The following is a 67,318-nucleotide window of genomic DNA, read 5'->3' on the forward strand; positions in this document are numbered from 1 at the left end:
TAGATGAGGGCAACAGCCTCTAATCAGGTCTTCCACCCAACCCTCTCCCCTCCCCCACAGTCCATTCTCCACACTGCAGCCAAAGAGGCTTTGCTAAACCACTAATATGACCTTATCAGTCCCTGCTGGAAACCATTCAGTGGCATCGAATTCAGTGGCTTTGGGATGATGTTCAACCAGCCTCACATATAATAGAATCATTTAATCAGGCAAGCCTTTGCTTCCTGTTTAAGATGCAGGAAAAAGTCATAAATCACCTTAATTTCAACTGAAATTGAAATTTAAGTTGATAATTGATGATATAAAAATTTTAAATCATCCGTCAAACACCCTGAACACAAACTTGGCTCTCATACTCAACTGGTTATATTGCTCATCAAAAAAAAAAATCCTAGTAAACTAACGATTCACCTTTCATTGCAGCATTGTTCGTAGAAGGGGAAATAATTTGGGAATACAGTGTACCCGGCCAATAGATGGATGCCTGAAGAGATTATGGCAAAACCACTGCAAGGAACATCATTCAACCATTATAATGAAAGAATTAGAGGCATGAGTTGAGGATATTTTATTTTTGATTAGGAAAAACAATGATGTGGAGATTGTGTATAGAATGATTCAATTTTTATAAATGAAACAAAGCAGAAATCCATGTGTTCTATCTAAATACATCCGTGCAGACATACTCAGTAACTCTAATCCTAGATGGTGATCCTAGAGATCCATGCACATGTTCTCAGGGGACAGGTACAAAAATACTAATAAGAGCATTATTTGCTCTGGAAAAATGGAGACTGCAGAAGTCCAGATCATCAGGAGAAAGATAAATTGCAAATACTGAAAGAAATAGTATACGCAAATTAAAATGAATTAGAACTACATTTGTCAACTTGGATAAACATCAAAAATTTCTATATAATGTGTATGGACACAGAAATAGGTAGCGAATATATACAACTCTTCATGGATATGATACTTGCTGAATTCATGATAGCAGACCCCACTGAGGAAGGAGAGAGTGGAGTGAGTCTGGGAAGAGGTAAACAGAGGTTTTTACCATATCTGTACTGTAAAGGATAGGCTGAGTTAGGGCCTAATTTTTAAATTTGAGACAGTGGGGTGTTGGTTACGCAGCTGTTTGTAATATTAATCTTTATTCTTGTCCCTATGTTTGAGATTAATGAGCAGTAAAAGTACTTCATCCTAAAACCCAGCAAACAAATCTCAAAAGTAGTCACATGACTTTTGTTTCATTGCGGTAAGAGTGCACATGCTATAGACTTCCTTGCAAGACGCTAATTCTTGGAAATTGTAAAATAAGTCCATATCTGCCCTGTGAAATGACTCAGAGGAATCATCAGTAGGCTAGAAATAGTGAATGATGAGTCCCTGAATAAGGGACAGCAGATGGGGTCAGTCTCATTTGTTCAAGTAAGCCATGGCCCAGAATTTGTGCAAAGGTTGTTGCAAATGCAGGGACTGGCCCAAGAGTGCTCTATGCTCTGGGGAGGTGCTTGCTGGAATCAGAACAGGGCCCACAGGCAACCGAAAGGTGATTAGTTAGTGTACCGCAACATGAGGAGTGTGGACTGACCCCTGCATTTTCCTCCCTATCCCACCCCCGGCACTTACCACCAGGTGGTGGCTATGGCAATACCTGCCCAAGTGAGAGTAATGCCTATGGAAACGGGCATACAGCCATGACAGTGCCTGGGATAGGTGGGTTAGTAGACAACCCCAGAGAAGAACAGGGTACATCAAACCCGCAAGAATTGCTGCCAAGGTATCCAGCCCAGTCTCATATTCCATCCCAGCCCTCCCAGAGCTTTCACTGAAAATATGGCAATAATATAAATTCACCTCAACAGTAATCATGGCTCTTATTCATTAGGCACTCCCCATGAATGAGACACACATATGCCTTGTGTATTAGTTTCCTTTTGCTGATGTAACAAATTACCACAAATTTAGTGCCTTAAGGTAACCAAATTTATTATTTTACAGTTCTGGAGGTCAGAAGTCTAAAATGTGTCTGCAGGTTTGCGTCCCTTCTGGAGGCTCTAGGGGAGAAACTTTTTCTTTGTCTTTTCCAGCTTCTAGTGGCCCCCTACATTCCTTGGCCCTTCCTGCATCTACAAAGCCAGCAGTGTGGTATCTTCTTTCCTCTTTGATCTCTGCTTCTGTCCTTAGATTTTTCACTGACTCTAACTCTACTGCTTCCCTCCTATAAAAATTCTTGTGTTTAGGGGCCGGCCCGGTGGCGCAAGCAGTTAAGTGCGCGCGCTCCGCTGCGGCGGCCCGGGGTTCGCTGGTTCGGATCCCGGGCGCGCACCGACGCACTGCTTGGCAAGCCATGCTGTGGCGGCGTCCCATATAAAGTGGAGGAAGATGGGCACAGATGTTAGCCCAGGGCCGTCTTCCTCAGCAAAAAAAGAGGAGGATTGGCGGATGTTAGCACAGGTCTGATCTCCTCACAAAAAAAAAAAAAAAAAAAAAAAAATTCTTGTGTTTACCTTGGGCCTGCCCAGATAATCCAGGATAATCTCCGCATCTAAAGATCCCTAAGTTAATCACATCTGCCAAGTTCCCTTTTGCCATCTAAGGTAACATATCCACAGGCGATAGGGATCTGGGGATAGGGATGTGGACATCTTCGGGGTCTGGGGGAAATTTTTCAGCCTACCTCATCTTGCATGAGGTATTTCCCTTTAATCTTCACACCACCACTGATATACCCGTTCACAGATGAAGAAACTGGGGCTTAGAAAGGTTAAGTGACATGCTGGACTTGGCACAGCTTGGAAGGGGCAGAGCGAACCATGGAAAACCTGGTAAGGTGAGTAAGGATCCCTGACTTGCTCTTCCCCACATCTGTCCCTTTTCTCATCTCTTTCCCTTCTGCTCCTATCCCAAGGGAGCAAGCACACTCCCTTCCATGTTAAGCCTCCTTGCATCACCAAACGTGCACTGAACTGGAGCAGCTGTGAGGTATGTGATGGCAGAAGCCAGGGCTTAGAAATCTGAAGATGCGAGCCTAACTGTTGACATTCACCAGCAGTGCTATGATCTTGGGCAAAATTGTTAATCTCTCTCTAGCTTCACTGGTAACCAAAGGTTGTTGTAAAGATTCCAGTCTGGAGGTAGTTTAGGCACATAGCCTACCACAACAATGTTGGTTTCCCTCCTCTCTTTTTTCTCCTAGGGCCCTCACAAGCCAGTTGCCCTTCCTTTGTCATGTACTATTTACTCCAAATAGACCTAGGGTCCGCAATGTTCCAAGGCATGGTTTGATGATTTTCTCCTGTTAACCCCACATTAAATACAACGTGTTTACTGACTAATGACCTCTGTGGCCTGTCTTACATAAATGTGATCTCTGTTAAGCTTTTGGGAACACTGAGAGTAGCTCAGAACCTAAACCCTGTTCCTGATTACTCCTCCTTTGAGGAAACTGGTCGGAAGCCACAGCCCTAGGCTGTACACTGTTAAAGGATAAGCTCTGATCTACTCGGGGTGCTATGCAGAGCTGCCTTGGCCTTGTTGTGAAGCGGAGCAAAGGTTCGCTCAGATGAAGGCAGTGTCAGGGAAATGGCACCCCCTCCTCAATCAGCTGGTTGGTGGACAGAAGGCAATGTAGCAACAAGCATGCACTGCCCCAAGTTGGTTTATGGCTAGGCTTCCCCAACAGGAGGCCTTGGTAGGCTCTGGGTATAAAGAAAATTTCAGTTAGAAAGTGACCGTTGGGAAGAGAATTAGTTTGCTGGGCTACATTCCCATAAAATCCCATCAGAATGGAGAAGATTCACAAACAGCAAACACAAAACAAACATCAAACGGCAAAGCAACTGAACTCAGAAGAACCTGCTGTAACCCAGGGTCGCTGGTATGTGCTGTTAGATTTCCAGAGAGCCTCACAACAAGTTGGCAGACAAGGCTGGAGAGATTAGCCTGTTCTGTTCGTTCTGTTTGTCCTGGACAAATCACAGGACACAGATGTTAGGTAAGCTCATCAAGGTCAAAGTGTTTGTAAGTGACACGGGCTGGGCCGGAACTCATGTTCCCAGGTCTGAGTTCAATGCTTGTTTCTCTACACCAGGCATCCTCTGTCTACCCATGTACAGAGGACGGGCCTTGTTGGGTGCAATTCAGCTGGCAATTCTGCTTTCCGAATGGGACACATTGCCCCACCCTAGAACTTATTCACCAGGCATAGCCATATCCTATTTCACAAACTCTACCAAGGGCTGGGAGGCATCAAGGGGCCGGACAGGGACCCTTTCCTCAGTGGGATTACAATCTGAGGTCTTGTCAAGTAAGCATTTAATCTCTTCCAGCCAAACAGGTATGAAGTATTCACTTGCTTTTAAAAAGTTCTGGTGAAAACGCGCAAAATCTTTTCCATCATATATTCCTTCAACGTGCATTTATCAAATGCCACTCTCACACACCGCTTGAAACGCCTTGAGAGGCAAAAGCTGTGCTTCCTCTGTGATAAGCACTTTTCATTTATTATCGCATTTAATTCTCACAACCCTATGAGGCCAGTACTTTAATTAACACCACTTTATAGATGAGGAAACGCAGGCTCAGAGAGGTGAAGTGACTCGTGCAAAATAGTATCTTTGGACTGACATAAGAAAGATGCAGAGTGCTTGCTATAGAGACTCTTCCCTCAAGGGAGCAAAAATTGACTCATTACCCTTTTGGGAAGATCGAGACAAGCTTCAGGGAGGAAAGGGTCTGTGAGCAGGCAGGTGGAAATTAGTTGGAGATGAGAGGAAAGGCAATTCAGGCAGAGGAAACAGTGAGCAAAGACCCAGAGTGGATAAAGTTCAGAGTATGTTCCAAATTACATTCGGATCACCGCATGTACGAAAGAAGCAAAATAAATTAGGTATTCAGGTAGACTGGAGCCTAGAAACCTGGGAGCCAACCTGCACTCCACCACCCTCTCCCCATTCCCCACTTCCACTCAATCAGTTTCTAAAGCCTGTCAATGATCACCCTTAAAACGCCTTTCTGCCTCTCCATCCCCATGGCAACCACCTTAAGGCTCACTTTCATTCCCTCTTGCTTCTTATTCTAATTGCTTCCTAAGCGACCTGCTAGACAGTAGTCTGCTCCTCTGTGAGGCTGTACAAATACAAGTGTGATGCAGTCAGTGCCCTGCTTAATAATCTCGTGATTATATAACGTTTTAAAGGCCCTGCAACCTCTTGCACACTGTTCGCTTTTGCAGTCCCATCTCCTCTCATCACCCAGCACTTCAGCCATAGCCATCTTATCTGGGTCCCAGATAGGCCCACGAATTAATTGGTATACACATAAACTCCTTCTGATAACAGGGCGAGTGATGAATGCGCTGTGTAGGCCAAGACAGGAATGGAGAGCTGGGGCTAGCTGATTCCTTCCAAGAATACACTCCCTCCCCCCAACCACGCACACACACACACACACACACCCAGCCCGCCTTCGGTGGGAATTGATTAGAGACACACTGCTTCCCAAAGCCCTTGGGCCTATCTTGTACTAGACTGAAAAATACAGGAATCCTATGGTATTCATCTCTCCTCTGCATACCCCTGTCCTGGCCAACCTCTAGCCCTCATTTCTGCCCTAGTCCCACCCCTGCCGCGGCCTGCCGCTTTTCCTATCTGACAGTGGAAGTCTGGGTGAAGGAACCGCCCACTTCCTCTTTGGAGTTAGGCCAGTGCGTGGCAGCAGAGGCGGAGTCAATTCTGCCCAGCATTCTCCTGCGCTTGCAGCTGGGGTGGATGCAGGGGGCTGTTGCTCACGCAAGCAGGCTGGCATCCGAGTGAGCTTTGTCGCTGACAACGTGTGGCTTCTTGCTACAAAGACTCTATTGACACTGGTGGCTTCAGCGGCGGCCACTTTTTAAGGCAAAGATAGTTGCTTTTTGCAGAGGTTACAGGCGTCCTTCCCTAGAACTGCTGTAGGCTCGGTGCCCCTAACAGGAGATATGCCGCGGGGACGCAAGAGTCGGCGCCGCCGTAACGCAAGGGCCGCAGAAGAGAACCGCAACAGTCGTAAGATCCGGGCCTCAGAAGCCTCCGAGACCCCAATGGCGGCCTCTGTTGTCCCAAGCACCCCGGAGGACAGCCTGAGCGGCCCGGAGGCAGCCCGGAACACTCCGGAAGAGGCCTCCACTACCCCTGCGGAAGCCTCGAGCACCGCTCAAGCACAAAAGCCTTCGGTAGCCCGGAGCAATTTTCAAGGCGCCAGGAAAAGTCTCCTGATGTCCATATTAGCACTCATCTTCTTCATGGGCAACAGCGCCAAGGAGGCCCTGGTCTGGAAAGTGCTAGGGAAGTTGGGGATGCAGCCTGGCCGGCAGCACAGCATCTTTGGAGATCCAAAGAAGGTCGTCACAGAAGAGTTTGTGCGCAGAGGGTACTTGATTTATAAGCCTGTGCCCTGTAGCCGCCCCGTGGAGTATGAGTTCTTCTGGGGACCTCGAGCACACGTGGAATCTAGCAAGCTGAAAGTCATGCATTTTGTGGCAAGGGTGCGTAACCGATGCTCCAAGGACTGGCCATGTAATTATGATTGGGATTCGGATGATGATGCAGAAGTTGAGGCTATCCTCAATTCAGGTGCTAGGGGTTACTCCGCCCCTTAGGGAAATATGGGGCAGACCCTTGAGAGGGGTTGGAAAGAGCATCAAAGGTACCCCAAAGAGTAGATTACCTGGGTCCTGAATTGAATATGATGGGGAAGGGGGGCACTGTATTTAGTATTTGTGATCAGTGCTAATTGTTTAAACTACGAAAGAGAGGGTTTGCTTTGGATATTGTAAAATTTTATTCATTTTAATACAGTGTTGATTTAGGTCACGATATATTTAAAAACATGAGTGAATAAAACCTGTTTCTTTTTTTCTGCCATTGAGATTTAGTATAACAGTTTTGCTAACATTTTAAAATGAGGTCTTTCCACCATATTCTGTGGTCAGGTACATATTTTATATCATTGAAATAGGCTGTTCTTTGAAAGTTTGAAATAACCAGCAAAATGTGAGAGAAGGATGGGAGAATTCTTTTATGTGTGACCTTCCTGAAAACCTTTGTGTCTGCTGTTGTGTAAAGAAGACTGACAACTACCATGATTTTGCTTAGCTACCGCAAAACATAGAAAAAATAAAAGTGTCATGACAAGGACACCTTGTTCATTTATTGACCACCGGTTATGTGTGAGGCACAAGTCTAGGTTTGGAGGATACTCCTTAGCACAAAACCCTCAGTTCTAAAGAATGTTCTAGATTACGTAGGAGAGACAAATATGTAAACTGGCAGTTTAAGTGCTGTAATAGGGAGTGAGCATGGGGCGCTAAGAAAAGGTACAAAAGCTTATGTGACCTGTCTTGGGGGGTGGGACAGGAAAGAGGACATCATAGGGTGCTATGAAAACCCAAGAGATGCTTAAATAAGCTTGGGGGACTTGAAAGGGGCATCAGAACATACTATGAAAATGTTTTATATTAGGTACTTTTTGGATACTTAACCCAGCTTGGGGGAGGGGGCATTGGCAAAGGGAAGGGAACATCATAGAGTGCTGTGAAAATAGAAAATACATGTAAATCAGCTTGAGGTGAGGGCAGAGGAGAGAGGAATGGTTGCAGGAAAAAGGACATTGTGGGGGTACTACGGAAATTAAAAAGATGGGACTGTCAGAAAATTCTTGGTGAGATGACAATTTGGCGTCTGAAAATAATATTGGAGATGGGGAAGGGAGTAAATATGGAGGCACTAAAGGCAGCATGGACATTAGAGAAAAAACAGAATCTTCACTGAACTATTAAGGTTCTGTCTAGGGGAAAGTGGAGAAAAAGAAATGAGTTGGGGAAGAGGTGAGCAGGGGCTAGAGACTCAAAGGGTGGGAGTTATGGCTGATTTTAATGAGAATGAAGATGATTACATTATTAATATAATGATAAATCCTGGAATAATTTTAAAAAAAGGCTCCAAAAAGCAGAGCCTCTTGGAAGAGCCAGAGAGAAGATTCGACCTGTGGCATCTCTGAAAGGTAACCTGGCATTCTCTCAGGAACTACAGTTTATTAGGGTGCACAAATTGTTTCAAAAGTGTGTGTTTGTGTGTGTGCGTGCGTGTGTGTTTGCAGAAGGGGGCTCATAGAAGTCGGTCAGCTAGTAAGTGGGAGAGCCTGCAGAGCAAAGATTTATTGAGCATCTCCTGGTACGAACCTGTACCAGGGGCTTGCCACATATTATCTCTGCCACGTCGGTAAGATTACCCCCCATTTTACAGGAAGCGCCAGCTGGCTCAGGGGAAGAAACAGTGCCCTTCCAAAACCCGTCTGAATCCGTGTTTTCTTTGGCTCTGGTGGGGAATAATCATCCAATTGTCTAAAATGGTTATTTGCAAGTGTGGGCCAAGAAGCTTAATTCAGTCAGAGAGCCAGTAGTACCTAATGTAAAGGGAGAAAGAGTGGGAGTATACTGCAAGCTGCACTATAAAAGAGATGACTGCTGGAATCCTGAAGGCCTCAGGCAGGAGGCTCCACAGGGATGCACAAAGGATTGGGTGACCTGCCTTAGCCCAGCAAGGAAGCAATCAATGGCCCAAGCTTATTCCCCCCTTGGCCTGGAGGTTTAGTGTGTCTCCCACCCCACCCCGCCCGCCCAACACACTACATTGGTACTGCAAAGAGTTAATCTTCATTTGATTAGGTAAATGCTGAACAAGGGCGGGGTTTCCGGTGGCTGTGAAATGAATGACAGGGCTGAAGGAGAGGCAGGGAAAGGGGCTTCTGGAAGGTGGTGAGAAAAAGAGAATATTCATTGTTTCATTTACATAAATTCTTTGAGCTTTGAGCAGTATCCAGATGGGACACAAGCTGGGAGCCTCTTGCTGTGTAAGTCCGAAACCTAAGCTGGCCCCACCCCAGCAGAGTTTCCACAAAGTGAGTGGAAAAGCTGCAGTTTTAGTTGCCGGGATACCTCTACAGTGGATTGAGTTTCTGGGTCCTAGAACACTCCATTTGTTTAGGGAGCTCAGGGACAGAGAGCCCAAAAGTCCCTAATGCATAGCAAGAGCAGCAGCTGCCATTTCCTGAGTGCCTAAATTGTGCCAGGCACTTTGATGGCTGTTTTCATACGTTGTTTCTAACTTTTGCAACAGTCCAGCACGGTCGGCACCACGAGGCCAAGTTTACAGAAGAGGAAACTCAGAGTCAGATATCAGAAGCAAGTTGCTAGGATCACCTGGTTGACCAGTGACAGCCTTGGCCATGAACTCAGGGCCGGGCAAGTCTAAAGCCCACACTCTTATACTAAAACAACAGGCTGCATCACCGGGACACCTGGGGCTCCACCCAGCCTTGAGAAGTCTTCTGTCTTCAAACGCCACTAAAACCCAGGGTAAAAGTGAGAAGGAGCGTGCTGGGGTGAGGTGAGGAGGCGTGGGAAAATAAAGTCAATAAGCCGTTTGGGGATTAGCTGTGGACATCCCTTTAGTCTGACTTGTTGTGGCCCTAATCGCCAGGCATCCTTGAGGGATTGCTATGTGTAGAGTGAGTATTTCCTTCCAAGACAAGTGTGTCTTCCCCATCACAACACATTGCTCAGAAACTTCGCCACCCTGAACACTCCATCAATCCTCAAATCCTAGGTCCTGGCTATCACACAGTAGACCAACTCAACAGCAACCTTTCTGGGCCTGCAATATTGTTCGCTGATGCTGTTTCCAATCCAGAAGGTACAATGGGCTGGCAGAACTCTTACCCTGGGCAGAGTAGAGTTCCTGGGGTAAGACACAGGCAGCAAGCAGTGGGTATCTGCCCATGCTAAGAAACAAGCTGGAGGATGTCCTCCTTGGGCCCAGTGTTGTGGCCGCGGCCTCAGCAGTCGTGTGCAGAGCAGACCGTGGTCATGGTGAAAGGCAGATATGGATTCTGCCTGGGCTCACATTCACCCCCGTGAAGTGGGTAGTGTTCAGGATCCCTCTGTCTCCTTCCTTTGGCAGAAGCGTAGAATTCTAGCTTTCTGAAGGAAATGATTTTGTAGTAGTGGTGGTAGTGAAGAAGGGTGATTGGTACGGAGATGTACTGAGACCTGTATACAGGTTACTCCGGGGCTTGTGAGCCATGAAACAGTTAAACATCAAAGAGCTAATGGAATTTCTTTGAAAATTTGTGTGAGGACACTTGCACAAAGGAAGGTCTCAGCTCAGCCAAAGCTATATAGAAGAATAACTCTGGAGCGATCCAGGGCTTGGAGAACAGGTTTGGGGAGAAAAAGTGGACTCTAGGCTTGTACTGCTCATCACCCAACAGGCATAAAGCTGACACAGGGTGATTTGGAAGGGAAGGTAGAGCCCATAACCAGCTGGTGAAAATCAGGCCCAGTTCTTGACTGGCCAATTTCTGCCTCAGTTCCTGTGACAAATGATACCCTTATAAATGTTATCTCAAAATGTGCAACACACGAGAAGTGCCTGAAATCCCTCCTGTAACTCTGACCAAGGAGACTCTTGATTCATTCTGTAAAGTCTCAAAAATAACTGGGCCTACATTATTTTGGATGTTGTGATTATCTAACAATTCATCCATTCACGCATTCAACACATATTTACAAAGGTCCATTTGTGCCAGTCATGGTTCCAGTCACCTGGGATACATATATGAACAAATCACAAGCTCTCTTGTGTGAAAGCAGAAAATAAAAGGTAAACCTTTTAAATAACAGGTTATACAGTACCTTAGAAGGTAATAAGTACTCTGGTTTGGAGGCCGTGGGAGGGAGGTGGCAGTGGTAAGCTCACACAGAACAGTGTAAGGCGGATCAGAAATGCCAGGAAAGAAAGGGAGCGTTAAATTCAATACTAAAAAGTGGGCAGGGTAGTCCTCATTGGAGGGGTGACATTTGAGCAAAGAAATGAAGAAGGCGAGGGAGTTTGCCTTGCTGATATAAAAAGGCAGTGTTGTTCAGACAGAAGGACCAATTACTGCAAAGGCTCCAAGGCCTAGGAGTGTCTAGCACATTTGAGGAAGGGTGGAGAGGCCAGTGTGGCTGCCATGGAGTGAACAAAAAGGACAAGAGTTGGAGATAAGGTCAGAGAGATTCAGAATCCCACATTAGGTAGGGCCTAGTAGGCCTTTTGAAGGAGCTTGGCTCTTGTTTGTAGTGAAATGTGATATGTCGGGGGCAGGAGGAGGAAGGCAGTGAGAGATTGAGCAGAAGAGTAGCACGATCTGACTTACCTTTTGAAAGGATCACTTTTTTTTCCTTCATTTTTTGTTTATTGTGGTAACATTGGTTTATAACATTGTATAAATTTCAGGTGTACGTCATTATACTTCTACTTCTGCATGGATTGCATCATGTTCTCATGTTCACCACCCAGATACTAATTACAATCCATCACCACACACATGTGCCTAATTATCCCTTTCGCCCCCCTCCTTCCCCCCTTCCCCTCTGGTAACCACCAATCCAATCTCTGTCTCGATGTGTTTGTTTGTTGTTCTTATTATCTACTACTTAATGAGTGAGATCCTATGGTATTTGACCTTCTTCCTCTGACTTATTTCACTTTGCATAATACCCTCAATGTCCATCCACGTTGTCACAAATGGCTGGATTTCATCGTTTCTTATGGCTGAGTAGTATTCCAGTGTGTGTACATACCCCATCTTCTTTATCCATTCGTCCCTTGATGGGCACTGAGGTTGCTTCCAAGTCTTGGCTATTGTGAACAATGTTGCAATGAACACAGGGGTGCATGTATCTTTACACGTTGGTGTTTTCACGTTCTTTGGATAAATACCCAGCAGTGGAACAGCTGCATCCTATGGTAGTTCTATCCTTAATTTTTTTTTTTTTGTGAGGAAGATCAGCCGTGAGCTAACATCCATGCCAATCCTCCTCTTTTTGCTGGGGAAGACTGGCCCTGAGCTAACATCCATGCCCATCTTGCTCCACTTTATGTGGGACGCCACCACAGCATGGCCTGACAAGCGGTGCATCGCTGCGTGCCTGGGATCCGAACCCGGGCTGCTAGCAGCGGAGCACGCGCACTTAACCGCTACACCATAGGGCTGGCCCCTATCCTTAATTTTTTGAAGAATCTCCATACTGTTTTCCATAGGGGCTGTACCAGTTTGCACTCCCACCAGCAGTGTGTGAGAGTTCCCTTCTCTCCACATCCTCTCCAACACTTGTTGTTTCCCGTCTTGTTAATTATAGCCATTCTGACGGGCGTGAGGTGATATCTCATTGTAGTTTTGATTTGCATTTCCCTGATAGGTAATGATCTTGAACATCTTTTCATGTGCCTGTTGGCCACCTGTATATCTTCTTTGGAGAAATGTCTGTCCAGGTCTTTTGCCCAATTCTTAATTGGGTTGTTGGTTTTTTTGTTGTTGAGATGCATCAGTTCTTTATATATTTTGGAGATTAAGCCCTTATCAGATGTATGGTTTGCAAATATCTTCTCCCAATTGTTAGGTTGTCTTTTCGTTCTGTTGATGGTTTCCTTTGCTGTGCAGAAGCTTTTTAGTTTGATGTAGTCCCATTTGTTTATTTTTTCTATTGTTTCTCTTGCCCGGTCAGACATGGTGCTTGAAAATATGTTGCTAAGTCCGATGTCCAAGAGCATACTTAGTATGTTTTCATCTAGAAGTTTCATAGTTTCAGGTGTTACATTCAAGTCTTTAATCCACTTTGAGTTAATTTTTGTGTATGGTGTAAAGTAATGGTCTACTTTCATTTTTTTGCACGTGGCTGTCCAGTTTTCCCAGCACCATTTGTTGAAGAGACTTTCTTTTCTCCATTGTATGTTCTTGGCTCCTTTGTTGAAGATTAGAGGTCCATAGACGTGTGGGTTTACTTCTGGGCTTTCGATTGTATTCCATTGATCTGTGTGTCTGTTTTGGGGCCAGTACCATGCTGTTTTGGTTACTATATCTTTGTAGTATGTTTTGACATCAGGGAGTGTGATACCGCCAGCTTTGTTCTTTTTTCTCAGGATTCCTTTAGCTATTCAGGGTCTTTTGTCATCCCATATAAATTTTAGGACTCTTTGTTCTATTTCTGTGAAAAATGTTGTTGGAACTTTGATAGGGATTGCATTGAATCTATAGATTGCTTTAGGAAGTATGGACATCTTAACTATGTTAATTCTTCCAATCCAAGAGCACAGAATATCTTTCCATTTCTTTGTGTCTTCTTCAATTTCTTTCAGCAATGTTTTATAGTTTTCTGTGTACAGCTCTTTCACCTCTTTGGTTAAGTTTATTCCTAGGTGTTTTATTCTTTTTGTTGCAATTGTAAATGGGATGGTATTCTTAATTTCTCTTTCTGCTACTTCGTTGTTAGTGCATAGAAATGCAACTGATTTTTCTATGTTGATTTTGTATCCTGCAACTTTACCATATTCGTTTATTACTTCTAAAAGTTTTTTGGTGGATTCTTTAGGATTTTCTATATATAAAATCATGTCATCTGCAAATAGTGACAGTTTCACTACTTCCTTTCCAATTTGGATCCCTTTTATTTCTTTTTCTTACCTGATTGCTCTGGCCAGGACTTCCAGTACTATGTTAAATAGGAGTGGTGAAAGTGGGCATCCTTGTCTGGTTCCTGTTCTTAGAGGGATAGCTTTCAGTTTTTCACCATTGAGGATGATATTGGCTGTGGGTTTGTCATATATGGTCTTTATTATGTTGAGGTACTTTCCTTCTATACCCATTTTATTCAGAGTTTCTATCATAAATGGATGCTGTATCTTGTCAAATGCTTTCTCTGCATCTATGGAGATGATCATGTGATTTTTATTCTTCATTTTATTAATGTGGTGTATCACGTTGATTGATTTGCGAATGTTGAACCATCCCTGCATACTTGGAATAAGTCCCACTTGATCGTGGTGCATAATCTTTTTAATGTATTGTTGTATGCGATTTGCTAATATTTTGTTGAGGATTTTTGCATCAATGTTCATCAGTGATATTGGCGTGTAATTTTCTTTCTGTTGTCCTTGTCTGGTTTTGGTATCAGCGTAATGTCAGCTTCGTAGAATGAGTTAGGGAGCTTCCCCCCCTCCTCAATTTTTTCAAAGAGTTTGAGAAGGATAGGTATTAAGTCTTCTTTGAATGTTTGGCAGAATTCACCAGGGAAGCCGTCTGGTCCTGGACTTTTATTTTTGGGGAGGTTTTTGATTACTGTTTCGATCTCCTTACTGGTGATTAGTCTATTCCAATTCTCTATGTCTCTGTGATTCTAGGAATTTATCCATTTCTTCCAGATTGTTGAATTTGTTGGCATATAGCTTTTCATAGTATTCTCTTATAATCTTTTGTATTTCTGAGGTGTCCGTTGTAATTTCTCCTCTTTCCTTTCTGATTTTACTTATTTGAGCCGTCTCTCTTTTGGTCTTGGTGAGTCTAGCTAAAGGTTTGTCAATTTTGTTTATCTTTTCAAAGAACCAGCTCTTGGTTTTATTAATTTTTTCTATTGTTTTTTAGTCTCTATTTCATTTATTTCTGTTCTGGTTTTTATTATTTCCCTTCTTCTACTGATTTTGGGCTTTGTTTGTTCTTCTTTTTCCAGTTCCTTTAGGTGCATTGTTAGATTGTTTATTTGAGATTTTTCTTGTTTGTTGAGATAGGCCTGTATTTCTATAAACTTCCCTCTTAGAACCGCTTTTGCTGTATCCCGTAAATTCTGGCATGTCGTATTTTCATTTTCATTTGTCTCCAGGTATTTTTTGATTTTCCCTTTGATTTCTTCGTTGAACCAATCATTGTTCAGTAGCATTTTGTTTACTCTCCATATATGTGTGGCTCTTCTGAATTTCTTCCTATGGTTGATTAATAGTTTCATACCGTTGTGGTCAGAAAAGATGCTTGGTATTATTTCAATCTTAAATTTATGCAGACTTGTTTTGTGGCCTAACATGTGATCAATCATGGAGAATGTTCCATGTGCATTTGAAAAGAACATGTATTCTTCGGTTTTTGGATGGAATGTTCTGTATGTATCTACTAGGTCCATCTGTTCTAGAGTGCCATTTAAGGCAATGTTTCCTTATTGATCTTCTGTTTGGATGATCTATCCGTTGGTGTAAGTGGAGTGTTAAAGTCCCCTACTATTATTGTGTTACTGTCTATTTCTCTTTTTATGTCTGTTAATAACTGCTTTATATATTTAGGTGCTCCTACATTGGGTGCATAGATATTTACAAGTGTTATATCTTCTTGTTGGATTGTTCCCTTGATCATTATGTAATGCCCTTCTTTGTCTCTTTTTACAGTTTTTGTTTTAAAGTCTATTTTGTCTGATATGAGTATTGCTACCCCAGCTTTCTTCTCATTGCCATTTGCGTGGAGTATCTTTTTCCATCTCTTCACTTTCAGTTTGAGAGTGTCTTTAGGTCTGAAGTGTGTGTCTCTTGTATGCAGCATATATATGGGTCTTGTTGTTTTATCCAGTCAGCCACCCTATGCCTTTTAATTGGAGCATTTAGTCCATTGACATTTAAAGTAGCTATTGATAAGTATGTACTTACTGCCATTTTTTCACTTTTGTTTTTCTCAGTGTTTTAGTAGTCCTTCTCTGTTCCTTTCTTCTTCTCTTGCTCTCTTCCCTTGTGGTTTGATGGCTTTCTCTAGTATTATGTTTGAGTTCCTTTCTCTTAGTTTTTCGTGTATTTACTATAGGTTTCTGGTTTGTGATTACCATGGGGTCTATATACAGAATTGATGGTCTCTTTAGTTTGACCTCTGTTTGAAAGCTCTCCTCTTTAACTCCTGTCCTCCCACATTTTATGTTTTTGATATCTTATCTAACCTCTTTTTTGTGCCTTTGTATCCATTACCCTCCTATCATGGAAATAGATAATTTTTCCTATTTGTGGTCTTCTCTTTTCCCCTTAAATCATTCCCTTTAACATTTCTTGTAGTACTGGTTTCTGGGTGACAAACTCCTTTAATTTTTGCTTGTCTGGGAAACTTTTTGTCTCTCCTTCTATTTTGAATGGTAACCTTGCAGGGTAGAGTATTCTTGGCTGTAAGGTTTTTCCTTTTAGCACTTTAAATATATCGTGCCACTCTCTTCTAGCCTGTAAGGTTTCTGCTGAGAAGTCAGCTGATAGCCTTATGGAGTTTCCTTTGTATGTAACGTGTCTTTCTCTTGGAGCATTTAGGATTCTCTCTTTATCTTTAATTCTGGACATTTTAATTATGATGTGTCTTGGTGTGGGCCTCTTTGGGTTTATCTTCTTTGGTGCTCTCTGTGTTTCCTGTACCTGGATGTCTGTTTCCTTCCTTAGGTTAGGGAAGTTTTCATCTATTATTTCTTCAAATATATTCTCTGCCCCTTTGTCTCGCTCTTCTCCTTCAGGGGCACCTATAACACGGATGTTAGTGCGCTTGATGTTGTCCCAGAGGTCCCTTAGACTGTCCTCACTCTTTTTAATTCTTTTTTCTTTTACCTGTTCAGCTTGGGTGATTTCTTTTAGTCTTTCATCCAGCTCACAGATCCGTTCTTTTGTATCCTCTACTCTGCTTTTGAGTCCCTCTAGTGAATTTTTCATTTCCAGTATTTTATGCGTCATTTCTGCTTGGTTCTTTTTTATATCTTCCATTTCTTTGTTGACATTCTCACTGAGTTCATCCATTCTTCTCCCCAGATCTGTGAGCATCCTTAACACTCTTTGTTTGAACTCTCTGTCGGGTAGGTTGCTCATTTCTGTTTCACTTAGTTCCTTTTCTGGGGTTTTGTCCTGTTTCCTTACTTGGAATGTATGCCTTTGCCTCCTCATTTTGCCTCTTTCCCTGTGCTTGTGTCTATGTATTAGGTAGGTCAGCTACATTTCCTGCTCTTGGATAGGTGACCTTATATAGGTGACCTTATATAAGTGATGCCTTAGGAGGCCCACAGTGTGCTTCCCTCAGTTCTCAATGTTCCAGGAGTGACTCCTATGTGGGCCACGTGTGTCCTACTGTTGTGGCATGTTTGCTCTCCCTGTAGGTGCCCAGGGAGGCTGAGCTATGCTCCTGGTCAGTTGTTGTAATGCTCAGCTGCTTGTAGTTGTTGTGGGCCCTTCAGTCTCTTTATTGGGTGTGGGGAGCCCCAGCACAGTTGGCTGCAAGTTCTACTAGCACATTTGTGTTGCAGTATTTCTTTTAAGTGAGTAGGCCCCCAGCGTGGCAGGTTGTCAGGCTCAGGGGCTTACAATTGTTATAAGCCTCCAGCCTTTAGGTCTCTTGTCAGCTCTCTGAGGATTGCAGCTGTGTGGGGCTGGCCTCAGACATTGGAGCACCCAATTGTTTCGGGCTTTGGAAGGTGGGGCAAACCCCCTATGTGGGTCTTTGAGAAGCACAAGTCTTCTGCAGCTGACAAGCCCCACCTCCCACAGGTCCACACACACAGTCAACACAGTCCTGCCCCATGTGTGCGCCCTGACCTCCTGAAGTGGACCCAGTCTCTCCTCGGTGGGAGCCCCACACACTCCACCACCACCCCACACTCTCCACCCACTCCTTGTGCACGCCCTGCCCCACTGAAGTGGGCCCGGTCGCCAGGCTGCAGAGAATCCAGTCACCAATCTATGCAGGCCCACAGGTTGCCTGAGGTCTTGTTGTTGAGTGGAGCCAGTCCCTATGGTGGGCTGCCTGCCCTGGCTGAGCTGGATTAAATCAGTGCTCTAGTGGGTGGGGCAGACCCTGGGCTAGCAGGCCCCAGGGAGAACTCCAATGGCATCTGCCAGCATCTGTGTCAGCACACCCACAGCAGACCACAACAATGGCCGCCGCCAATGTCCCAGTCCCTGGAGAGGTCTCACCTCTCACTGAGATGTGCTCAGAGCCTATCAGGTGAGTCTCTTTTCACTAAAGCACTGTGCACCTTTCTTTCTGGTGATTTTAGGTTGCTTTCTGAAATGGGTGAATTTGTGCATGGGCCCTTTAAGAGCCGGTTTTAATTTCTTTGTGAACCAGCTTTTTTGGGGGTACTCTCCAATGTTTTAGTAGCAGGCAAAGTCAGATATTATGCCACTCGTCTCGATTGTGCTGGGTCCACAAAATGCCTACAGCGGGGGCGCTCCCCGGCTCAGGGCCCTGCTCCTCCAGGGAGGGCTGCATATGAAAAGATCACTTTGACTACTTACTATGTTGAGAACAGAGTGAAAACAGGCAAGGATGGGAGCAGGGAGACCAGGTGGGAAGCTATAAGTCGGGCTAGAGATGACGGTGGTTTGGATGATCTGGTAACAGTAGATATGGTGAGAATTGCTCAGTTTCTGGATACATTTTGAGGTTGACCTAACGGAATTCCTGATGGTTTGGATGTGGAGTGTCAGAGAGGGGTCAAGGCTGACTCCAGAGTTTTTTGCTAGAGCAACTAGTAGAATGGAATGGCTGTCAACTGATATGGGGAATGCTGTAGTTGGAACAGGTTTTATAGGTTGGGGAGGGGATCAGGAATTCAGTTCTGGACACGTTGAATTAAGATGTCTCTTCGACACTCGTGTGTGTTGAGTAGGCAGTTGTTCAGAATCCAGTAGTGTAGAAGTCAGGAATTTGACTGAAAGCTTGCACCTAGGATGTGTAGATGGTGTTTAAAAGCCACGAGACTACACAAGATCAGTTAGAGAGTGAGTGTACATAGAGAAGAGAAGAAGATCATGGACAGAGACCTGTGGCATAAAGGAATCAGGGAGAAGAGGAGATGCCAGCTGAGGAGACTGAGAAGTTGTCACCAGTGCTATAGACCGAGAGTGTAGTGTCCCAGGAGCCATGTGAAGCAAAGTGTATCAAGGGAGAGCCAGTGGTCACCTATGCTCAAAGTGCTGATGCCAGGTGAAATAAGAGGAGGAGTGAGACTTGACCGTTGGATTTAGCAATGCAGAGGTCCCTGGTGACCTTGATGAGAGCAGTTTCATTGGAGGATTGGGTGATAGAGCCTGCTTTGGACAGGTTTAAGAGAGAATGGGAGGTGAGGAGTCAGTGAGTATAGACAAGTCTTAAAAGGAGTTTTGCTGCAAAAGGGAGCAAAGAAATCGGGCAGCATCCGGTGGAGGAAGAGGGAGTCAAGAGAAGATTTACTTCAGATGGAAGAAATAACATTGTGCTGAAAGGAAGTACTCGGTGGAGAGGAGCAAAATCAACGGCACAGGGGAGGCAGAGAGATTTGTTGGAGCGGTAACTTTGAGTGGGCAGGAGGGCACTTGGACCTTGCATAAAGAGGAGGGCTAGAGCATGCACAAGGAGTTGCAAACCATGTAGTTGCTGGATTTGGTAGAGGTCAGCTAGGTTTTCTGGCCCCCCTGAACTCCTCTAGTTGAGGTAAGGCACCTGCCTATTTGTTGAGCCTCCATGTCTGTTGAGTGTCTGTTATGTGCCGGGCACACTTCAGGCACCTTAGTAACATTTAATACTCCAAAAGACTCAATCATGTAGGTTATATTGTGATCCTCATTTTACAAGTTAGACATGTGCTGCACAAGGCGGTCAGATGGACTGGCCAAGGACGCTTAGCAAACAATTGGAGGAGTACAGTTTTGAGCCGAAACAGTCTGACCCTCAAGGCAGTCTTATAACCATAGGCTCAGACCTGCTGGCAAGTCAGAGTGTAGAATTACTCTTGCTACCCCTCATGCTGGTACCAAGCCTCCCCACTGAACCACAGCTGCTTCGAAGGACTACATGATAGTCACAATCTGTATGCTCGAACACCTGCCTCAGTTTCCTGTATGACACTGCTACTTCAGTTCTGGAGCTGTATTCTGAGTCTGAGGCTGAGTGGCAGAGCCCCTGTGATCTTGACTTGCTTAAAACAGACCCCTCCTCTGAAGGCTGGTGCAGCTTCCAGTGGAACAGTCATCCCAGAACCACAGAACTATCCTCTCCTTGACTTTTAGAACATCCTTAATACATGAAGGCCTGACTAAGCCAGGATGGTAACTCCCTGGGGACATTAACAACTCTGATCAAACTAAAAGGCCACCATGCCATTTGGAACACTATTATTTACACTGTTGGTCACACACACACACAAATATGCACGCGCGCGCCCTGTCTGTTTGTTCTCCTTAGGGTTTCCTCCAGTTGGCTTCGTTCTGTCGTCTTCCCACTCCCTACCAAACTCGTCTGGCAAAAATTCCCATCTGACATGACCCCAAGGAATGAGCTTCACGGTGAAGTGGAGCCTCATCTGCAGGGTAAGCCTGAGGCCAGATAAGGCTTTCACAGGATTGGGTCTCAGGTCACAGGGTCCAGGCCTATGCCAGGAAAAGAATAATCATGTGGCTGATCTGAGCCAGTGAGAATGAGTTCAGGCTCCATGAGAAGAAAGGAACAGAGGAAGAAGAGTGGGCACGGGGCCATCGGAGACCCAGATTTGGAAGGCAGCTTATTTTATAGATGAGCTTCTCCAGGGCACACACCCACCTTCTACCCACTCCAATAACCCTGACTCAGAAACGGTGATCAAGGCCTTTAGGTGCCCACTCCTCTGCAAATGGACATTTAGTATCACTTTACTCTGTTTTCCCTTCAAACGGTGCTTTAGTTAACATGCTTGAAACTGTGTCCCTCTTTTCAGAGATAAACTCCTCCAAGATGTCCCCCAGCCCTGCTCCAGTCCCTGCAATAAAGGCTGTTATTGAGCTGGCCCAGAGGCATCATTGGCCCATATGATGCCGTGAGGTGGAGAGCAGCCACCAGGATTGCGTGTAATCGGCACTTCTGAAGTCCCAATAAGAGAAACAAGTGCTGGGCACCAATGGAGTAGCAGTTGAGGTAAACTATGCAAGTTGAGTGGAAACATGCTGGTCCCAAACCCAAAGTGTCTACGTGATAGCTTGGGGACCTAGCAGAAGTTATCTACCTTGTGTCAGCCTCTGTGTACACCACCAAAAACATGAGTAATGCGTCCTGCTTCATAGACGTGTTGTGGAAAATAAATCAGCTGATCTTCACAAATCCCCTAGACTGCTGCCTCTCAAACTGTCTGTGGTGAAGGACGAGTATTTCTTTTTTTCCAAGCCAGTCACTCATGGATCAACACATTTGTATAACATAGGGAAAATGAATTAATAGAAAGAAGAAAAACGGCAAAGACACACAAAATGCAAGCCCCAATTTTTTAAAACATCATAGAGACTCTCGCCATATGCTATAGAACTTTCGAAACATGTACTCTCAAATTATGTACTTACCGCAGATCGGTGACACACTTTTGTGGAGCAACGAGTGTCCACAGACTGCAGTTTCATCTGTTCTGCTCTGGCACAGTGCCTAGCTCATTAGAGACAGTCAATCAGTGGTTGCTGTTTCAAGGGAATTATTACAAAATATGGTCCTTATCACAAAGGAGATTAAATAACAAGAAATTGCAAGTAAAAAGAAGAAATACCAAATGATTTGATTGCTGACAGAGTGTCAAGAGAGTTGTGTGAACAAGAAGCAGTACAGGAGTTCAAAAGAAGATATCACAGTGGTCAAGACTTCCGCTGGGCCTCGACAGTCAAGGGAGGATGGAACTTTGTAGCTTTTTGTATTTTATGATTGTAGGAAAGCTTCATGCTCATTGCACACATTTCTGCAAGCCCTGAAAAAGTATAGAGTTTGGGAAATATTTAGCCTTATTCCCACCATCCAGAGGTTACCTGTGCTAACATTTGTGTGTACACTTTCAATGCACAGTCAGGAAGATGACAATGATAATGAATATGATAAAAATTATAACTATATATATGTGTGTATATATTATATATATATAAATATATACTTACTGCTATACACACACATGTATTTGTAAACATTTACACCAGTTTTCTGTATATCGATACGAACATGTACCATGACTCAGAGCCCCCTCTATTATCACTGTTGATCTCATCAGCCCCCTTGGCAAAGGTTCCCACACTTGTGTCTAGGAGTCCCAAAAGGGTGACACAAATTGCTATCAAGACCTATCTGTTCACTGTAGTCTCCAATAAGCAATCTTGAAGTGCCCTGAGAGAGCTTCAATGTAGCCTCCAAGTAAGATGATGACCTTCATGATATCCACATTGCCCCCAAGCAGTTCACACAGCTGCCAGGGCCCAGGTGCCAGAGTCAAGCTGAATTTTGTGCAGAGGTGCGTGGTATGTCCCTATTCCCAACCCTGTACAAAAACGTGGACTTTGAAGCAGTTCTGCCAGACCCACGCTGCCCCTCTCAGAATACCAGTCCCCTTCACCTCCTTCCCTCCAATCACGGTTATCTGCAAACAGGTCCCCAGTCTCCAACACAATGCACCAGGCACTTGGAAGCTCTAAAGCTCTGATATGGGCAGTTTACAGCATACACACACACACACACACACACACACACGTACTCTGACGCATACGCATATTAATGCATTGCTGAGGACGAACTGCCTACTTGGGGAGAGAACAGTTATCACAGCTATGCCTCTCTTTGTGCATCTGGGGCATTTCAGAGGAGCTGGCTGCTCCTGAACTCTGGTCTCCACACCCTTGTTGTGGAGGAATTCCCTCGCTCCTCGGGGCATACAAGACAAAATTATGATTTGTCTCAAGGGACTGTACTAAGGGACAAAAGGAAAGCCCAAACAATAAGCAAAATAAGGCCCTACAAACATCAGGACAGAACTGCTCTTTGTCCCAAGGCTGATCATCAGAGTCAGTTTACACATCAGCTTAGGCTGGTGAATATCTCGGCCACACAGACCCTGGGGCTTGCCTTGGGGCTAGTCCATGCAAGTTTGACCCTCAGGCTGAGGTAAGTGGAGGTAAGGGGGGTGGCGGAGGGATCCCCTTTTCCTCAGAACCTGTTTCCTTTTCTGCTCTCTGGTAGGGCCCACCCTCCTCCCATGCTCCTCTGCACCTTGGCTACAGCACATCTTCCTGTTGTCCTCTGCCCGTGTCTGATCTTTCATCTGGGTTGCCCCTCTCACCCCAGTCCCTGAGGCAGCTCACAGAAGCCAGGGTACCATGGGCCATCCTAGCACCCTCAAGTTTGCTCCTGACGTGGTTTCTCTGTGCTCTCAGTCCTGGAAGCCTGTCTGACTACTCTTATTTTTACATGCTCCTCTGACCCTCCTGACCTCTCTTCTGTCCCTTCCTCTTTCAACAGCTCCAGCGCTCATTCTCAGTTCATTGACTGAGGAGCTCTGACAAGCATGTCCTGGGCCCCAAAAGTGATAAAGTAAGTCTCCCTCCCCCCAGCAGGTGACAACTCCACCTTGCCTCCCAAGTTATACAGAAAGACATCAACCTCTCCCTAAAGGTGCACACACAGACCCCCATACCCACAGACAGACGCCTCATACCTGTTCAGACTCTCCCAGATGAAACATCATCCTAATCTTCGCTTCTGAGTGTGTGCTTATTGGCTTACATTCCCAGGCAGACAGACACGCACCCAGGGGTACACACACGATCAGGTGCCCACTCATCATATGTACACCCCATAAACACACCACATACACTTCCACACTCACAAACATATCTGACAATGCATAGGCACCTTAGAGTCACACAGGCCACACACAAGTACACAAATATATACATGTGTACACACAAGGAGAGAGAAAATCTCAGAGAGGGGTATGACACCCAGAATATGCATAAATGCACACATGCGCACATACCTAGAAACTAACACACATTACAAAAACAGGGACACTCACTAAGACAAACACACACGCGTATATATGTGCATGCGTGCACACACGCACACACACACACATGCACACACACATCTTCCTCAGAAATGGTAGAGAGGGAAAGTTGAGAGTGGGCAACATGGTTCCAGGTCCTGAGCAGCAGTTACTGTGAGTAGGTGGCACCTACAGTCTCCCTAGAGCCCTGGAGCACAAAAGAACCCAGTTCCTGGCACCCAGCCTGGACAGCTCAAAAGGTCAGAGACATGGCAGCCTGCTTCTCAGCTCCTTCTGTTCACTGTTCCCTGCTTCCTCTCCCTGCTGTGAGTCCTCCCTCCCCCCGGCATGACCCTCTTGAAATGTGGCTGTGAAGAGAAGGCAGATATATCTGCTGTTCTCGCCAAACACTAGTCTCAAGAATCCCGCCTCAGAAAGAAGAAGACAGAGTGCACGCGTGCAAGGCGTGGTGAAGGAGTACAAACAACCTACATGCCAGGACAGGGAATAGGAGATCAGCAGGCAAAACAGCAGACAGGTATGTGGGAGGAAAAAGAGGAGTGAGGAGGGAAGGCAGTGGAATCCTACCCTGTGACCCCAAGCTGCCAACACAGCGAAGATTTCCTCAAGAACTCCCAAGGGGTCTCCCGGCACTCCCTTCCTCCCTTCAGCTCTGTGGAATCAGACTGATTCCCTGAGAAAACCTCAGTCCATGACATGCCGACCTTTGATATGAGGCTTGGGGCCCGTCACCAACAAATACATAGACTGAAAACTTCTGAAGAACGTCAACAGTAGAGGGCCTCAACACAGGGTCCTGGTCATCCAGCTCATGCTGCCTGCAGAGGAGGAATGGCCCCTCCTTCCCCTCACCATGTGGCTGATGTCCCCAAAGCCCTCTGCCGTCTCTCTGTAGATTCGCACAGGGCAGGGGACAGAACTCCAGCGGCTGGGAGTGGGGCTGCCCAGGCCAGACCCTGAGGCCCAAGGACCAGGAAAATCGTGATGCCCGATATTTCCTAGCCAGGCTTCTAATAGCGACCTGTGTGCCTCACCAGTCCTGGCAAGAAGTGTGTGGATGAGTGATGAGATTATGTGAGAATAAAACCAGGAATTAGGTTTTGAAAAAAATCCCTCTGAATTATCAGTTTTAAGAAAATTGTCAGAACTGGGCAATGCAGGAGAAGGGAAGAGGCTGTACCTACAGCAGGGACCCAGTTAGATTTCTATGCTGGAGTTTTCCTTGAAGTAGCCCACAGTCTATCCACATCAGCATCCGTGTTCCCACATGTATGCTGAAAACAGTCCCATGAGTGCAGGTGGCACCAGAGTGGAGACGGGAAAGCCACGGGGGAACTAATGGGATGCACCATATTTACCATGCCAAGAACCCATGGACTGCAATAGCCTTCCCCTTCCACTGCACCCTACTGTGTCCTGCTTTGTTGGAGGGAGGAATCACCAGCCAAAAGTCATGTTCATGGCTTTTGGTCGCCAATGGTGGCAGCAAACTCAGGGCCTGTCGTGTCCCTCTCCTAAGGCAGAGAAGTCAAGGTTGGACTGGCTGCTGTGAGCTCCTTCACCATATCTATCCCCAATCCACTCCAGCTCTGGCAGACTATAGAGGGTGCTCGTCTATTAATAAGGATATGGATAGGAAACAGCAATCTTTCCCTGTCCTGCGTGATCAAGAGTGTGGATCTTGCTGCCAGTGAGCTCTCTGCACAGCGAGAGTAAGGCTTGTGGTGCTTGGGAAGGGAGGACGTGGGCCGTTCATCCTCAGACTGGTCAACCAGCAGGCCATCAAGTATGGTACCAACTGCTTGGCTGTGGGTGGGAGGCCCCAGGGCTGAGGGAACATCACTAATTGCCCTGAGGCAATTGCCTTTCATTCCTTTGATAAACACTCTTTCAGTGAACACACACACACACACACACACACACACTCACACACCCTGCCCTGCACACCCTTGTTTATGATTATCCATTTTCTCAATCCTCATGGGTTGGGGCTGCTTGTACTACTTACACCCCTGAGAAGACAATGGTATTTGGAATCAGAAGGTTTGACTTCCTCACTTTGGCTGGGCTGTGTGACAGTGGACAAAGCCTTTTACTTCTTTGAGTCTCAGCATCCTCAACCGTAAACTGGATATAACAATGATAATACCTACTCAACAAGATGGCTAGGAAGATTAAATGAAGTACAGTGTGTGCAACTGCTTTGTAAAGTGCAAAGGTGGGGGGTACTAAGCAGATATTATGATTCTTACCATTGCTAAATATCATAATAGATAGGAAAGTGTACTATGAAGCTGGCCACATTCCCACCAAGGTGGGAAAAAAGCTTCTCGGTCCCCTCTGATTTCTTTGGAAATCACAGCAGAGTCTATGGCCAGAGGGTCAGTCCAGGGTCAATCCTCTCATCGTCATTTTACTAGAACGCAAGCTCCATGGGATCAGGATTTTGTTTGTTTGCTTGCTTGCTTTATTAGCTGATATATTCCAGGTGCCTAGAATGGTACCTCGTGCCTATTAAACAGTCAAAAAATATTAGGTGTGTGAGTGAATGAATCTTTTTGAGCATCTAGTGGAAAAGATGTCAGTGATAGTGATGAAAAGCACTTCCAAGTTAGTGAGGTACTCCCACAAAGAAATCAGCTTACAGCAGAATATTGCCCCACTCATCTTTAAATGAAGGAAACAGAATTATTTTAAAATACGAAGACCACCGAAGCTTAGGCGGCACGTGCAATGAATCATTAAGCTAGGGGTAAATTGTGCAATTGCAAAGCCAGAAAAGTTGCTAGGATGTTCTGAAGGTGGTACAGGATTCTTCCCCTGATCCTGGTGCAGATTCCTGAATGAGGAAGGAATGTCATTCATAGCTACAGCATGTATTAATTGAGCACCTATTACGTCCTGGGCGTGTATTTATATTATATAATTTCACCCCAACCAGAACCCTTTGTGATAGAGTTTATAATCCCCCATTTTCCAGATGAGATAACTGGGATTCAGAGAGGTTAGGGGGCTTATACAGGGCCATGCAAGGTCCCCAATAAATGGAAGAATGAAGATTTGAAACCAGGTCTCTCCAAGTCCAAGATATGCACTTTACTCTTAAATATTAAATGGCACTGCCCTCCATTATCTGTGAGCTGGTTCAAAATGCTAATACGGGATATTCCAGTTTTTAGGTGAAGGTTGAAACCACTAGAGGGCTATAGACACCATAAATTGACAGGGAGGCACATTTACACAGACTATCTGTTTACGGAATCCTAGCATTTAATACAGTACACTCTGTTGTGCTAAGACCAAATGACTTCTTTTTTTTCCCATAACTGATCCTGCTTTTCGAGTACACACTCCAATGGGTACTAAAGGTGGACAGAGGGTGACCACTTACATTTCATGACTGAAGAGTCTTCTGGCTCTTCCAGTTTGGCTGCTTCCTTTCAGGCAATTATTGGGTCAATTCTAAGTTCTACTTAGTTCTCCTTCTCCTCTGTAAAATGATGTCTGGGGTTTGGAAGAAAGGGTGCAGCTTAAGTGATATCATGGTGGCAGTACAGAGGCGTCCTCAGTATGAGTGCTATTCTTTGGATTCTGCTTATGTGGCTATGCAACTTGAATAATGATTTCTTACTGGACTGTTCTCTTGCTAGACTCATGGATCCCCTTGAGATTTGGTTGCAACTCAAAGTTGACTCCAATGTGGGTAACCAGGGTAACATTCGCTACAACAATAGTCTCTGATCATTTTTCATTACACATCATACTGGGTTGAATAGTGTGCCCCCAAGATTCACATCTACCCGGAAACTCAGACTGTGACTTTATTTGGAAATAAGGTCTTTGCAGATGTAATTAGTTAAGATGAGGCCATATTGGATTAGGGCGGACCCTAAATCCAATATGACTTATTGTCTTCATAAAAAACAGAGAACACACGGAGACACAGACTCACGTGGAGGAGCACGCTATGTGAAGACGGAGGCAGAGATTGGAGTGATGCATCTACAAGCCAAGGAACACCAAGGACTGCCAGAACCACCAGAGGCTAGGAAGAGGCAAGGAAGGAACCTCCCCTAGAGGCTTCAGAGGGAGTGTGCTCCTGCCAACACCTTGCTTCAGACTTCTAGCCACCAGAACTGTGAGAGAATATATTTCTGTTGTTCTCAACCACCCAGTTTGTGGTAACTGGTCACAGCAGTCCTGAGAATCTAATACATGCACCAGTAATAAAAGATTTTGAGCACACATCTCCAATAGACGTATATTTATTAATTTACAAATTATATACTAGTGACACTGCATTAGTATGCAATGGTCATCATAAAAGATACACTAAAATAGAAATTTAAAAGGATGTGATAAATAACAAATATGCTTAGAATTTCTAATGTTTCCTTCCCACACCTCAATAGCTCTTCTTACCAACCTTGTATGTGGGCACACCCCACTTTCTAGACCAACGTGCTCCAAGATCCCTTCATCCCAGTTAGAGTGACTCTGATGTGCTCAACAACAAACATTCAGCTGCCTTCTGCACTTTTCCGTGAGGCTGGTGAGATATTCTTGATCTCTTCTAAAGCACATGGGAGCTGAGGAAGGTTCAGGAGTGCAGACATGGGTCTGATCTCTCCATATCCACTCTGAGTGAAGTGTCTTCACGGACTGCAATAAAGCTTTTGTCTTCCAATAGTCATAATGGCCCCAGTGTTGTTGGCACATGCCACCTCTATATTCAACTTTCCCATCCATCTAATACCACCACTTACAGGATTTTTCAGAAGATGATGCCCAGACACACACACAAATGTCTAACTAATTTTCTCCTCTCTCTCCCCCTCTCTCTCCCCTCCCCTTCCCACACTTCTTCTGAGAAGGAAACACTTTATTTTAATTCTTCTTTCTAAGGGTCAGTGACCTAATTCTCCTGTATCATGTCATCCTCCTTCTCAAGGGGACATACATACTTTCCCCCACCCCAGAGTCATTATGACTGTCGGAAGGTGAAAGATTTATTGCAAAAATAATGACAAACGCTTATATTTATTATTTCAAACTGGTATCCCCATTATGCAACTTCGCTTCTGGAAATTACCCAATCCTAAAAGCAGCAGATGGTGAAACCATCACGCACACTACTACCCCTGGCCTCTGTCACCTCTACTGATCCTACTCAGATGAGAAGTGTCAAGGTGGGACTGCTCCTTTCTTGAATATAAAACAAGAGGAGATGGCAGGAAGCCCCAGAGGTGAAGATGATAGCTGATACACTACTCTCCAATTTCTACTACTATTCCCTGGAGAACCTAGTAAGATCTGAATGGAGTGGGTCCAAGGGGCCTTTATTTCCTGGGAATATGCAGGGATGTGTTTCCCCTTGGGTAGAGGAGAGAAACCTTTCCAAGGGATCCTGCCAAGATTTACCACAGTTCTTCTGGTGCACTAGTGGTAAGGAGGGAAAGTGAATGACTGAGACAGTTCCCAGGACTGGTGTGTATGTTTGTGGGTCAAAATTTGACGGGGAGAGATGAGCCCTAATTCTTACAAATTGAATGTGGAATATGTACCCATTCCACAATGACAATAAAAACCAGGGCACATGGTCTGATTAAGGATCTTTGTTTCTATTTACATTTCTATTTTTCATTATAAAAGTTATACACATTAAGCACATTAAAACACTTTTTTAAAGTAGAAAAAAGAAGTGACCCAAAAGCTGCCTACAAAGTCTGCGACCCTCTGGCCCAAGGACCAGGAAAACCGTGACGGCCATTATGCCCCAGCCGGGCTTCTCAACCAGGACTCCTTTGTTTCTCCAGTCCTGGCAAGAAGTGAGCAGATTATATTTTCTTCAACAAATAAATGGTACAGAAATGATGAGCGGAAAATGTAATATATTAAAAGACTCTAGGCAACATAACCACATGGAGTGTGTGGAACTTTTCAGATCCTAATTTGATCAAATGAAATGTATAAATACGTTTTTGAGACAAATGGGGAAATGGAAAAGTCTACTGGGAAGTAGATGATGTTAAGTCAGTCTTGGTCATTTTCTTGGATATGGTATTGTGCTGTGGTTATGTTAAAACTGGTAGATAGATAGATAAATCTATTTAGATAAAATAAATTTATCTAATACACTTATCTAAAGTGTATTTCTGGATGAAATGAATTGATGTTTACATTTTGCTTCGCAATACTCCAGAAAAAAAGAATGATTTTTTTTTTTTTTAAGTATGACGGGGGATAGGATGAAACAAGGATTGAAGAGAGTTAATGATCGTTGAAGTTGATGGCTCTTGAACTTAATGGGTACATGGAGTGCATTGTACTATTCTTTATGCTTTTATGTGTTTGAAATTTTCCATAATAAAAATTAAAAATATAAAATCAAATGCTTGGATTACAGAGGGTAATGTGGGGGCAAGAGATGAGGAACACAAAAAAATAAGAAATAGTCACGTTCATGGGAACAATAGCAAGGGAAATATGAAAAATGCTTGTGAAATATCAGTCACATATTCATAGACATCATGCCAATTGTAGATTCTGGCAGAAATAAGCCTTCCTTAAGCAAATGGTGCTGGAAATGGCTCTGCAATTCGAAACAGTGTTTATTTACGCAGAGAAAGTACTTTGAAAGAAGGGGATGTCTTCCTGGTTTTTTAAACATATTTCATTTTAAAAAGTCACTTTTTTTTGTTCTTGTTGAAGGACGTATAGCAAATTACATACACAATAATACGCACCTCTGGTAAGAATGTTGAGGCTGGTGCGCTTGAAACTTTCTTACCTAAAAGAAACCAGGTGAAAGGAATTATTAACTCTCTCATATGTAAGCTTGGTAGAGAAAATAACTAAGGTGCAGAGAGGTTTTTAGGGGTCAGAACCAAGAGCACACATCTTAACCCAAGTCAGCACCATCCGCAAAGCAACAGCAATATAGCAAAGCAGTCTTGCACTCTTTAGGAACTTCTGCCTAGGGGATCCTCTGTCCCTGGGGATCCATTACCCGGGGACAGGGGGTGGCAGTCTCTCCATAGTGCCCCACCAAATATCACACCTCTGTTCATTGCTGTGCTAGTGGTAGAACAGGGTGCTGAGACAAGTTCCCAAAATTGTGTGTGTGTCTGTGTGTACTCGTCTGTATGCGCCAGTGTGTGCGTGTGTGTGTGTGTGTGTGTGTGTGTGTGTGTGTGTGCGCGCGTGCGTAGATGGGATGGGTCCTCACTGGAAAGAGGAGGTGAGAAGCTGTCCCATTCTACAGAAACTGTATTTTGAAAACAAAAATAGAAAAAAGTGATGCGAAAAAGGTGTTATTATTTTCTGATCTTCCATTGAAAATATAACATAGGCACATGATAACAGTTTGTGGAAACAAAGAGGAAAGAAAGTCAAATGTTATCACATCACCATAAATTCCCACTGTTTGTATTGCAATGTATTTGCTCCCCTCTTCTATTCTGTGTGTATGCATGTTTTAGATGGCTAAGACCATGCCACAAATAAGATTTTATGTCCTGTTTGTTTTTTTTTTACTTGACTTGACTTTGATTTGTGAATGTAGGCATGAGTCCACACAAAGCTATAAGAATTGAATCACATTTGCCCACACACTAAATAAACTGCAGTTTTCAAAATGATAAAATTTAGATGTAATTAGACCTGACCCTGAAAATCCAGAGCATTTGATCTCCATAGGTCTGATTGACTCTGATGGCAGATGGAACGAGCCTCAAGTCTCTCAGTCACTGGCAAACTGTGAGGTGGGGGCTGGCAGGAGGAGAGGCAAAGAAGATGGTCTAGGGTCGCCACCTAACGCTGGAGTCACTTGCCTTCTTACCATCCAGCTCCTACAGAGTGGGCCAACCCCTGCTCCTGGGTACTCAAGGTGGTTAGAAATGGAGCTGCAACAGGATAAATCCTAAAGAAGAATCAGGGGAGCAACTGAGAGCTGAAGAGAATCTATCCTGATTTCCAGAGCCCCTTCCACCTCTAAACGAGGGCCTGCATGGGAAAGAAACCTTGAGACCACATACATGCAAAGATGATGTTCGAAATAATTTACAAATGGTACAGTTACTTAAATCAATACATACATCAGCATAGAAATGAAAAACTTAAATATATTCCTTTTTGTCCCCTGAATAACCTATTTGTGATCAAACTATTTAACGCACGCTAGAAGTTGTAGCTTAAGAGCCAATTTCTATTAAAGTATGTAGACATTGCTTGATATAATTTCTAAACTGTTTTGCAGCTCTATCGCTATAGGAGCCTGTCGAGGTCCAAGTATTCTTCCTATTTTCATTGTTTCAGTGTCTAGTTATTTGAAATAAGGTGGTAAACATAAAGTTTAATGGGAAAAGACTTTTGAATATTTACTTTACATCTTTTTGTGTGCCTGCCAGAGATAATTGAACGTGATGACCTATCACCAAAGTAAAACATTTGGGAAATTATCTGACATGTGGGCTAAAATTCCAGACATTCTCTCTAGCATTACACTGGCAACATCTTTTCAAATTCTAATACACGTTCATCTGAATATTTTCTCACTAAGTCCATTCTCTCAAGCACAGCCAATAAAGTTTGGTAAATTATTTCAGATGGTGTTCCTTCCAAATTTCACATTTTGAGTAAACTCTTACAACCTTTTGGTTGAAACAGTTGAAGGGTGACCAGCCGACCGGTTGGCACAGGACTATCCTGATTTTAGCTCCGAAAGCCCTGTGTCCCGGGAAACCTCTCCCTGGGACATGAAAAGTCCTGTTTTTCACAGATGGACGCAGAAAGTTGCGGGGGAAAGTACAGAACTCTTGTGGCAGCCCCCAAAATAGGGGCTGAAAGCAACAGTGTTTTTGTGTCAAATGGATATCACATGGATTACAGCCTCCCCTAGCTTCTGTGGCTGTTTTGTCCCCTGACTGTTGATATTGACAACCGTGATTTGGGATTCACAATAATGGATCATGCATTGTTGCATCACTTTGTGTGATGCAACTTGAGTGTGCAACTTAAGCGTGTTGTAATCCTGAGCGTGAGTCCTCAGCCTGGCACTCGGTAGACATTCAGGCAACAGTTTTTGAATAAGTTTCCAGGTATTTGTCCCACTGATAGACACATAGATGTGTGAAATGACGCTGTACAAGTGTATTCTTTGCAGCATTGATTGCAATGACGAAAAGTAGGAAATAACCAAAATATCTGCCATAAAGGAACTGGTTAAAATTATCAAGGTCAGGAATCTTATGCAGCCATTGAAATACAAAGCAACGCTTTATGTTCTTTAAAACAAAACTATAATCACCATATCACACTTTTAAAGAATGATTTGTCAAATAAATATTGTATATATTTAAGGTATAGAACATGATGGTTTGATATACATACACATGTTGAAATGATTACTACAGTCAAACTAATTAGCATATCATCTCCTCACATAGTTACCATTTTTTGTGTGTCTGATGAGAACACCTGAAATCTACTCTCTTAGCAAATTTCCAGTATTCCACATAGTATTATTAGCTATAGTCACCATGTACATTAGACATCCAGACTTACACCTCCTACACAACCGTAACTTTGTAATTCTTTATATTCCGATGTGGAATGCTCTCTAGGATATATGTCAGTTTAAAAAACACTGGGAAGCACAATGCTTATATTATTGCTGCCATTTGTGTTAAAAATGAGCTAGACAGTACCCATTTAGATTCGTATTTCCGTAGAATAATTCTGGAAAGATACACATGAAACTAGAAGCAGTGGCTGTCTCTGGCAGGCAGAAGCTGGAGGCTGGGGTCAGGAGAGGGAGGGAAATATTTAACTATATACAATTTTGTACTTTTCGAATTTTCTGCCTTGTGCATAGTATCTATTCAAAATATAAATTGAAAAAACCTGGTACATAAAATAAACCACTTCTTCCTAAAATTAAATAATCAAGCGGAGTTTCATGTCAGATATATACATTGTCTTATTTTTTACAGATTCTTACACTGTTCAAAAGATGATATAGACTATTCTACTTTTTTCACAATGCTATGAGATGGGCCAGGCAGCAGTTCATTTTTATTATAAAATCTCTTTTATTCTCGCAGAGATTCAGAAGATTCGTGGCTCTTTATATTTAACACAAAAGTAGAGATAATTATCCAGAATTGGTGGTCTCTTGATTCTGCATGCTTGTGCTTTTTTTATTTAAAAATCTTAAAATTTTAGATATCAAAATATTGTACCCATTGACAAGAACTAACTATTCTCCACGAGAACTAACAATAACTGAAAAGAAAAAATCAACATAAAAACCAATGAATTAGGTAAATTAAAGATAATGATGAAGTAGTGACTTGTTCTAAAGCATTGAGCACTTCATAAAAAATGGAAAACACAATTGCACTGGCTACCATGAGACAGGTCAAACCTGCAGTCAATAAGCGCCGTGGATGTTTCTCAGATGTCACTGCATGCAACAGGATGCCCACTTAGCAGTGGTCGGCATGGCATCTAATGATTTGTGTGAAAATTTATGTCATTACTTTAAAACTTCTCACAGGTACTATTATATATACTTACTGGCATGGAGATATTTCAGTACTAAAAAAAAATTATGGTTACTGGTGTGTACTATCTGAATATCAACTCCACATTCATGCCCTTCTGCTGAGCCTCCAGGCAAGCCCCTCTTTCGGAGTCTCTGCATAGTCAGACCTGAGGGGATCCTCCAGTTATAGCTCCAGCATCCTCACCCCTCCCCTACTGGTACACGCAGCCCATTGGCTTCTTCAGTGAATGGGGGTTTCCTGACTCCCTCACACAAATACTCGGTAATTTACTCAGAATTGTGTGGAAACATAGCAGGCTGAGCCACACGCTCCACTTACATTCTACTATCTAAAGAGCTGAAGCAAATAAATGATAAGGAGACAGAATATAGCACCGTGTCAAAAGTTCTGAAGGCTCCAGGGCCAGCACCTCCCATTCTCATCTGTGTGATCTTGAGTCAATGTGAAATGATCCCTCTGTTTTCACAACTGTCAGGTGTGGATAACGATACCTACCTTGCACTACAAGTGATAGGATACATTTTAATGGGTGTAGAGAAGAGTTCATAATATGCACTTAATAAATGGTTTGTAATACATTTGCCCACTAAGCAGACGAACTGCTCAGGGCATTATGAAGCGAGAGCAGTCAGAATATGGAATTCAGAGAGGTCTGTGCATATGGATGGGGAAAAGACCAGGGTCTTTATTTTTACCTACCTCTACCTTAAATTGAGCATGTCCTTCAATTATGAACCTAGGCAAGAGACCACAGTAATATTAGTAGTACATGTGACAATGTCACCAATAAAGATTTTCATATCACATTACATTTGTTTCACACTTCTCAAAGTATTGTTTATGCTCATCACTACTTTGAAATTATGGTAGTTGCTATGTCGGTATCACTAGACACTGTTATTTAATGCGTTAATAAAGACGCACTTATGGTATCAAATCACAGTATTTTTTTTAAAAATTCAAAACCATATTTCAGTTTAATAAATTTGTTATAATGCTGTGCATTTAATTTTATGCATTTATTAAAAACAAATATTATTCTCTTAAGGAAGCCACAGGCTACATCCAGCTGCCCAAGAGTCCCATGGCACCAAAGGTTTGAGAATGCCTCTGCTAGGAGATGTTTTAAAATGAGAATCCAGAGGGAAGGGAAGGGACTGGGCTGACATGCTGGGTATTTTCATGTATGTTATCTCACAGACAGGGACAATACGGAAGCTTCTGCGGTTGAAGCACTGCAGTCATGAAGGGCAGAAAGTGAAGATGAGGTTGGACATATTTAGGGTGGGGGGAGTTGGAGTGAGTTGGGCAGTTTCCGTTTTAAAAAACCAAGAGGCCACAGGGAGTCACCATGGGTCTGTGAGCAGGAGAGTTCACATAGCAGTGGTGTCTGAGACTGTTGTTCTGAAGGCTGGAGGCAGACCAGCTAGGAGCTGGGGCACAGGGAAGAAAGGGAGCAAAAGAAGGGATCCAGCGGGAGAGGGGGCAGGAGGCTGGCAGGCAACGTGGGTCCCAGAAGACCTAAACCAAGTTCACAGCACTCTCCCCGCAGACCTAGTCAGGGGCAGGCAATGGCTACAAGGCTGCCTTTTGGAATGCTGGCCTCAGAGAAGTGAGGTGATTGAGGAGAAGAGGCCCAGGTTGGGAGAAAGATGCTGCGTGAGGTTGCAGGGGTCTTGTCTTAAAGGTCCTGAGGCACCAGGGGCACAGATGCAGGCTTCTTCCAGATCCCTCTCTTTCTTGTTCCACTCCATCCCAAACCACCCCCAACACCTGCTGCAGTTAGAAAACCGTAAGAGAAGCCAAAATAAAATAGTTCTGGGAAACCAGCCACATCAGAAAGGGTTCCTGCTACTAAGGCCAGATGGCCTTGACCTGTGGTTCTTTATACATTAACCCACAGCAGTGGTTCTCAAAGTCCGGTCCCCATAGCAGCAGCATCAGCATTCAGCACCAGCATTAGCTGGTAAATTGTCAGAAACATAAATTATTGTGCCTCAGCCTAGTTACACAGCTAGCAAACGACTGAGTCAGCATTTCCATCTAGGTCTGCTAACCCAGAAATGAGCAACTCTTTTGTTAGCTGTGGCTGAGCAAACGCCCTTACTTGGGGCGGGGGAAGTATTTTCCTTCTAAATTAGTCTACAACTCCAAAGAGCTTCCCCTCCAGGTACTTCTACATGATTGAGATTTGGACATGTTTTCCAGCTGCACTGACACAGGACACCTTCTTTCTTTGTGGGCAGTCTCTTCATGCGGCCCTCCCTCTGCTGACAAAGGGGCAGGGTTAGGAGAGGGTGAGGGGCTGGGGCAGGGTCCAAACTGAGGAACCCAACAGGATTCTCCTTAGAGAGGCTGGGCCCAGCGGAGCCTTGCCTGTGTAGTGCTGCTGTGCTCTGAGGGACCCCCTCCAGATCTGGGGAATCAGAGAAGGCCTCCTGACAGAGGGAACATTTGAGCTGGGTGTAAAGCAGGGGGAAACCAAGGGGGAGGCCAGATCCTTGCAGATCAGTCCAGACTGAAGACAACTCTGGGGATGCAACTGGGGCAGGACCTCTGGGGTGACTTCGGAGTCATCGTGGAATCCTGAGGACCTGCTCCCTTCTCCCTGTTGTAGCCCTCAGTGTTCTACTGTCAAGAGGTGGATCAGAATCACAAGGTTCGGTTTGGGTGGAGCAGGCGAGTATGTGGGGGCAATGACTGGCTGTTTTTTAGGTAGAGGTGGTACTGTTGGGAATTCCAGGGCCACTGAGCTCTCCTTACCCCACTCCAGATTTCTGCCAAAGGAAGGACACACAAGACAATGGGTAATTCAGATGGAGGGGAGGAAGCAAGGGAGGTAGGAGGGACTGCCCCTCAGGCCATCAGAGGCCTTCACCTTCCCCTGTGCCACCCACCCACTCACCAGCAGGAGGGTAGGCTATTTCCTCTCTCTGACCCTGCCTCCCCTCAAAGTCCTCCTGGGCACCCACTAGTGACTCCATTTCTGCTTCTCCCACCTCACTGCCACCTTGTGTGTGTACTCCTCCACCCTCTGGTGCAATCTATCTAAATTCCACCTCTAAATCTCTAATGTTTACACAGGACCAAGTTCTACGGTGTTGGAAAATCCTGCTGTCCTTGTTATTATCACTATTATTTTTACTAAAAGTCCTTTGAAAACTCCAGAAGAAGACAAACTAATGTGTCAAAAGGCACCTCAGTTTGAGCAGATCATCCCATCTTTTGAGGCTCCTTCTCAAGGCTCCTATACCGAGAGCTTAGCTGTGTGCAGAGAAACTGAAAATTCTAGCCTGAAAACAGTAAGCCTTCCTTCTCTGCTGTGAGGTTGTGGCAGTTAGAACCATGAGAGTGGCAGTGGCCTTTCCACTCAGCTACGTGGCCATTCGCTGACTTGGAGGCCAAGTATCTGTGAATTGGAAACCTCATTAGGATTCCTGCTAAGTTGTCATGAGATTATGGTAAGAACTGCTAACAGGTCAAACCAGCTCTTTTCTTACTCGGGGAGCTGAGTTGTAAAGATGATGTGTAGCTTGCTTAAGGTTACAAATACAGCTAATAATGATGGACAAGCATAAGAGCATTGCTCTCTTGTCTCCCGGGCAAAGGTTCCTGCAAACATATTTCTCTGAAGGAGACTAACTCTGATTTGAAACTGTCAACCTATAGTCACTCTGAACTATAGGACAGTCATGATGGTTCTTCTCTCCAAGATCATGTTGGTCTGTGCTCACTCTGAAAATTCATACAGATTATGGAATCCCATTGACATCCTAAACTCACTGACATCCATTTTGGGAAGGCACCTACAAGATACTACTCTCAAGCCTGAGAGAACTGGATGCTAATCCTGAAGTTTAGAAAGGAGGTGCATGACTGCCCCAGAGAGGTTAAATGTAGCACTAAACATCCTCACTGATGAGCAGGAATATTCTTGGGATTGGACAGGAAGGGCAACAAGCCCTGGAGGTAGCAGCTTTCATGGGAGTTGTGGCCTTGGATGCTGGATCTGTTAAAGAGAAGGGAAAATCTCCTGGGTTAAACTCCTGGAGAACATAAATCGTTTTACTGTTTCTCACAGCACAACCTAGCACAGTAGTACAGTTAAGGGATCCGCATACATTTGTTGAATGCATGCTCATGTACATGAACTGCTTAGGAGGGATAATCCAGTGAACTGAGCGATAACTTGGAGAGAGCTTCAAAAGAGAGAAGTGTTCTCTTTTCCTCTACTCGAAGTATCAGGCATTGTGCCACAGGCTGATTTAAAGTGGGGACACAGAGAGAGAGGTGTGAAAGATAAAACCTGCCATAAAGATCCTTTACTTTATATATAGTATGATTTAGTGTTCATAATAGGTTAGGATTATTATTATTTCCATTTTTGTTTAACAGACGACACAACTAAGGCTCAGAGAGGTTAGGTGTTTTATCTGAGTTCACACAGCTAGCAAGTGCCTGGGCTCTCCTATCGGAGCCTGAGCCCTTGCTAATGCTTCCTCTCCCCACACTCCAGAATAATATTCCTCTCTCCACTTACCTCCCAGAGATCAGAGTCTGATGGGTCCTTGAGGGATTCCTGCCAGGGAGTTGCCACCTCTGCAACCCCCCACCCCCACTCCCACCCCCACTCCAATTAATCTTTTTTCTACTGTGGAGTGTGGGCCTGGAGCCCACATAGATTTGTGAAATGACTTTTTACAAGTGTATTTTTTGCAGCATTGATTGTAATGACAAATCATTGCAAATAGCCATAATATCAACCTTAAAGGAACTGTACAATTTAAGTATGTTGTGATCCTGAGTGTTAACAGTCTTTCTTTTACTTTGGGTATGCATCATTTATTATTTGTATTGAGACACTGCTAGTTTAACTTTCAACATTGTGAATATTGGGATCATGTTTTCTAAGAATTCAGATAAGGAAAAGGAGAATGATTACAATACCAGTGCCAGCTTGACCCCAAAGATGGCCTTTTATGGTATTTTAATGACAGATGGAAGAACATATACAGGTGGATTAGAGAGGTAAATGACCAAAACAGAACATACTACACAAAATGCAGAAAATAATTTTGTGTCAGGCCTGGTGGAAAAAGGATGTGCAAGGAATCAAAAAACTCCCGAAAAGACACCAATGTCCACTTGAAAACACGGACTGCTGAATTAGCTTGGGTATGTCACTCTGAACCAACACAGATTATCGTTTCCTTTCCTTGTTCTCTCTATGATACTGAGTGAAGTTATATATTCAGATTCAGAGATTGTAATAAAAGGTAGATAAACAAAAGGGAAAAGTTTGATCACAAATGTGTTGACTCATTACAGTGCAGAGCTGATTCCATCGAATCTAATTTACAATGGTACTTTTACAGTATATCAAGTAATGTGTCAATTCACAGCAACAACAAAATGTTCCCCCTAGCTCTTATGTACTTTGATTTCAACAATGGAGTTTCAAATAGTCTACTTGAATCCTATGAAGATTTAATGAAATCATAGACACAAAACAAATGATTGTTGATATCTTGTTCAAATATAAACTAGATTTTGCTTATCTATCTCCATATTGCAAAGACAGGGCAAATGTAAAATTTGGCAAATTCCATTCAGTCTACAAACTTCTTACCAAAGAAAATGAAAACATCTTACGTGCTAAATGTCCTGCACAATTTGCCCACAACAGTGATAAAAAAAAGGAGCGTGATTTGCTTACTTGCGATTTTGATGCTTACATAATGAAAGTTTGTGGTCATTTTTTTTTTTTTTAAGGAAGATTAGCCCTGAGCTAACATCTGTTGTCAAGCCTCCTCTTTTTGCTGAAGAAGATTGGCCTTGGGCTAACATCCATGCCCATCTTCCTCTACTTTATATGGGATAGTGCCACAGCATGGCTTGACAAGCGTTGAGTCGGTCCACGCCTAGGATCCGAACCTGCAAACCCCGGGCCGCCTAAGCGGAGCAAGCAAACTCAACCGCTACACCACTGGGCTGGACCCTGTGGTCACTTTTTAATTTTCTCAAATCATGCAGAAGCATATAATGAGATTTTAATGAGACATGGGTCTACAAGACGCTAACCATAGAAAAGATGCTAAAATGTTGGCCTGCTCATAAAATTATGTTTTCAAAGTGTGGAACAAGAAGAATGTCCTTTTCCTATTTGGAAATATATTGAAGATGAGAATGGAGACAGGATTACAGTAAAGCAGAAGTTTACATGCTATTTCTCGAAAAAAGTTTGAAGATCTTTGAAGAGGCCATAAGGAGCCTAGGAAAGTATCAACTGACTGCACCTGATTTGTTCAATGTTATGTGTAGGTTGCAATAAAAACTCATGTAGCTAAAAATATGACTCAGTTTTGGAAATAAGACTGCTTAAGAAATCAAGAAAAAAAAGTCACCAGCAAAGGGCAGCCATGTTTAACAGAGCTTTCTTGACCTCTTTACTAAAAATGTAACTTATATAAAATGCAACTTTAATTTTGCAAGTTCAAATTCCCTCTGAGCTTTGAAAACATCTTTCCTGAGAAAGAGTGATTTTACATATGAATGCACTTCAGAGTGTTTGAAAATTCCGGACATTTTAGACATGGACAGCCTATAGGATGAATTTATAGTTGTGAAGAACATGATTGACAGACAAAATAAGCCTATAGATAGAAAGTGGATGAATATTATTGGAGACATAGAAACCAATCCTACAAATCAAAAATCTTCTGTTACTAATAAGAAAAATCCATGCTTAAATGCTTTTTTTGAAAGGATATAGATGTCATCACATTGGACTGACACCAGGAATCAATTTAATGGGGGCCTGATAAAAGCAGAGTTGCAAGTCAAAGTAAATTTTAAGTTTGATTATATGCTGTTTAACCACTACATAAAAGAAAAAAAAAAGAAGGCTGCAGGCAGGCAGTTTAGAGAAGTAATAGAAAAGGAAACAGAAAGAATAAAAATATCTTACTGTATCGTGGGACAGAATGAAGCAAGTTATTGTTTGTTTTTACCAAATTTAGGTAATATCTGTATAATTAGTCCTGCTTTATTTGCATTCTCTTTTATAAAATCTTACACTTGTGCATGTTAACAATAAACAATAATATAGCCAACAAAAATCAAAAATCAAATAGTCTTTTAAAAAGTATTAAAATAACTTGCAGTATGAGAGGACAGAAAGAAGTCTTATAAAAGTATCATTATATTTTTTCACACACATTATATAATTTGTCCTACTATTACTTACTACTATTTGCCACTGTTAACTAGTCCTATTGTTGTTTTGTTTAAACAATAGCATTTATGAAACAGAAAAGGAAAAAGCAGAATAATATATCAATGAAAATAAACATCTATTTTTCATATTTTGTGTTAAAGTAATAACATACATGTGTATCACTATTTATTACATTATGCTTTCTTGACTCCTATGGCTGTGTCCAAGGTTAGGACCCTAAAATTCTGGCCACCCAAAGCTTCATTTTGTGATTTGTAAGATTTTTAAAAAGTTGCCTTCTCATTTCAGTAGACAGGTTTTACAAGAAAGACTATGAATCTAAATTGCAAAGACACACACCTCATCTTTTTTTGAAGCTCCATTAATATTTCATAACTGAAAATTATTACTTGTTATTATACAGTAGATATTCTTTAAAATTCTTATGATATTTTCTGAGTATTTTTTCATTTGTTCTTTGAACATTCAGATAAAATATTTTTAAATTTTATATTATTTCAAATGCACAATTGTGTGGAACTCATACATGATGATTGTTTAATTTGTCCATCATTGATGACTATAAATTTTACTTATTTGATCCATGAATGTTACAGAACATGACTGTCATTCTGTGAAATGTGTGTGTTTAGCAATTTCAACTTTTAGATATAACTTTTGAGGACTATTTGCATCCAACATTTACGTCATGTGCAAAAAGAAAACAATTCTGGCTCAAGAGTGTGCTCTTGTGACAGATGGCCAGGGTTTAATCCTGACTCCACTATCTATTAGTTGTGTGGTATTGGGCAAATGACTTCACTTTGTCTGTAAAATGGAGAAGACAATAGTAACCACCTCATCAAGCTATTTTTTCATTTAGTCAACAGATGATTTTGAAGATTTGATATGTGCCAGGCTTTCTTCTAGGCACCAAGGATATAGTGGTAAGCAAAAGAAAACCTCCTTTCCCTTGGGCCACTTTGATTCTATTGAAGGAGACATGGTGTAAACATATATTATAAAGTAGATAATTAAGAAAAGTAAGAGGAATAAAGAAAAAAATGGCAGGAAAAGGAAAATAGATTGACAGAGTTTCGCTACCTTAGATGGCTCATTAGGGAAGGCCTCTCTGGGTGATATTTGAGTAGAAGCCTGAGTGAAGAAAAGGCAAAATATTGGGGAAGACTGTTCCGGGTAGAGTAACATGTACAAAGGCCCTGAGATGAAAATAAGCTTATGTTTTGAGAGGAGCATAGTAGCCTTTACTATGTAGCAGGCTCTGTTCTAAGAGCTTAATGTTTATTATCTATTGAATCCTCTCCACAAGTCTAAAAGTTAGGTGCTACTATTATTATCAGCCTCATTTTATAGATGAGTAATTCAAGACAGAGAGTGAAGGTCACACAGCCATCAGCAGATAGTCAGGATGAAAACCCATGTTTAAATCCACAGCCTGTGGTCTTAACCACCAAGCTACTCTTTTATGCCTGTGGCACCTCCCATATAATTGATGAGAGAAGAAAGGTCCAGAAAGGGATATGATTTGTCCACATGCACACAGCACTTCAGAAGAGATGTTGGGACCAGCATCAAATCTTAGTGCTGGAAATGAAGGCCTAGTTGCTCCTTCCCTAAATGCTCACTGAGCCTCCTGTTATGCCAAACCCTGTGCCTGGCACCAAGGACAGAGGAGTAAGGGCAATATACAGAGAAAAAGTCCCTGACTATACATTAGAAATGAAGTGATTTATTCAGAATTACTCTAATTTTTGTGGTTAATGTCTCTCCCCTGCTACACCCCATCTTCCCCCATACTATCCCTGTCCTTTCCTTGCTATCACTGTCCTGGTGATGTGTCTGTCTCCTCTGCTGAACTGTGAGCTCCTTGATGGCAGGAAGCAGGTTTGTCTCAGTCAGTCCCCAGCTTGGAACTCAGTAGACACACAGGGAACAGTTTTTGAATAGATTTCCAGGTATTTGTCTCACCAATAGACACACAGATATGTGAAATGATGTTGTACAAGCATATTCTTTGCAGCATTGCTTGCAAAGACAAAAAGTAGGAAATAACTGAAATATCTATTATAAGGGAACTGGTTAAAATTATCAAGGTCAGAAATCTTATGCAACCATTAAAATATAAGACAGCTTTTTATGTTCTTTTTTTAAAACTATAATCATCATGCTATATTTTATTTTATTTTTTCTCTTAGGATTCTTGCTAAGTTGCTGTGAGTTTATAGGTAAGAATTGCTAATAACTCACAGAGTTTTAAAGCTTGCAAAGAACTTTGGGGACAATCTAAACAAACCACCTTTTTTCTTACTTGGGCAAACTGAGTCAAAGATGATGTGTAACTTCCATAAGAACACCTCTCTCTCGACTTCCAGCCAGTTGTAATACGCCTTACATTTTAAGGACCAGGAAGCCCTGCTAACAGGGGAGCAGGAAAACATGGCTCTTGGCTCCATATGAGAGGCTTTTGTCCTCGTTTTTTTTTTTTTGTTTTTTTCAGCAAAATGTGCCTCCTCCACAAAGAAATTTGCTTGTTTGAGTCAGGCTCTGATGCAATTCTTCACCTTGGTGGGAGTGATCCAGGGTCAGGAGCTAAATATCATTCTTTCAAGACCTGGACCTGCAGTGTGGGGATGGGCTGGAGAGTGTTCCCACCTTACTAGCATAAGAAGAGCCCTGTAAGACAAGCATCTGCAAAAAGCTTCATCTCATTATAGAGAAAGAACCAAAACCCAGTGTTAACAAAAAGCTGGTAAATGAGCAGATTTCCCATGTCCAAAATAAGGCAATCATGAAAAATTACTCCCAACCTCCCCTTCTTTCCATCACCCTGTCCAGGACTGGATATTGCCCTCTATGTCAGGTCATTCACCTAATACCAATTATATAGCCTTACTCACTGCCATATCCAGTCATAATTTCTCGTCTGCCTGCTGCCTCCCTTAGACCAGAATTGTGGGCAGACTTCCAATGCCCTTGTTACACTTTCATCTTTGGGAATAATTCTGTTGGCAACAGACAGAGCCACCTACTTACTGATCTCTCTGGGCTTTGTTGTCCTTAGGGATCCAGATCCAATCTAGAAGGATGCAGATTCTGAGATATGAGGCAATGGAGATAGAATATTTACAGAGAAACTTGAGAGTCAGAAGGCCTGTCATGGAATAAGAGAATCCCGGGAACTTAGATCTATCTGCTTCTGGCTCTGCCACTGATTCCCTGTGTGACCTTGAGCAAATCAATCCATCTCTCTCTGGGCCAGTGTATCCTTAAAGCAGTGAGAAACCTGAAGGCTGAAGGCTCTGTTGAGATCCTTCTAACCCTCAGATTCTAGAAGTCCACCATAAATTTGGTAGATTCAGTGGTGAGTATTACCTGGCTGTTATTCCAGTATAAGAAGAGGAATCAAATGAGTTCCTGCATTGCAGCAAAGCCTTGTGGTTAAGGGCCTGGCCTTAGTACTTTGTGCCCCAGTTCTCCTTCTTAATTACTGTGTGATTTGAGGAAAGGCATTTGAACTCTCTGAGCCTCATATTCCCTGTTTGTCAAGCAGAGCCAAAATAAGACAGACCCCCCGGGGTGCCTGGAGCACAGGAGGAGACAAAGACAGTGAGGTAAGGAGAGAGCTGGCTGAGGGAATTTATAGAAAGAAGTCTACTAAGGTGATGCCCTCATGATGTGCAGGAAAATGGGCTTCCAGAGAGCTAGCGGTAATCATTTCCTAAGGATACTTGTTTGAGTCAGGCTCTGATACAATTCTTCACCATGGTGGGGACAAAGGGAATGTTTGAACACTGAAAAGTGGGGCAAAAGAAATGACTTTTTCTTTTTAGTTCCAATCATGTGCCCTGCTCTGTACTAAATGCCTTACAAACACTGCTGCATTTACCTCCCAACAGCCCTGGGAAGGCTGTGCACAAGGTTCTGTCACTGGTCCGATGTCACCTGTTAGTAAGTGGTAGATCTGGGATGTGATTTCAGTTCAAGTCTGTTTCATGCCCCTAAGTCATCTTCACCACCTGCCAAGGCCTGCCTCACCACACCTCCCACATCACAGAGAGGTAGAAATTGCAGGCTGGTCAATTTAATTCTCTATCAGAGGTGTGGCAAGAAAGAAGCTTTAAATGATAAGTTTGCAAATAGAATACCAGTGTGTTTCCTTCTAAGCAGACCATTCTGAAAACAGATCAATTAGAGCATGATTAGACTCTCAATAAGGCCTCATTTCTATACAAAAAAGATTCTTTATACCTCTCCTTAGAAACGTGAACTCCTCTGGTACATTTAAAATACAATCCAGTTTTCTAAAATTTAGTTTTCCATGCAATCCCTTCCTCAACTCCACTTGCTCCACCCTGAGCCTCAGTCCCTTTTTCAGACTTGGCATACCCTCCTGGTGTAAGAAAAGAGGAACATACACTGAGTGGTGGCCAGCATGCCAAAATCATGACCTGGATTTTCGAGGAAAGCTTTAACATCAAATATTCTGTGTCTGTTGTCCCACTGTCTTCAATTATCATATATCTCTTTAACAAATGGGATAAAATAGCAAAATAAAGAACTTGGAAAAAATAAGTCACTTTGGACTTAAGCAAGAGTATCTTCAATAGAGTAGTACAGGCAGAAGCCATGTGGGGGACTAAATATTAGGTAGGAGGTAAGTAAGTGGAAATGATATAAGAAAAACATGTGTAGAAGAGTTTGGCAGTGAAAGGAAGGAGAGAAGTAATACCGAAGACAGCAGCAGCATGCAAAGGTTATGAATTTTTGTTTTAAACATGAACCTCAAGCCAAGATCTTATGATAAACTTTTTGGTGTCTTCTGGGGACAATATACACTCCAGGAGGAAGTATTGGGATTTGAAGGACATTTCTTATGTCTTATAGGGATGATGGGATAAGTTTTTGAAGAACCATCACAGAAAATCCAGGATGTCTAGTTGCTGAATATTATCAATCTGGAGGAAACATGGCTGTTGCTGGAATAGAGGGGAGAGTGTGGGAGCAAGGCCCCTTGGCTGTCAGGAATGGGTCAGAGGAAGGAGGCTAGTGGTGCAGCATCAGAAAGGAAGCAGAATTCCTTTCCTTCTGAAACTAGAGTGGGTGAAGGTGTGGAGGATAGATGGAGACAGAAGTGTGTTGATGTGGGTGATGTGGGTAAATTAGACATTATTATGAGTATTTTGACCTCAGAAGAATAGGACATGAGGTCAACTACTAAAGCTGAGTATATGATGGAATTTATTTCTGTTTATTCATTCATGCATTTCTTCAGCCAGCATGTTAAGCACTTACCATATACTGTGGTAGGCCTGAGGGATTTATAGACACATACAGTCATGCCTGGCCTAACAATGGGGATATGTTCTGAGAAATGTGTCGTTAGGGTGATTTTGTTGTTGTGTGAACATCATAGGGTATACTTACACAAGCCTAGATGGTATAGCCTACTACACACATAGGTTATGTGGTACTAATCTTACAGGACCACTGTCATATATGTAGTCCATCAGTGACCAAAATGCTGTCATGCAGCACATGACTATAGCCTTGGCCCAGAGTAACCACTACTGTGTATTTGGAATGGAATCAAGATAAAGGAACTGAAAGTAGTGCAGAAAACAGCATAAGTTGGACATTGTAAATCAATATTGGACCACCTAGGAACCAGATCCTAATAGGCAAGCCCCTCCCCAACAGGCAGGTGTGAGGGATCTATGGTTGAGGGGCTGATATTGTGGGCACTCTGGGAAGACCAGAGGGAAGGTGAGTGGTGAAAGTGACACACAAAGTACTGGCCATGGTATTGAAGCTAGAAAGGAAACCTGGTGTAACTAGAGAGAGCTGATGGTTTCACAGACAGTAAAAAGGTGAGATCTTACAGCCAGGTCTTGGTGCTCAGCCAAGCATATGGCATTGAGTGAGGATATATGTCTAGTAATGGAGTAGAATTTTAGCCTCATCTATCCTGGGTATCCTTAGGAAAGTAATTTAGTTTGATCTGACTATCCGAATCAGCCATTACCATAGAGACACATTCACCTGTAGAATGGGAAATTTTGTGTTATAAGTTAATAGATTATTCTCCTTCCAGGTTATCTGCATCCAAGTTTGTCAAAGGCTGTCTGCCTTCTGCACCATTCTGGTCTATGCTCTCTTCCATAACAACATTGGGAAGAGCAAAACAAAAAAAAAAACCTTTGAATTATCTGTACTGGATTATAACGGAATGTGCAAGGGCTTCAGGAACCTGGGTTTGAATACTCACTATTTAAAATAGTAAACTTATGGGGGCCGGCCTGGTGGCACAAGCAGTTAAGTGTGCGCGCTCCGCTGCAGCAGCCCGGGGTTCGCCGGTTCGGATCTCAGGCGTGCACCAGCGCACCGCTTGTCAAGCCATGCTGTGGCGGCGTCCCATATAAAGTGGAGGAAGATGGGCATGGATGTTAGCCCAGGGCCAGACTTCCTCAGCAAAAACAGGAGGATTGGTAAATGTTAGCTCAGGGCCAATCTTCCTCACAAAAACATAAATAAAATAGTAAACTTAAGCAAATCACTTTTCCATTTTGAGTCTAACTTTCCCAATCTGTGAAGTATGTTCAGTAATGATTGTCTCCCAGGATTGTTGTTTGAACTCAGTGAGATAATAGAGGTAAAGTAGTTACCATAGTGTCTAGCCTATCTTGGTACTCATGAAACATTATGGTCTTTTTCTTTCTTTGATTGAGAATAGCCACATCATTGTTGTGAGAAAGGTTTGAAGCCTAGCACAGGTCAGTGGTTAAGCTAATACCTGCTTCTTAAAGATATGCAGGTACGCACTCTAGTTTCTCAATATTATATGATGGAGTCCATCTGAGGTCACTCTTCCCTTCCTTCTCTCCCTTTGTGGCCTTAGGAACAGGATGCCCCTAACTAACCATATAGCTTGGTTAATATGTTCAAAACCCTTGGCTGCAAGTGACAGGATTCCAACTCAAACTAGCTTGAGCAAAACAAAGGACTTTATTGGCTCAGAGAGCTGGGAACTTTTGGGCTTCAGGCACAGCAGGATCTGCAAGGTTCAAATGATGCTCTCCAGGCTCTTTCTCCCCATTTCCTTATTTTTTTTTATTTTTATTTTTTTGTTTATTGCAGTAACATTGGTTTATGACATTGTAAAAATTTCAGGTGTACATCATTGTACTTCTATTTCTGTATAGATTACATCATGTTCACCACCAAAATACTAATTACAACCCATCACCACACACATTTCTATTTTTTTCTCCTCATGGTATGGATATTGACCTATTAGAGTCCCAGATTCATGTCATCCCAGCCTAGAGACCCCAGCATGGGGGATGGAGTGGGAAGTAGAGGTAAGAAATAAGAAACTTCTCTGTCCCAGTGTCTACATATATTCAATTTAGCAATGGACTCTGATTGGTCCTGTTTCGGTCCTATGGCCATCGTCAGAAGAATCATTTTTATGGGAGGGGTGTGGGTAGAGGAGTGGGGGAATTGAGAACTCTAATCTGGCCTAGCCTGAGTGACATGCCCACTTTGGGGAGGAGTGAGAGGAGCATGGCAGAGTGATCAATAGCCCCACCAGAACCACAAAGAATGGAGGAAGGGCTAGAGTTATAAGCAGACAAATCAACTACAGTTCTCCACTAAACAGTGACCAGACATCACTCCTTGTTGCACATAGTCCTGATGTGCCATGTGATATAGAACACTGTGGAATGGTGAGGTACACTGTCTTCTGGGAAGGTAAATTAATGTGGTATACCATGGAGAAGTGTGATACACAGTTGTAAGGTGAGAAACACTGTAGGGAGCTCAGACACACTGTGGTGAGGGTCAGTGTTGCCAAACACGGACCAGAGCCCAGCCTCACCTTCAGCTGCTGCTCCCCATTGCCACCCAGTCTCTCACGACTATCAACTCTTAGGCCTGTGTTCTTTTCCTTGCATTGTACCTGGGACTCCCTCCACACAACCTGGCTATTTCCTCACTGAGCACTTCCTTTCTTAAGCCATCCCCTGAAGCTGAGTAGTATTTTATTCATTGTCTCTGGGGAAGATACAACACTGATCACACTGTATTACAGCACCAGGCATTTAATGAGGACTTAATGGATGAATGGGTGAGAACACATTACTGAGAGGGTGAACAGAGCAAATAATTGAACTCATCCTCACATTCAACAAATATTTATTAACACATAAATGAATAAGGCTTGGCCCCCTGTTCTCAGAATGTTCGGTGCAGAGGGGCGGACAATCACAGAGTTACAGTAGAATCACAGTAGAATAAGTACTATCACTGAGGTACAGACAAAGTACTTTGGTGGCACAGTGAGAAGGATAGAGGGGTGAGAGAGGAGCAATTTTCCAATTTATACCTGCCTAGAGCATTCAGGGAAGGCTCCAGAGAAGTCATCTGTGAGTTGAGTCTTGAAGGAGGAGTAGAAATCACTAGGTGAACAGTCAAAGAAGGAGCCCTACAGGCTGGGGCTCAGAGATGTAGGTAAGGTCAGGCAAGTGATGGGTTCAGGAAACCAGGCATGAATGATGGAATAAGGAAAAAAGAGTGAGTAAGGAATGAGTAGGACTGTCAAGCACAAACCCACAGCTCTATTGTAGAAATTTAAAGGTCTTATTTCCCCATGGAGAGGGAAGAAGGAGAGAGAAGGATGGGAGGTTCCCAGATATGGATCCCTGCCACTTCTTCAATCAGGCCTTGGGGTTCAAACACCAAAGCCAGAGCCTCACAGCTGTGATCTAGTATCTCTAAGACATTAAATTGTCAAGAGCCCCTTTTCGGAAACAAAGAATTTGTATGGATAATGCAGTCCTAACTGGGAGAAGGTCCCTACTATTTTCATCTTTCTCAGATGCAGTTGATTCTGCCTAAGAAACAGCTCTACTTCCTTCAGGAAATCAGACGGGGTATGCAACTTGAGAGGGGAAGGTGGGCTAGAGTTCAGGCCTTGCAGCAATCTCACAATTGGATGGTAAAATGATGGTTAAAATCTTTTTTCTTTCCAAATTCTATTTATGTATCAACACAAAACTTGCGGAGCCGGGGGCGGGAAGGAGCAGAGACTTCGGCAGTCGGGCACTGGAGATGGGGGCGCCGAACGCGTGGTGGGCGTGAGAAGGAGTCCGAATTCTAGGAGGAATTATAGGGAATGAGGGCGCTGAAGCAAGAAACCAGGTGTGAGAGGGAACACAAGCACGAAAGAGCGTTGAGGGTGCAAGAGCGTGGCTGACCAAAAGACAGGGCGCTTGGAGATAGGGGCAAAGGGTGGAACATACCCAGCCCCATAAGCATGGAGGCAAGGGGACATTTTCTTCCCCTCAGCGCATTTTCCATAGGTGGCCCCCTTTCAGCCATTTTTAAGGTAAAATGTTGACCCAAGTGTTTTTTTAGGATATAAGGAAAGAACGTCAGAGGAAGCTAGCTGTAGTAAAGCGAGGCTTCGCAAGGCGCAGGAAAGTCAGAGGGTGGCGCCTTTTTTAAAGAAGATTCCATCTCTTTCCACCCTAAAGCTCAGAGCGTACCCTGTCCACAACTTTTCCTTCCTCCGTCCGTCTAGCCGCTCCCCCCCGTCACCATCCGATTGTCTTTAAAACAGGTAAGGCCTCTATCTCCACACCAGCTCCGGGAGCCTCTGAGTAGAGGGGGTGGAGCCCACAGAGGCCGCTGGCTGAGCTCAAGGGCTGGTGGGAGGGGTCTCGGGGTCGCTAATGGCGCAAAGGGGCTGTGACGCTGGCCTGATCTTTAACAGAAATCTTTGTCTTATTCCATCTACAGTCGCAGCTCAATTCCAGACGCCTTTCTCCTTAGGCCAGGCGGTGAGCTGATGGCCCAAGTTCAAGAAGCTTCCTTGCTCTCCAGCTCTTGGGTCTGCTGGAGCTCCGGAGGTGGGGGAGGAGCCTCGCCCGAGGAGGCGGTGGAGAAGGCTGGGGACACGGAGGAGGAGGCAGTGGGGGCGGCGAAGGTGTGTTCAGGCTAGGGAGCTGAGGAGATGAAGCTGGAGCTACTACAAGAGCGTAAGCCCGCGCCTGAGGAGAACTTGACATGGAGTGGCAGCGGCGGCGACGAGAAGGTGCTCCCTTCTACTCCCCCTCGCTGTCAGAGCAGCTGCTCGTCCCTTTGCCCGCGCCGCAAGCCTCGCCCTCGGCCCCAGCCCCCTGCCCGCTCCCGAGGCCCCCCCGGGCCTTCGGCCCTACCCCTGCCTCCAGCCGGTCCTTTCCCTCTATCTCTGCCCCTGCCCCGTCCCTGGCGCAGATCTTGGCGTAGATCTCGGCCAGGGTCCAGGCCCCAGACATGGCGAAGCTGTTCTGGTGACCTGGGCGGCTCTGGGGATCGAGGTGGCTTAGGGGACTGGTTGCTGGAGTTGGAGTTTGATCAGGGTCCCACAGGCTGCTCTCATGTGGAGAGCTTTAAAGTAGTTAAGAACTGGAAGAAGAACCTGCAGTTGATCTACCAGCGTTTTGTTTGGAGTGGGACCCCAGAGACTAGGAAACATAAGGCAAAGTCGTGCATCTGTCATGTGTGTAGTACCCATATGAACAGACTCCACTCTTGTCTCACCTGTGTCTTTTTTGGCTGCTTTACCGAGAAACATATTCAGAAACATGCGGAAACAAAACAGCACAATTTAGCTGTAGACCTCTATCATGGAGTTGTATATTGCTTCATGTGTAAGGATTACATATATGACAAAGACATAGAACAGATTGCCAAAGAAACGAAAGAGAAAATTTTGAAATTATTAATTTCCACCTCAACAGATTTTTCTCAACAACAGTGTATGACATCAGGTGTTGAAGAGAAGCAATCAACCTGTGAGTCAAAGGAACAGGAGCCAAAACTGGTGAAACCCAAGAAAAAGAGGAGAAAAATGTCAGTCTATACTGTAGGCCTGAGAGGGCTGATCAATCTTGGGAACACTTGCTTCCTGAATTGTATTGTCCAGGCACTTACCCATATTCCTCTACTGAAAGATTTCTTCCTCTCTGACAAGCACAAATGTATAATGACAAGCCCCAGCTTGTGTCTTGTCTGTGAAATGTCTTTGCTTTTTCATGCTATGTACTCTGGGAGCCGAACTCCTCACATTCCCTATAAATTGCTGCACCTGATATGGATTCATGCAGAACACTTAGCAGGGTACAAGCAGCAGGATGCCCACGAGTTCCTTATTGCAATATTAGATGTGCTGCATAGACACAGCAAAGATGATAGTGTTGGGCAGGAGGCCAATAACCCCGACTGCTGTAACTGCATCATAGACCAAATCTTTACAGGTGGCTTGCAGTCAGATGTCACATGTCAAGCTTGCCATAGTGTCTCCACCACAATAGACCCATGCTGGGACATCAGTTTGGATTTGCCTGGCTCTTGTGCCACGTTCCGTTCCCAGAGTCCAGAAAGGAATGACAGCACAGTGAGTAGGGATGACCACATACCAGGAATCCCCTCACTAACAGACTGCCTACAGTGGTTTACAAGGCCAGAACACCTCGGAAGCAGTGCCAAAATCAAATGCAGTAGTTGCCAAAGCTACCAGGAATCTACCAAACAACTCACAATGAAGAAATTACCCATTGTGGCCTGTTTTCATCTCAAGCAGTTTGAACATGTTGGCAAACAGAGGCGAAAGATTAATACTTTTATCTCCTTTCCCTTGGACCTGGACATGACTCCATTTTTGGCCTCCACTAAAGAGAACAGAATGGAAGAAGGCCAGCCACCAACAGATTGTGCACCCAAGAAGAATAAGTATTCTTTGTTTGCAGTGATTAATCACCATGGAACTTTGGAAAGTGGACACTACACCAGCTTTATCCGGCAACAAAAGGACCAGTGGTTCAGCTGTGATGATGCTGTCATCACCAAGGCTACCATTGAGGACTTACTCTACAGTGAAGGATATTTACTATTCTATCACAAACAGGGTCTAGAGAAAGACTAGTCTTATCAGACCACTTACCAAAAAAAGTAAAAGAAATGAATAGGCAAGGATCCTGAAGTGACACACACACCTACCTGGAATGAACAATGACAGTACCCATACAACAACCAGCACCTCTTGAAAAACACAAAAACCTGTCTGAAATGGACAACGATAACAGCATCTATATGACAATTAGCACCTTGTTATAAAGAACCTATTTTACCATGGCTTATGGGTCTGTAAGAGGGAAAAGAATACTGACTAGTGACCATTCAGCCTTAAGAAATGGGAGGAGGTAAAAGAGGTTGAAAATGGTCACATAAAGCATAATTAAGTGAAAAGAATGCTTTAGGTGGGGAGAGTGGGACTAGAGATGTTCTGGCACTACTATATGTCATTTGTTTCTACACAAATACTGTGGGAGGTCGGGGAGTATTCCTTCATCAGCAAAAAGCTTCACAGTTGGTGTTCTAGCTGTGGCTGACCAGTCAAATAGTTTGAAAAAAAAAAAGAGGATATTTTAAAAAGCTTTAAAAGAAAAACATTTATAAAGCAAAAAACATTTTTTAAAAATTTTCAAAGAAAAATTTTTTAAATGTTTAAAAAATTTTAAGTTAAATATTTTTAAAACAAATGTTTCAAAAATTACAAGGAGTTTTTTAAAACTTCAAAATTATTAAAATAAGGCTTAAAAACGAATTTTTGAAAGTCTTAGTTTAAAAAAGGTGAATAAAACAAGAAAAAAATTATAAATGAAAGTTAAAAAAGTGAAACAGTTTTAAAATTAAGAAGTTAAAAGAAAAAAGGAAACTCTTAAAATTAAAAGTTTAAATGAAATAAAATGTTAATATAAATAAATCTTGCCTAAAATATGTGTTGAAAAATCAAAGGTTAACAAAATTCATGAATAGTTTAATGATTAAGAAATAAATTTTCAAAAAATACAGAATGTAATGAAAATTCAAATTTAAGTTTAGAGAAAAATTTAGAACAATTCAAGACAAAAAGACAAAATTTGTTTAAAAATTTTAAATTTAAAAAGGAAAAATTAGAGAAAATAGAGAATCTTAAAATATATAAAGAACCTTAGACAAGTTCAATTTGAGAAATTTAAATAAAAACTATTTAAACAAAAAGGATAAAAAAATTTAAACCTTTACAAAAACATTTAAATAAAAATCAAAAAATTAAAAAAATTAAAAACATTTAAATAGAAAAAAGTATTAAAATTAAAAAGCTTAAATGTTTTATTTTTTTATTTAAGTATATTAAAATACATAGGGGTGTGAAAGAAGTAACTGGAGGAGACAGGAATAACAAGACAAAAGAGTTTGTGAATATATATTTATTTTAAGTTTTGTGTTGATACATAAATAGAATTTGGAAAGAAAAAAGATTTTAACCATCATTTTACCATCCAATTGTGAGATTGCTGCAAGGCCTGAACTCTAGCCCACCTTCCCCTCTCAAGTTGCATACCCCGTCTGATTTCCTGAAGGAAGTAGAGCTGTTTCTTAGGCAGAATCAACTGCATCTGAGAAAGATGAAAATAGTAGGGACCTTCTCCCAGTTAGGACTGCATTATCCATACAAATTCTTTGTTTCCGAAAAGGGGCTCTTGACAATTTAATGTCTTAGAGATACTAGATCACAGCTGTGAGGCTCTGGCTTTGGTGTTTGAACCCCAAGGCCTGATTGAAGAAGTGGCAGGGATCCATATCTGGGAACCTCCCATCCTTCTCTCTCCTTCTTCCCTCTCCATGGGGAAATAAGACCTTTAAATTTCTACAATAGAGCTGTGGGTTTGTGCTTGACAGTCCTACTCATTCCTTACTCACTCTTTTTCCTTATTCCATCATTCATGCCTGGTTTCCTGAACCCATCACTTGCCTGACCTTACCTACATCTCTGAGCCCCAGCCTGTAGGGCTCCTTCTTTGACTGTTCACCTAGTGATTTCTACTCCTCCTTCAAGACTCAACTCACAGATGACTTCTCTGGAGCCTTCCCTGAATGCTCTAGGCAGGTATAAATTGGAAAATTGCTCCTCTCTCACCCCTCTATCCTTCTCACTGTGCCACCAAAGTACTTTGTCTGTACCTCAGTGATAGTACTTATTCTACTGTGATTCTACTGTAACTCTGTGATTGTCCGCCCCTCTGCACCGAACATTCTGAGAACAGGGGGCCAAGCCTTATTCATTTATGTGTTAATAAATATTTGTTGAATGTGAGGATGAGTTCAATTATTTGCTCTGTTCACCCTCTCAGTAATGTGTTCTCACCCATTCATCCATTAAGTCCTCATTAAATGTCTGGTGCTGTAATACAGTGTGATCAGTGTTGTATCTTCCCCAGAGACAATGAATAAAATACTACTCAGCTTCAGGGGATGGCTTAAGAAAGGAAGTGCTCAGTGAGGAAATAGCCAGGTTGTGTGGAGGGAGTCCCAGGTACAATGCAAGGAAAAGAACACAGGCCTAAGAGTTGATAGTCGTGAGAGACTGGGTGGCAATGGGGAGCAGCAGCTGAAGGTGAGGCTGGGCTCTGGTCCGTGTTTGGCAACACTGACCCTCACCACAGTGTGTCTGAGCTCCCTACAGTGTTTCTCACCTTACAACTGTGTATCACACTTCTCCATGGTATACCACATTAATTTACCTTCCCAGAAGACAGTGTACCTCACCATTCCACAGTGTTCTATATCACATGGCACATCAGGACTATGTGCAACAAGGAGTGATGTCTGGTCACTGTTTAGTGGAGAACTGTAGTTGATTTGTCTGCTTATAACTCTAGCCCTTCCTCCATTCTTTGTGGTTCTGGTGGGGCTATTGATCACTCTGCCATGCTCCTCTCACTCCTCCCCAAAGTGGGCATGTCACTCAGGCTAGGCCAGATTAGAGTTCTCAATTCCCCCACTCCTCTACCCACACCCCTCCCATAAAAATGATTCTTCTGACGATGGCCATAGGACCGAAACAGGACCAATCAGAGTCCATTGCTAAATTGAATATATGTAGACACTGGGACAGAGAAGTTTCTTATTTCTTACCTCTACTTCCCACTCCATCCCCCATGCTGGGGTCTCTAGGCTGGGATGACATGAATCTGGGACTCTAATAGGTCAATATCCATACCATGAGGAGAAAAAAATAGAAATGTGTGTGGTGATGGGTTGTAATTAGTATTTTGGTGGTGAACATGATGTAATCTATACAGAAATAGAAGTACAATGATGTACACCTGAAATTTTTACAATGTCATAAACCAATGTTACTGCAATAAACAAAAAAATAAAAATAAAAAAAAATAAGGAAATGGGGAGAAAGAGCCTGGAGAGCATCATTTGAACCTTGCAGATCCTGCTGTGCCTGAAGCCCAAAAGTTCCCAGCTCTCTGAGCCAATAAAGTCCTTTGTTTTGCTCAAGCTAGTTTGAGTTGGAATCCTGTCACTTGCAGCCAAGGGTTTTGAACATATTAACCAAGCTATATGGTTAGTTAGGGGCATCCTGTTCCTAAGGCCACAAAGGGAGAGAAGGAAGGGAAGAGTGACCTCAGATGGACTCCATCATATAATATTGAGAAACTAGAGTGCGTACCTGCATATCTTTAAGAAGCAGGTATTAGCTTAACCACTGACCTGTGCTAGGCTTCAAACCTTTCTCACAACAATGATGTGGCTATTCTCAATCAAAGAAAGAAAAAGAGACCATAATGTTTCATGAGTACCAAGATAGGCTAGACACTATGGTAACTACTTTACCTCTATTATCTCACTGAGTTCAAACAACAATCCTGGGAGACAATCATTACTGAACATACTTCACAGATTGGGAAAGTTAGACTCAAAATGGAAAAGTGATTTGCTTAAGTTTACTATTTTATTTATGTTTTTGTGAGGAAGATTGGCCCTGAGCTAACATTTACCAATCCTCCTGTTTTTGCTGAGGAAGTCTGGCCCTGGGCTAACATCCATGCCCATCTTCCTCCACTTTATATGGGACGCCGCCACAGCATGGCTTGACAAGCGGTGCGCTGGTGCACGCCTGAGATCCGAACCGGCGAACCCCGGGCTGCTGCAGCGGAGCGCGCACACTTAACTGCTTGTGCCACCAGGCCGGCCCCCATAAGTTTACTATTTTAAATAGTGAGTATTCAAACCCAGGTTCCTGAAGCCCTTGCACATTCCGTTATAATCCAGTACAGATAATTCAAAGGTTTTTTTTTTTGTTTTGCTCTTCCCAATGTTGTTATGGAAGAGAGCATAGACCAGAATGGTGCAGAAGGCAGACAGCCTTTGACAAACTTGGATGCAGATAACCTGGAAGGAGAATAATCTATTAACTTATAACACAAAATTTCCCATTCTACAGGTGAATGTGTCTCTATGGTAATGGCTGATTCGGATAGTCAGATCAAACTAAATTACTTTCCTAAGGATACCCAGGATAGATGAGGCTAAAATTCTACTCCATTACTAGACATATATCCTCACTCAATGCCATATGCTTGGCTGAGCACCAAGACCTGGCTGTAAGATCTCACCTTTACTGTCTGTGAAACCATCAGCTCTCTCTAGTTACACCAGGTTTCCTTTCTAGCTTCAATACCATGGCCAGTACTTTGTGTGTCACTTTCACCACTCACCTTCCCTCTGGTCTTCCCAGAGTGCCCACAATATCAGCCCCTCAACCATAGATCCCTCACACCTGCCTGTTGGGGAGGGGCTTGCCTATTAGGATCTGGTTCCTAGGTGGTCCAATATTGATTTACAATGTCCAACTTATGCTGTTTTCTGCACTACTTTCAGTTCCTTTATCTTGATTCCATTCCAAATACACAGTAGTGGTTACTCTGGGCCAAGGCTATAGTCATGTGCTGCATGACAGCATTTTGGTCACTGATGGACTACATATATGACAGTGGTCCTGTAAGATTAGTACCACATAACCTATGTGTGTAGTAGGCTATACCATCTAGGCTTGTGTAAGTATACCCTATGATGTTCACACAACAACAAAATCACCTAACGACACATTTCTCAGAACATATCCCCATTGTTAGGCCAGGCATGACTGTATGTGTCTATAAATCCCTCAGGCCTACCACAGTATATGGTAAGTGCTTAACATGCTGGCTGAAGAAATGCATGAATGAATAAACAGAAATAAATTCCATCATATACTCAGCTTTAGTAGTTGACCTCATGTCCTATTCTTCTGAGGTCAAAATACTCATAATAATGTCTAATTTACCCACATCACCCACATCAACACACTTCTGTCTCCATCTATCCTCCACACCTTCACCCACTCTAGTTTCAGAAGGAAAGGAATTCTGCTTCCTTTCTGATGCTGCACCACTAGCCTCCTTCCTCTGACCCATTCCTGACAGCCAAGGGGCCTTGCTCCCACACTCTCCCCTCTATTCCAGCAACAGCCATGTTTCCTCCAGATTGATAATATTCAGCAACTAGACATCCTGGATTTTCTGTGATGGTTCTTCAAAAACTTATCCCATCATCCCTATAAGACATAAGAAATGTCCTTCAAATCCCAATACTTCCTCCTGGAGTGTATATTGTCCCCAGAAGACACCAAAAAGTTTATCATAAGATCTTGGCTTGAGGTTCATGTTTAAAACAAAAATTCATAACCTTTGCATGCTGCTGCTGTCTTCGGTATTACTTCTCTCCTTCCTTTCACTGCCAAACTCTTCCACACATGTTTCTCTTATATCATTTCCACTTACTTACCTCCTCCCTAATATTTAGTCCCCCACATGGCTTCTGCCTGTACTACTCTATTGAAGATACTCTTGCTTAAGTCCAAAGTGACTTATTTTTCCAAGTTCTTTATTTTGCTATTTTATCCCATTTGTTAAAGAGATATATGATAATTGAAGACAGTGGGACAACAGACACAGAATATTTGATGTTAAAGCTTTCCTCGAAAATCCAGGTCATGATTTTGGCATGCTGGCCACCACTCAGTGTATGTTCCTCTTTTCTTACACCAGGAGGGTATGCCAAGTCTGAAAAAGGGACTGAGGCTCAGGGTGGAGCAAGTGGAGTTGAGGAAGGGATTGCATGGAAAACTAAATTTTAGAAAACTGGATTGTATTTTAAATGTACCAGAGGAGTTCACGTTTCTAAGGAGAGGTATAAAGAATCTTTTTTGTATAGAAATGAGGCCTTATTGAGAGTCTAATCATGCTCTAATTGATCTGTTTTCAGAATGGTCTGCTTAGAAGGAAACACACTGGTATTCTATTTGCAAACTTATCATTTAAAGCTTCTTTCTTGCCACACCTCTGATAGAGAATTAAATTGACCAGCCTGCAATTTCTACCTCTCTGTGATGTGGGAGGTGTGGTGAGGCAGGCCTTGGCAGGTGGTGAAGATGACTTAGGGGCATGAAACAGACTTGAACTGAAATCACATCCCAGATCTACCACTTACTAACAGGTGACATCGGACCAGTGACAGAACCTTGTGCACAGCCTTCCCAGGGCTGTTGGGAGGTAAATGCAGCAGTGTTTGTAAGGCATTTAGTACAGAGCAGGGCACATGATTGGAACTAAAAAGAAAAAGTCATTTCTTTTGCCCCACTTTTCAGTGTTCAAACATTCCCTTTGTCCCCACCATGGTGAAGAATTGTATCAGAGCCTGACTCAAACAAGTATCCTTAGGAAATGATTACCGCTAGCTCTCTGGAAGCCCATTTTCCTGCACATCATGAGGGCATCACCTTAGTAGACTTCTTTCTATAAATTCCCCTCAGCCAGGTCTCTCCTTACCTCACTGAGTTTATCTCCTCCTGTGCTACAGGCACCCCGGGGGGTCTGTCTTATTTTGGCTCTGCTTGACAAACAGGGAATATGAGGCTCAGAGAGTTCAAATGCCTTTCCTCAAATCACACAGTAATTAAGAAGGAGAACTGGGGCACAAAGTACTAAGGCCAGGCCCTTAACCACAAGGCTTTGCTGCAATGCAGGAACTCATTTGATTCCTCTTCTTATACTGGAATAACAGCCAGGTAATACTCACCACTGAATCTACCAAATTTATGGTGGACTTCTAGAATCTGAGGGTTAGAAGGATCTCAACAGAGCCTTCAGCCTTCAGGTTTCTCACTGCTTTAAGGATACACTGGCCCAGAGAGAGATGGATTGATTTGCTCAAGGTCACACAGGGAATCAGTGGCAGAGCCAGAAGCAGATAGATCTAAGTTCCCGGGATTCTCTTATTCCATGACAGGCCTTCTGACTCTCAAGTTTCTCTGTAAATATTCTATCTCCATTGCCTCATATCTCAGAATCTGCATCCTTCTAGATTGGATCTGGATCCCTAAGGACAACAAAGCCCAGAGAGATCAGTAAGTAGGTGGCTCTGTCTGTTGCCAACAGAATTATTCCCAAAGATGAAAGTGTAACAAGGGCATTGGAAGTCTGCCCACAATTCTGGTCTAAGGGAGGCAGCAGGCAGGCGAGAAATTATGACTGGATATGGCAGTGAGTAAGGCTATATAATTGGTATTAGGTGAATGACCTGACATAGAGGGCAATATCCAGTCCTGGACAGGGTGATGGAAAGAAGGGAGGTTGGGAGTAATTTTCATGATTGCCTTATTTTGGACATGGGAAATCTGCTCATTTACCAGCTTTTTGTTAACACTGGGTTTTGGTTCTTTCTCTATAATGAGATGAAGCTTTTTGCAGATGCTTGTCTTACAGGGCTCTTCTTATGCTAGTAAGGTGGGAACACTCTCCAGCCCATCCCCACACTGCAGGTCCAGGTCTTGAAAGAATGATATTTAGCTCCTGACCCTGGATCACTCCCACCAAGGTGAAGAATTGCATCAGAGCCTGACTCAAACAAGCAAATTTCTTTGTGGAGGAGGCACATTTTGCTGAAAAAAACAAAAAAAAAAAAACGAGGACAAAAGCCTCTCATATGGAGCCAAGAGCCATGTTTTCCTGCTCCCCTGTTAGCAGGGCTTCCTGGTCCTTAAAATGTAAGGCGTATTACAACTGGCTGGAAGTCGAGAGAGAGGTGTTCTTATGGAAGTTACACATCATCTTTGACTCAGTTTGCCCAAGTAAGAAAAAAGGTGGTTTGTTTAGATTGTCCCCAAAGTTCTTTGCAAGCTTTAAAACTCTGTGAGTTATTAGCAATTCTTACCTATAAACTCACAGCAACTTAGCAAGAATCCTAAGAGAAAAATAAAATAAACAATAGCATGTTGATTATAGTTTTAAAAAAAGAACATAAAAAGCTGTCTTATATTTTAATGGTTGCATAAGATTTCTGACCTTGATAATTTTAACCAGTTCCCTTATAATAGATATTTCAGTTATTTCCTACTTTTGTCTTTGCAAGCAATGCTGCAAAGAATATGCTTGTACAACATCATTTCACATATCTGTGTGTCTATTGGTGAGACAAATACCTGGAAATCTATTCAAAAACTGTTCCCTGTGTGTCTACTGAGGTCCAAGCTGGGGACTGACTGAGACAAACCTGCTTCCTGCCATCAAGGGGCTCACAGTTCAGCAGAGGAGACAGACACATCACCAGGACAGTGATAGCAAAGGAAAGGACAGGGATAGTATGGGGAAGATGGGGTGTAGCAGGGGAGAGACATTAACCACAAAAATTAGAGTAATTCTGAATAAATCACTTCATTTCTAATGTATAGTCAGGGACTTTTTCTCTGTATATTGCCCTTACTCCTCTGTCCTTGGTGCCAGGCACAGGGTTTGGCATAACAGGAGGCTCAGTGAGCATTTAGGGAAGGAGCAACTAGGCCTTCATTTCCAGCACTAAGATTTGATGCTGGTCCCAACATCTCTTCTGAAGTGCTGTGTGCATGTGGACAAATCATATCCCTTTCTGGACCTTTCTTCTCTCATCAATTATATGGGAGGTGCCACAGGCATAAAAGAGTAGCTTGGTGGTTAAGACCACAGGCTGTGGATTTAAACATGGGTTTTCATCCTGACTATCTGCTGATGGCTGTGTGACCTTCACTCTCTGTCTTGAATTACTCATCTATAAAATGAGGCTGATAATAATAGTAGCACCTAACTTTTAGACTTGTGGAGAGGATTCAATAGATAATAAACATTAAGCTCTTAGAACAGAGCCTGCTACATAGTAAAGGCTACTATGCTCCTCTCAAAACATAAGCTTATTTTCATCTCAGGGCCTTTGTACATGTTACTCTACCCGAACAGTCTTCCCCAATATTTTGCCTTTTCTTCACTCAGGCTTCTACTCAAATATCACCCAGAGAGGCCTTCCTAATGAGCCATCTAAGGTAGCGAAACTCTGTCAATCTATTTTCCTTTTCCTGCCATTTTTTCTTTATTCCTCTTACTTTTCTTAATTATCTACTTTATAATATATGTTTACACCATGTCTCCTTCAATAGAATCAAAGTGGCCCAAGGGAAAGGAGGTTTTCTTTTGCTTACCACTATATCCTTGGTGCCTAGAAGAAAGCCTGGCACATATCAAATCTTCAAAATCATCTGTTGACTAAATGAAAAAATAGCTTGATGAGGTGGTTACTATTGTCTTCTCCATTTTACAGACAAAGTGAAGTCATTTGCCCAATACCACACAACTAATAGATAGTGGAGTCAGGATTAAAGCCCTGGCCATCTGTCACAAGAGCACACTCTTGAGCCAGAATTGTTTTCTTTTGCACATGACGTAAATGTTGGATGCAAATAGTCCTCAAAAGTTATATCTAAAGTTGAAATTGCTAAACACACACATTTCACAGAATGACAGTCATGTTCTGTAACATTCATGGATCAAATAAGTAAAATTTATAGTCATCAATGATGGACAAATTAAACAATCATCATGTATGAGTTCCACACAATTGTGCATTTGAAATAATATAAAATTTAAAAATATTTTAGCTGAATGTTCAAAGAACAAATGAAAAAAAACTCAGAAAATATCATAAGAAGTTTAAAGAATATCTACTGTATAATAACAAGTAATAATTTTCCAGTTATGAAATATTAATGGAGCTTCAAAAAAAGATGAGGTGTGTGTCTTTGCAATTTAGATTCATAGTCTTTCTTGTAAAACCTGTCTACTGAAATGAGAAGGCAACTTTTTAAAAATCTTACAAATCACAAAATGAAGCTTTGGGTGGCCAGAATTTTAGGGTCCTAACCTTGGACACAGCCATAGGAGTCAAGAAAGCATAATGTAATAAATAGTGATACACATGTATGTTATTACTTTAACACAAAATATGAAAAATAGATGTTTATTTTCATTGATATATTATTCTGCTTTTTCCTTTTCTGTTTCATAAATGCTATTGTTTAAACAAAACAACAATAGGACTAGTTAACAGTGGCAAATAGTAGTAAGTAATAGTAGGACAAATTATATAATGTGTGTGAAAAAATATAATGATACTTTTATAAGACTTCTTTCTGTCCTCTGATACTGCAAGTTATTTTAATACTTTTTAAAAGACTATTTGATTTTTGATTTTTGTTGGCTATATTATTGTTTATTGTTAACATGCACAAGTGTAAGATTTTATAAAAAGAGAATGCAAATAAAGCAGGACTAATTATACAGATATTACCTAAATTTGGTAAAAACAAACAATAACTTGCTTCATTCTGTCCCACGATACAGTAAGATATTTTTATTCTTTCTGTTTCCTTTTCTATTACTTCTCTAAACTGCCTGCCTGCAGCCTTCTTTTTTTTTTCTTTTATGTAGTGGTTAAACAGCATATAATCAAACTTAAAATTTACTTTGACTTGCAACTCTGCTTTTATCAGGCCCCCATTAAATTGATTCCTGGTGTCAGTCCAATGTGATGACATCTATATCCTTTCAAAAAAAGCATTTAAGCATGGATTTTTCTTATTAGTAACAGAAGATTTTTGATTTGTAGGATTGGTTTCTATGTCTCCAATAATATTCATCCACTTTCTATCTATGACTTATTTTGTCTGTCAATCAATCATGTTCTTCACAACTATAAATTCATCCTATAGGCTGTCCATGTCTAAAATGTCCGAATTTTCAAACACTCTGAAGTGCATTCATATGTAAAATCACTCTTTCTCAGGAAAGATGTTTTCAAAGCTCAGAGGAATTTGAACTTGCAAAATTAAAGTTGCATTTTATATAAGTTACATTTTTAGTAAAGAGGTCAAGAAAGCTCTGTTAAACATGGCTGCCCTTTGCTGGTGACTTTTTTTTCTTGATTTCTTAAGCAGTCTTATTTCCAAAACTGAGTCATATTTTTAGCTACATGAGTTTTTATTGCAACCTACACATAACATTGAACAAATCAGGTGCAGTCAGTTGATACTTTCCTAGGCTCCTTATGGCCTCTTCAAAGATCTTCAAACTTTTTTCGAGAAATAGCATGTAAACTTCTGCTTTACTGTAATCCTGTCTCCATTCTCATCTTCAATATGTTTCCAAATAGGAAAAGGACATTCTTCTTGTTCCACACTTTGAAAACATAATTTTATGAGCAGGCCAACATTTTAGCATCTTTTCTATGGTTAGCGTCTTGTAGACCCATGTCTCATTAAAATCTCATTATATGCTTCTGCATGATTTGAGAAAATTAAAAAGTGACCACAGGGTCCAGCCCAGTGGTGTAGCGGTTGAGTTTGCTTGCTCGCTTAGGCGACTGGGTTTGCAGGTTCGGATCCTAGGCGTGGACCGACTCAACGCTTGTCAAGCCATGCTGTGGCACTATCCCATATAAAGTAGAGGAAGATGGGCATGGATGTTAGCCCAAGGCCAATCTTCTTCAGCAAAAAAGAGAGAGGCTTGACAACAGATGTTAGCTCAGGGCTAATCTTCCTTAAAAAAAAAAAAAATGACCACAAACTTTCATTATGTAAGCATCAAAATCGCAAGTAAGCAAATCACGCTCCTTTTTTTTATCACTGTTGTGGGCAAATTGTGCAGGACATTTAGCACGTAAGATGTTTTCATTTTCTTTGGTAAGAAGTTTGTAGACTGAATGGAATTTGCCAAATTTTACATTTGCCCTGTCTTTGCAATATGGAGATAGATAAGCAAAATCTAGTTTATATTTGAACAAGATATCAACAATCATTTGTTTTGTGTCTATGATTTCATTAAATCTTCATAGGATTCAAGTAGACTATTTGAAACTCCATTGTTGAAATCAAAGTACATAAGAGCTAGGGGAACATTTTGTTGTTGCTGTGAATTGACACATTACTTGATATACTGTAAAAGTACCATTGTAAATTAGATTCGATGGAATCAGCTCTGCACTGTAATGAGTCAACACATTTGTGATCAAACTTTTCCCTTTTGTTTATCTACCTTTTATTACAATCTCTGAATCTGAATATATAACTTCACTCAGTATCATAGAGAGAACAAGGAAAGGAAACGATAATCTGTGTTGGTTCAGAGTGACATACCCAAGCTTAATTCAGCAGTCCGTGTTTTCAAGTGGACATTGGTGTCTTTTCGAGTTTTGATTCCTTGCACATCCTTTTTCCACCAGGCCTGACACCTTTGAAATTATTTTCTGCATTTTGTGTAGTATGTTCTATATTTTGAGTCATTTACCTCCTCTAATACTCACCCTGTATATGTTCTTCCATCATGTCATTAAAATACCATAAAAGGCCATCTTTGGGGTCAAAGCTGGCACTTCAGTATTAGTAATCATTCTCCTTTTCCTGTATCTGAATTCTTGAAAACATGATCCCAATATTCACAATGTTGAAGAGTTAAACTTCCAGCAGTAGTCTCAATACCCAAATAATAAATGATGCAGTGTACCCAAAAGTAAAAAAGAAAAGACTTCATTTAACCACTCAGGATGCACTAACATACTAGTGAAATTGTACAGTTCCTTTAAGGTTGATATTGTAATGGCTATTTGCAATGATTTGTCAATTTACAAATCAATGCTGCAAAAAATACACTTCGTAAAAGTCATTTCACAAATCTAACCATGTGGGCTCCAGGCCCACACTCCACAATAGAAAAGATTCGGAATTGGGTGGGGGTGGGAGGTGGGGGTGAGGAGGTTGCAGAGGTGTGCAACTCCTGGCAGGAATCCCTCAGAGGACCCATCAGGACTCTGATCTCTGGGAGGTAAAGTGGAGAGAGGAATATATTATTCTGGAGTGTGGGAGAGGAAAAGCATTAGCAAGGGCTCCAGGCTCCAGATAGGAGAGCCCAGGCACTTGCTAGCTGTGTGAACTCAGATAAAACACCCTAACCTCTCTGGGCAGCAGTTGTGTCAAGATCTGTTAAAGCAAAAATGGAAATAATAATAATCTTAACCTATTATGAACACTTAAATCATACTATATATATAAAGTAAGAGATCTTTATGGCAAGGTTTTATCTTTTCACACCTCTTTCTCTCTGTGTCCCCACTTTAAATCAGCCTGTGGCACAATGCCTGATACTTCGAGTAGAGGAAAAGAGAACACTTCCTCTCTTTTGAAGCTCTCTCCAAGTTATCAACCTTAGTTCACTGGATTATCCCTCCTAAGCAGTTCATGTACACGAGCATGCATTCAGCAAATATCTGGATCGCCTTAACTACTGTACTACATGCTGGGTTGTGCTGTGAGAAACATGTAAAAGCGATTTGCTGTTCTCCAGGAGTTTAACCCAGGAGAGTTTCCCTTCTCTTTAACAGAGATCCAGCATCCAAGGCCACAGCAACTCCCTATGAAAGCTGGCTACCTCCAGGGCTTGTTGCCCTTCCTGTCCAATCTCAAGAATATTCCTGCTCATCAGTGAGGATGTTTAGTGCTACATTTAACCTTCCTCTGGGGCGGTCATGCACCTCCTTTCTAAAACTTCGGGATTAGCATCCAGTTCTCTC

General features: G+C 42.6%; 2 protein-coding genes across 2 annotated transcripts; both read left to right on the top strand.

The window, feature by feature from the left end:
* Nucleotides 1-5,746: 5,746 nt before the first annotated feature.
* MAGEH1 (MAGE family member H1) lies at nucleotides 5,747-7,178 on the top strand. Its single transcript, XM_004443898.3, has one exon. The coding sequence runs from the start codon at nucleotides 5,981-5,983 to the stop codon at nucleotides 6,638-6,640; it is 660 nt and encodes a 219-aa protein (XP_004443955.1). The 5' UTR covers nucleotides 5,747-5,980; the 3' UTR covers nucleotides 6,641-7,178.
* A 44,950-nt stretch (nucleotides 7,179-52,128) lies between these two features.
* Nucleotides 52,129-53,493, top strand: USP51 (ubiquitin specific peptidase 51). Its single transcript, XM_014779882.2, has one exon. The coding sequence runs from the start codon at nucleotides 52,164-52,166 to the stop codon at nucleotides 53,439-53,441; it is 1,278 nt and encodes a 425-aa protein (XP_014635368.2). The 5' UTR covers nucleotides 52,129-52,163; the 3' UTR covers nucleotides 53,442-53,493.
* Nucleotides 53,494-67,318: the final 13,825 nt, after the last annotated feature.

The sequence above is a fragment of the Ceratotherium simum genome, chromosome X (assembly GCF_057802395.1).
Source record: "Ceratotherium simum simum isolate JZ-2026a chromosome X, ASM5780239v1, whole genome shotgun sequence".
NCBI classification, from domain to species: domain Eukaryota; kingdom Metazoa; phylum Chordata; class Mammalia; order Perissodactyla; family Rhinocerotidae; genus Ceratotherium; species Ceratotherium simum.

Bases quoted from the DNA above. Each gene is read 5' to 3' on its own strand.
- MAGEH1 (XM_004443898.3), top strand. From the start codon at position 5,981: ATGCCGCGGGGACGCAAGAGTCGGCGCCGCCGTAACGCAAGGGCCGCA.
- USP51 (XM_014779882.2), top strand. From the start codon at position 52,164: ATGTGTAAGGATTACATATATGACAAAGACATAGAACAGATTGCCAAA.